Source organism: Enhydra lutris, unplaced genomic scaffold (genome assembly GCF_002288905.1).
Source record: "Enhydra lutris kenyoni isolate GAN:26980312 unplaced genomic scaffold, ASM228890v2 scaffoldscaffold26, whole genome shotgun sequence".
Taxonomy (NCBI): domain Eukaryota; kingdom Metazoa; phylum Chordata; class Mammalia; order Carnivora; family Mustelidae; genus Enhydra; species Enhydra lutris.
This window is the reverse complement of record NW_019154110.1, coordinates 16,805,539-16,867,859: the sequence shown is the minus strand read 5'-3', so window position 1 is coordinate 16,867,859 and position 62,321 is coordinate 16,805,539. Positions and strand designations below refer to the sequence as shown.

At 41.6% G+C, this 62,321-nt stretch overlaps 2 protein-coding genes across 5 annotated transcripts; one reads left to right on the top strand and one right to left on the bottom strand.

The window, feature by feature from the left end:
* Nucleotides 1-21,991: 21,991 nt before the first annotated feature.
* LOC111151785 (phosphatidylcholine transfer protein) lies at nucleotides 21,992-46,276 on the top strand. Of its 4 annotated transcripts, none has more exons than XM_022509983.1 (6): nucleotides 21,992-22,152; nucleotides 36,832-36,949; nucleotides 39,736-39,815; nucleotides 42,767-42,938; nucleotides 43,880-43,947; nucleotides 45,055-46,276. In XM_022509983.1, exons 1-6 carry the CDS (start codon nucleotides 22,012-22,014, stop codon nucleotides 45,118-45,120), a joined length of 645 nt encoding a protein of 214 aa, XP_022365691.1. In that variant the 5' UTR covers nucleotides 21,992-22,011; the 3' UTR covers nucleotides 45,121-46,276. The 4 variants fall into 4 exon arrangements, with proteins under 4 accessions (XP_022365691.1, XP_022365693.1, XP_022365694.1 ...); XM_022509985.1 differs by lacking the exon at nucleotides 21,992-22,152 and adding an exon at nucleotides 25,215-26,926; XM_022509986.1 differs by lacking the exon at nucleotides 21,992-22,152 and adding an exon at nucleotides 29,601-29,675.
* LOC111151413 (probable ribosome biogenesis protein RLP24) lies at nucleotides 22,254-36,154 on the bottom strand. Its single transcript, XM_022509406.1, has 4 exons — nucleotides 36,087-36,154; nucleotides 33,190-33,260; nucleotides 24,535-25,164; nucleotides 22,254-22,369 (listed from the first exon to the last, which is right to left on the bottom strand). Exons 1-4 carry the CDS (start codon nucleotides 36,152-36,154, stop codon nucleotides 22,254-22,256), a joined length of 885 nt encoding a protein of 294 aa, XP_022365114.1.
* Nucleotides 46,277-62,321: the final 16,045 nt, after the last annotated feature.

The following is a 62,321-nucleotide window of genomic DNA, read 5'->3' as shown; positions in this document are numbered from 1 at the left end:
GGGACATTTCAGATGTCACCAGGCCATTCCTGTGCTTTCATGAACATTAAGTTCCACTCATTTTTACTATACTCTTCTCAGGTGCCAGGGATTTGTTTAATGCTCTAAGTTGAGAAGGTACAAACCAGTAAACAAAGCACAGTCTCTGCTCTCAGGGAGCTCATAGCCTAGGACAGGAAAGCCATAGGGCAACCTATGTGAGTGACCTTTTTACTAGAGGGAATAACAAACTGCTATAGGGAAGCCCAGGGAAAATCAAGTTGGTTTAGTGTAGGTGGGAAGGAAAGCTTGATGGTAAGCAGACATCGAGAGTATTTTTTTTTAATATTTTATTTATTTATTTGAGAGTCAGAGCACAAGCAGGGGGAGAAGCAGGCTCCCTGCTGATCAGGGAGCCCAATGTGGGGCTCGATCCCAGGACCCTGGGATCATGACCTGAGCCCAAGGTAGACACTTAACTGACTAAGCCACCCAGATGCCCAGACATCGAACATATTATAAGTAGGGAAGGAGAGAAGTGATTAGAGGTGGAAGGATGCATATAAACATAGCTCAGAAAAGTACGGGTCTTGTGTAGAGAGCTAGGAGTAGCCCTTTTGGCTGACTTGTAGAGCACCAGGGACAGACAGAGTGCAGTCCGAATTAAGACTGGAAAGGCTTTATGATGAGATTATGGGCTCAATATCAAGGTGGGACTGTATTCTGAGAATAGTGTTTTTTGAGCAGAATGGCATGCTGAGCTCTCTGCATTATCGCAGGTAGCCTGGCATGAGAATGTGAAATGCAACTTGGGAAGTAAAAATGGGCAAGTCAGAGAGTATGACTGGGACACCAGTTAGGAAACCTCTATCCAGGTGAGAGGCGCTAGGGGTCTGATATTAGGAAATGTGGGTAGGTCTGAAGACACCATAATAGGCAAAAGCAGCAGAACTTGGCAATGAATTTTCTGTGGGGGAGGTTATCAAGGGAGAGGGAATGGTAAGGTTTTAAGGCCTAAGCAATTAATCGGTTGGTGATACTGTCACCAGAAACGGAAGGCCAGGACGAAGAGCAGGTGGGGTGGAGGATGAATGCTGGATTTTGCTAGCACAGCTGGTCATGTCTCCAGTGGAGACACATTATTGCCTGCCTACTAATTCGTGAACCGGTGTATGACCTGCCAAATAATGTCATTATTAGCTCACAGGTAAATTTGCCTCTAAAATTATGAATGAATTTATAATTTACTTCATTCCATACATGTACACACAATTGCTGACATATATACAGTATACACACATGACTTGACATTGCTAACTTTTTTCATACAATGAGAAAATCAATATTTTAAGAATTCCAGTTCGTTGCCGAAAATGAACCAGTCAGGAAACGACAGGTGTTGGCGAGGATGCAGAGAAAAGGGAACCCTCCTACACTGTTGGTGGGAATGCAAGCTGGTGCAGCCTCTCTAGAGAACAGTATGGAGGTTCCTCAAAAAGTTGAAAATAGAGCTCCCCTACGACCCAGCAATCGCACTACTGGGTATTTACCCTAAAGACATAAATGTAGTGATCTGAAGGGGCACGTGCACTCGAATGTTTATAGCAGCAATGTCCACAATAGCCAAACTACGGAAAGAACCTAAATATCCTTCAAAAGATGAATGGATAAAAAAGATATGGTATATATACACAATGGAATACTATGCAACCATCAAAACCCTGAAATCTTGCTATTTGCAATGACATGGATGAAACTAGAGGGTATTATGCTAAGAGAAATAAGTCAGAGAAAGACAATAATCATATGATCTCTCTGATATGAGGAATTTGAGAGGCAGGGAGGGAAAAAAATGAAACAAGATGGGATCAGGAAGGAGACAAACCATAAGAGACTTTTAATCTCATGAAACAAACTGAGGGTTGCTGGGGGTTGTAGGGGTAAGGATAGGGTGGTTGGGTTATGGACATTGGGGAGGGTATGTGCTATGGTGAGTGCTGTGAAATGTGTAAGCCTGATGATTCCCAGACCTATACCCCTGGGGCAAATAATACATTATACATTAGTGAAAAGAAAAAAAAAAAAGAATTGCAATTCAAGCCTTTGGTTGTCCTAACTATGCACAAAGAATATATTGATCCCATTTTAAAGTTCAATTTTAAACTTTTTGAAAATGTTAACATAAATAGCAATTCCTTTGTATAGGTGTGTACCACAAAAAACAAAAACAAAAACAAAAACACAGATGTTTTCTGGGAATGAAGGTGTTTTCTCCTGCATTGATCACTACCCCAAGCAAGGGACTACTCATGTTTGAAGACTAAATGAGGAAGTTCCAATCTCCCCGTATCACAGGTGGAGAACAGCCTTTGTCTTACCAAGAACTAATTTTATGTTCCCCCTGAGCTAATAATGCTAAACAACAACAACCAAAAAAAAAAAAAAAAAAGAGAGAGAGAGAGAGAAAGAAAGAAAAAAGGCAGTCCAAACTCTCTGTGGATTTCTTTAGAAATGTCATGTTTGGTCCTCCAGCAATGTAAGCAAGCCTTTGTATTGGGGTTTACCCAAGATCGTATTGACTGGAAAGTCTCCTACATCCTCAAGGATAGTATCAGCGATTGTGTGTGCTCAGAAAGTCTTTGCAAATGAATGAACAAATAAATAAAAGACTGACTGCACATTGAAATCAGATATAAACTTGGAAACTCAGAACATTATTCAAATGGATAATTTCAAAGTGACCGGTATTTAGTGCTAAGTACATTAATTATTCAATTACTACTGGCATTTTTTTAGTAGTCTTTGGGTGGTAGGTACCATGTAGATCCAGCTACAGACTTCACCTAATAATAAACATAAATATTTACTGAGCACTTTCCTTATGTTATATACCTTTTATAGATTTATTATTTCATTTAATACTCACAAATAATCCGGGAGTTCATGCTAGAAATAGTTCCATTAAACAAGAGAAGCCGTGAAGGGACTTGCCTGGGGAAGTCATCGTTTGGAAAATGGTAGAGTCCAGGGTTAGAATCAAAGCCTGTTTGACTGCAAAGTTTCCCCTTAATCCTTGTGCAATATTGTTTCTGTGTTCAGTTGATGTGCACACTTTCTGTTGCTCACAAGGAGTTTATATTTCATCCGAAATAAACTCTCGAGTTTTTTTTTTTTTTTTTTTAAAGATTTTATTTATTTATTTGACAGACAGATCACAAGTAGGCAGAGAGGCAGGCAGAGAGAGAGGAAGGGAAGCAGGCTCCCTGCCGAGCAGAGAGCCCGATGCGGGACTCGATCCCAGGACCCTGAGATCATGACCTGAGCCGAAGGCAGCGGCTTAACCCACTGAGCCACCCAGGCGCCCAAACTCTCGAGTTTTGAAATGATTGTTTTGCCAGAAGAAACACACAGTCACCTTCCCATAGAAACTTCCCATAGAAGGGCCCACTGATGGAGAGTAGGGTCAGCTCAAGAGACTGTTTGAAAACATTTTTATCCACTCACAATCTGATATCCAGAATGTGGGTGGGTAGTGGGAAAGGGAGCCATTTGCCCAGCTGGATTTCATTCAAAATAGAACTATTTATCTTATGAGTTTATCTTATGGAACAATGCAGAGAACAGATCTCTTCTTTCTTTCTTTAGATAAAAATTTTAAAGTTTCGCTTCAGAGAGGAGATGGTACCTTGCCGTCTCCTTTTTGTTTACTTAAATAAACTATACAGGAAACAGGCATCATTGTCTTTGTAAAAGCAGTTGTAAAGCTTGGTCAAACTAATGATCCCAAGACAGCGGAGTGGCTACAGAAGAAGAACAGTGTTTCTTCTGTTGGTGTCTTGAGGGGCACCCAAGTTCACTTTCAACTCCTACTGGCCTCTTGAGCTTTGTGGGTAAAGCTGCCATTGATAACTTTGGATGATTTCCAATGTGATGGGCTCAGGAGTCTCAGGAGAAGCTCTCTTCCCTTATTTCTTGGTATTTATTTTCCAAGTTAAACTTAGTTTGGAAAACTTTCTTCATAGTTACAGTTTAATTCAATCTTTCTTCCTGGGGTCACAGGGTAAGGTTTTGGATTGCTTCCACAACAAAATGAACATCTCTGGCTCTCTACTCTGGTTGTGCAATGAAAACGGCCACGAACAGAAAGTCAGGAAACTTGGACTTGAATCTTCTTTCCTCTGTTTCAGAGTCTCGCCTATCAGACTTCATGGTCTCTTCTGTAGATCTTTTACTATTCTTTCCTTTTATTCTGTTTTAAAAAATCCTATTTGGGTTCATAATATCTGAGAACATAGACAAGACAGCTTGGGGGAAACTGCTAACACTATGACCCAAGCTACCAGAACAGCTGTAGGAAGCCTCTAAAAGAAAAAAAAAAAAAAAAAAAAATCCCTGGTTCAGCATCTGTCAGCAAAGCCATTGACCTTTTACTGTGGATATTCATCTATTTCCCAGTGAAGAGAGTCACAGACATCTGGCTCAGAGGCTGACCACAGTGCAAAGGTTTTCTTCAGTTCCAGTCAGAAATTCTAGGTTTGCAGCGATCACACACTAATCTCCACTCTTGCTGATCCAAAGCCAGTGCAGTAGGGAGTGTGGGGTGTCCAAGGAGATCAGTAACAAGATAAATAATAAATTGAATTTGGAAGTCAAGCAGCAGGGGTCCAGATTTCCACTTGGGGAGCATTACTCTGCTGTAACTGACATGACATGACGTAAGTTGGAGACCTCAGTTCACAGTTTTATGTGACAGGACACAGGAGTGGCCGGCGTTAGGGAGGACTGATAGGAAAGCCTAAGGGTGAGTTTCTCTGGGAACAGGAAGCAGGGAACGCTATACCAATGAGGCTCTGGGACAGAGAATTGTGACAGGTTTTGTAGAGCAACTGGGCTCTCCAGATGCTGCCGGAAGGGTATCACACAGAGTGTGTAGTTTGTAAGCACTTCTCCCCTCCCAGGCCACAGGATCCAGAAAGAGCAGCTGTGCCATTCGCTGTGTGACTTGCCTTGACTCAGTGAATTCCTACTGTGCCCAGTTCACATTCTCACGTTTATGGGTTAGAGCCGAGAGAAGGATAGCCTCTTTCTAAAATTCCTTTTTATTTTTATTCCTTTTTATTTTCTTGGGGATGGGATCACAGTCTTAGCACCATCAAGTGCATCAGAACCGCACAGTGTACTTGTCAAAAACACAGGTTTCTGGGCTCCAGCCCAGACGTGCTGCATGATGGCCTCGGGATATCTGGTGCGCACGTGTGTGTATGGGAATCTGTGTGTCTTTGAAAGGTCAGGAGTCCGCATTGTTTTATATGTGTCCCAGATGAAGTTTGAGATCCTCTGCTTGATGCTAGTATAGCAAGCCATTGAGTACTGGAGCCTAACCCCAGGACTTCTCTGGGTAAAACCCATCAATGGTGTCTCTTCATGGAAGGTTGGAACCTCAGCATGACACACAGAGCACAAAGCCCCTTCCTCCCCACTCTCTGCTCCAGCTAGGATCAAATGACAAATTACAACTACCACACGCTTTGTTCCTCGTGACTTGCTGATTTACACTCCTTGAGACTCACAGGGATGTGTACTGCTCTTTCCCGACTACCTCAAGTATCCCCTTCACTGATAAGTCCTCCTCCCTCTTCAGATCAGGTAGGCTTCAGTTCCCTCCTCCTGTGTCCACTTCTTGCTTGAAGCTGGGGTTTCTTAAGCTGGGCATGTTTGATATTTGGGGCTGGATGATTCTTTTTTGTGGAGGGGCTGACTTGCTCATCGTAAGATGTTTAGCAGGTTCCTGGCGTCTACTCACCAGATGCAGGTGGGAACCCCCGAGCGGAGAACCAAAAACGTCTTTGGACATGGCCAACTGTCCCCTGGGTGCAAGATTGTAGCAGACTGAGAACACTGCTCTACTTACATGTAGTCCTCACCAAGTTATGCAGGAAGTAGCTGTTTGCTTATTTATCTCCTCTAAGAGTTTGAGTTCAAGTGCAGGGCTATACAGAATTTATCCTCATGACCCCTATGCCAAAGCATAACACCCAATGCATACAGTAGGCATATTATACACATTTCCTCCGTAGCAAAACTTCGAGGTGCCAGGTGTCAGAAGACCTAGATTTTAGCTTATTTTGGTCAGCTTTGCTGCTTAAAATGTGCCGACTGTGGAGAAATCAAGTAGCATCTCTGTGCTCTGGTTTCCCTCATTTGGCTCTGATTCTTTTCTGCTTTGTGCTGGGATGGGTGCTTCTTGGTATGCTGACCTTTAATATCAGTGGTAGGAAATTAAACAGGTTTTGCATCTGCAAATGCTCAGGATTCACAGTATTAGTAGGAGACTCATTCACTCTGAAGGATGATTCCCCTTCCCCCAATTCACCCTATGAAATGCCTCTCCGGTTATTTCATTATCTTCAAGAAGGACTTCTCTCTCTCTCTCTCTCTCTGTTTACTTACTTTATGACTTCCTTTTATATTCTGGGCATTCCATCAGTGTGGCTTCTGTGTTCTCCCAGCACTGTGGTGGGCTCGTTTATATATCTTGCTCTCTTCTTTGAGCAGAGGAATTAGTTTCCAGATTGAGTTCAGCTGAGAAGGACCCCTTCGCAGGGAAATGTGGACTCTGTCACCACCAGCTCCCCTCCAGCAGTTGCTGGCTAGGGCTTTCCGTTAACCATTTCGTGCCCCGAACATGGAGGCTACGGAAAGCACTGACAAATTGTAAAATTCTACGCAAATGAATCAGTAAGTGCCAGGTACATATCCTTTAGGCTGCAGGGGGTGGGGGATTGAAAATCATCTAGTCTAGCTCTTTCATTTTCAAGTTGGGAACAGTGAAGCCTGAACAGATCTCCCCTCATTACTATTTTCTTTGCAGTTTCTTACGATTTCAAAAAGTCAATCTCAATCATTCTGTTGCTTTCTTAATGCATCACAGCTAATTTTTATTTTCCATCTTTTCCTATACTTCATGATACCCTCTTTAAGCTTAAAATAAGAATTTCCTTTCAATACAGGGTTTGGGGATGTCTCTCATCTGAAAAAGGAGACAGGTGTTTTTAACATAGTGAGCTCTGTGTATTTAGGTCTGCAGTAGCACATGGTTTAGAGGGATGAACAAGGCTTTGGGTTTTTTTTTTTTTCCTACCCCCAAGGGACAGTTCTTTTCATGCAAATTGAAAATAGTTCTATTCTTTTCCTCAATTTTTTTTTCTTACAACTTTCTTTTAAAATCTTCTTAGGCAGATTAGCAGGATTTGTTTGTAAGAAGACAGCTGTTGAGAAAATGTGCAGTACTCATTAGCCACTAAAACGTTTTCTATTCTAGAATTTTGGAGAACTTGCAATAGGAATGCACCTGTCTGTTGGTTTACCTGAAGAGCTCATGGATGTCCTAAGAAACTTGGCAGCCTCTTGCGGCTGGAGAGTCTAGGATTGCTCATTGCTGACCCACAGTGGTGCTTCCTTGGAGACTCAGAGAAGTAAACAAGTACAGTGGGTGGGGAGAGACTGACAGGATTTCAAACTTTGGTTTGCTAAACGGGGAGGGGGGGGCGGAGAAGAAGAGCACCATCATCCACAGCCATGATTGTTTCTTAAAAGAAGGAGTACTGTTGCTCGAAGACAAAAAACAAAACAGGATATAATCTCACCACGTTGATTTTACTTTTTCACATTTTGAATGCACGTCTCCAAATGAGCATGCTGAAACCACCAAACCTAGATTAATTAATCCAAGAGTCAGAGATGGGAGTTATAATGTCAAATCCTGTTAAAAAAAAAAGGGGGCTAAAATTATTTGATTTGCCTTCGTGTTAACTATTGCTCATATCATTTGTTTCTTCCGTGGGGCCAAAGTGTTAAGTATGTTCGAAGATTTCTAGATTACTAGGGAAACAACACAGTGGAATCAGTATGCCCAGACTCACAGACGTGGGCGGTGGGGGTGGGGGGGAGGACTGCTAACTCTGCCACCACATTCCACAGACCACTTAACCTGTTTGTATCTTCCTCTTTAAAAACACAACCTATTTCACAGGGTATTGCGTAAAATGAAATTATAAATCTCCAAGCACTTAATAAACTACAAAGTGGTCTGCAGCTGTGAGATTTTGTATCTCTAAACTTTGTGGACTTTTTTTTTTTTTTAATTAAAACCTTATCAGGGTTGTGTTAATTTGTCTACAATGTTGAATGAAATTTATCAACACACACTTTTCATAGGAGATGGCAGTATATAAAGTATGTGTCAGTGCCTGGCATAAAATAGACAATTATTTTTATTCCCTTTACCCACTTGCAGTACATGTTTGACTCTCCAGATAATATAAATGCCAAACATTTTGCAATGTAAGTGATCGCCAAGCTGAAATTATATGTCTATGATGCTTTTGAAAAATTTTTGGATACATGAGTGAACAGGATATCAAAATAACCTTTAGGTTATGGAACCATAAAACCAGCTACACACTAGCTCTTCCACCTTACTTCCTTCTCTGACTCATGTGCGCCCTCTGCCGACTGAAGACCTGTATTTCATTAGCAAATTTAACTGTTTTGAACAAAGGGATCACAATTTTCCCCAGGCCAGGACTGGAAGTCCTAACACGCAAATTACCATTTCAGAGAATCATGGTGTCTTCTCTTTTTCCTTTTTAATAATACCAGGAAAACTTAGTCACAATGTAAAAACTAAATAGGGATAAATTTAAATAGAAAATAAAAAATCAAATGTGAAACTGCCTTCAATAGTACTGTCAGCAGGGGCGCCTGGGTGGCTCAGTGGGTTAAAGCCTCTGCCTTCGGCTTGGGTCATGATCCCAGGGTCATGGGATCGAGCCCCGCATCGGGCTCTCTGCTCCGTGGAGGGCCTGCTTCCTCTTCTCTCTCTGCCTGCCTCCCTGCCTACTTGTGATCTCTCTCTCTGTCAAATGAATAGGTAAAATCTTTGGGGGGGTAAAAAAATAGTACTGTCAGCATTTGCTGTATCTTTATTCTATTTTTTCTATGTAAGATGTGCGTTATTTTTCTTACAAAGACAGGGTTATACTGTATAAAATTTTTGCAAACTTGCTTTTGATACTATTTATGGTAAACATCTTCCCATGTCAATAAAATGGACCATGAAGTGGCTACTTAGTGTGCCATTGCAAGGATGTCCCATAATACTTTTCTATATTTATAAAGTACATTCAGTCTGGTTTCAGCTTTTCTGATTGCTGTTTGTTTTTTTTAATTTTACTCTTATGCCCCATACTGTCCATAAAGATAGGTCAGAAGCTAAATCAAAAATTGATAATACTTCATAATTAATATTAGGGACAAAAAATGATACACCAGTACCAAGATCTCAATATACTGTATTGTCAAATATTTCTACTGCCTGTTTCCATTTCCTGCACTTACTGCTTATCCTCTTCTACTAAATTGTATTAAAATACATTTATCATAGGCAAAGAGTGAACATTTTAGAAAGATTTAAAGTCTTTTTCCCAGTAAGACTGAAGAAGATATTTCATCTCCAAAATGAGAGTTGACAGCATAAACAAGAAAAAATCAGAGGTCTGGAAAGACTGGGTGAAAATTAGAAATACATTTGCCAAAAAAAAAAAAAAAAAAATAGAAAAAAAGAAATACATTTGCCACGTTCACTCCCAATGAAGGAATGAATATCCTCTGTCATACTGAGAAAAGTCCGATTAGTGAAGCTGAAGATAAACTTGAGAGTTTCCTCAAGACTCACAGGAAATAATAAATAATCGAAAATAATGAGAGAACAAGATAGGAAATAACCCTGAAAGATGTAGTTTGTGTAAAGTAAGAATTCCATAGCAGGAACTGGAACCACGAGAACACAAGCAAAAATAAAAGCAACAGAAGAAGAAATTTTTGAGCTAAATAAATATTTGAGTTTGAAGTTTAAAAATGGTTCACTGAAAGTAAATGGAACACATGCCTAGGTATAACCAGGCAAAACTCTTGAATGTAAAAGACAAACTGAACTTTCCATAATAGAGACTCTTATAAGAGTCTAAAATATGCATTTTAGAGAGAAATACAAGCCAATCCAATCCCCTTAATACTAAATGCCAATTGTCAATACTTATAGGACTTTGAGGATTAATCAAAATTAAAAGCTCAAGAATAGTGAAGGCATACTTTAAAATTCCCCTTGTAAACTTTTTTGCAGACCTCGAATAAGGAAAACTAGCAAAAGCTTAGCTCTTAATTGTGAAGCAGGGATGGAGGACTGGAACTCGATCTGCTGGTTTGCCCTCCCTCCCATGATGGAACCAGAGGTATCTCCTCAGGTAGTTTGAAAACCACTGTTCCAGTCCATTTAACAACATGAAATAGGAAAATAATTGGTATAGCTCCTGGAAAAGCTATGGTGAATTTATCATTTTTTCCTCCCTGGCAATATGATTGTCTGTGTAGAAAACTGAGAACAACTTAAAAACGGAACTAACAAAAGAATTAGTATGGTGGTCAGTTTATACATATGTATTCAAATATATGTATTCATCTATATACACACATATATATGAAGATCAACAGAATATATACACATATAATTCATATAAATGTGTGAATATATTCTGATACTGAATATATGAATATCCCATAATAATGAATATCAGAAAGCAGAGCAACAGAATTCTTCTATTAATTCACTCAACAGATGTTTATATACCGGCTGTGTGCTAATAACTGGGGACACAGTGGTGAGAGGGATGGACATGTGGAGCTTATGCTCTGGTGGGGGAGAAAGATGCTCAGCTAATTACAGATCAAGATCAGTGCTAGAAATAAACTAGCATTTATTTGTTTACCTTTTATTGTTTTCCTCTTGCCCCCACTGGGATGCAGGTCCAATCACAGGTGGAAATCAATTTTTTTTTAGAAGGGGGGGGCAGTGTGAGAGGAAGAGAGAGAATCTTAAGCAGGCTCCATGCCTAGCAGGGAGCCCAGCACGGGGCTCGATCTCAGGCCCATAGGATCATGTCCTGAGCTGAAATCAAGAGTAAAACACTTAACTGACTGAGCCACCCAGGCGCCCCTGGAAATCAATTTTGTACAGGGCGAGGGGGGGGGGAGCCAGAGGCTGAGATAGCACATAAAAGAGGCTGGAGAAGAAAACTATGGAGAAAAGATTAGGGCTAACACTTCAAAGATGGGAATAAGTGAGGAGTGTGGGGAGGGCGGCTGAGACTGATAGAAGCTGAGGGAATATGTGGCTTGACCCCAGACACCAGGGAACCGGAAGGCTGGAAGGCAGAGAGGGGAGAACGGGGAAGATGGGAACGGGGCACCCAGAAAGGTCTAGTCAGATGGCACAGGATGCTGTAAGCCGGGGTAAGAACTCTGAAAGTTGTTTTTCGCAACGTGAAGCCTGTGGATGGTTGTCAGGAGAGGAGTGCCAGGAGCAGTGGACTCAGAATTGTATTATAGTGCTCTCTGTCTCTCCATTGGGGGGCAGGTGACTTCTTACCAACTGGTTGGAAGGAGCTCTGGGCCGTCAGGGGAACAGCAATGGTGGCTTTGGCGAGAGTAGGCAGTGCCAATAGAAAGAAGTGAACAAACCTAAGCTATGTGGAAACTATAAATAGGAAAAACTATTGACTAATTGTACACGAGGTTTGAAGGAAAGAAAGCAGTATCAGTGTGAGGTTTCCAGACTTCCAAGCAGATCTGATGGGCATACCACCATAGGGAGATGGAGGCAAGGAGAGGTGACCCGAATGAGTCCTTTGCGGGTGCAACTGGCCTCAGCTGGGTTGTCTGACTTCACGAAGAATTTAGTCTATATTCTGGGGGAAGACAGAGAGGCTTCTGACCCAGACTTGAGACCTGCCCCCTGAGAGAGGACTCCAGGTGTGCAAAAAACAAAGGGCAGTGGTGTTTATGCTGATGAGTATCAGTGTGCAGTCTGGGAACCAGAGCCCAAGTGAAACCCTAAACTTTTGTCTGAAATGCCCTAATGCTGAACTCCGATCCCCCGCAGTGACTAGTCAGGGCAGCGGAAGGGCTTGAGAAATACAATACTTCCAGTTCATCTCCGTAATCCCTTTATTGGAAGGAAGGTGGTTGGTGACTTTATTCTGTGATCCCTTGCAGAATTCAAACACCTGGTTTTCTGAACTGTCAGTTTTAATAAAGCTCTCATACACTATCTGTCCCAAAAGACAAAGCTATAAACTCACCTTTCTTAACACCTGATTTGTATGTCTTATTTTCCTTATATTAGCAGGCTAAATGGACTAGGAACCTTCAGTCTGTGTGGGTCTGTGACCACATGGTTTGATTCACCAGATAACCAAGTGGTTATGCAAGGTATTATCTCTTTATGCCTTTGTTCTCTTATTCTCATTCTTCCTTATAAAATAAAAGGGGAGCCACAGAAGACCCCTGAATAACCAAAACAATCTTGAAAAAGAAAAACAAAGCTGGAGGCATCACAGTTCCAGACTTCAAGCTATATTGCAAAGCTCTAGCCATGGATGCAGTGTGGTACTGGATCCAAAAAGTAAAAGTGATGGACTAAGTAATATATAATACATACATAAGATAATTTCTCAAATTAATTGTTCATGTGTTCATGAGGATGGCAAGCTGAGGATGAGAATTTGCGTCTTCTTTGTACCCTACAATTGCTGTTACGGGCATAAAAGCTTAGGGGCGCCTGGGTGGCTCAGTCAGTTAAGGATCTGCCTTTAGCTCAGGTCATGATCCCAGGGCTCTGGGATCTACTGAGTCCTGCATCTGACTCCTTGCTTATCAGGGAGCCCACTTCTCCCTCTGCCTGACCTTCTCCCTGCTTGTGATCTCTCTCTGATAAATAATAAAATCTTAAAAAAACAACAACTCATACTTAAGGAGGATTCAGATATTGCCTTTAATTTATTTTTTTATCTACTAATGTACTCACTTATTTGATAAATATTTACTAATCAGTATTTATCAAAGAAGTGAGTACATGAATACATAAATGAGAACAAATTGAAGGTAATATCTAAATCCTTTTCTGGTATTAAATGTTATAGTTTTATGGCTAGAATGGTTCATAAAAAGTCTTTTAAGAGTGGAAACCCTTACAGATATAATTGAATTAGCAGCTACTTTCAGTGTTTCATGTCTATAGATCCTGTGTTGGTAGTAGGTGACACAGGTATGAGAAAGTAGGCTCTCAAATCCAATAGAAACAGCTCCCAGCCTAAACTCTGCCTTTGACCTACCCATGTGACCTTGGACTAGTTACTTCATTTCTTTAAACTTTAGTTTATGTAAAACCTAGAGATCATAATGGAACTGATTATAGAGGGGATATTGCAAGGATTAAAAGAAAACACTTAGCATAGTTTCTGGCTCATAATGAGTACTCAGCAGGATTAAGGTATTATTAAGCGACTTACAGGATGTTATTTTATAAGCTTTGGAGCCCAGAACAGCCTCATCATCCTCTTCTGCTTCTCACTGCCCTAGCAAGGCAAAACTCTTGATCATTTTAGTAGGAGCAGACATTCAAGCGTACAAGTTAAATAGAAAAGAAGTAAACTGATTTGGACCACTCTCGAGACAGATTAAATTCAACTCAGCTATAGGGGCGCCTGGGTGGCTCAGTGGGTTAAAGCCTCTGCCTTTGGCTCGGGTCATGATCCCGGGGTCCTGGGATCGAGCCCTGCGTCGGGCTGTCTGCTCCGCAGGGAGCCTGCTTCCTCTTCTCTCTCTCTCTGCCTGCTTGTGGTCTCTGTCTGTCAAATGGATGAATAAAATCTTAAAAAAAAAAAAAAATTCAACTCAGCTATAGAATGTATCAACAACTACTGAGAATACATTTCCGTAAGGTCCTCTTTCACGTTACATAGTGCTTTCATTTGTATTATTTTTGTAATCCTCTCAGCAAATCCCCGAGACAGGTATTTTATATCACTGTTGAGAAAATAGGTTTAAAAAATTAAAGTGATCTGCCTGGTTCTTAAAGTGACTGGAACTCCAATCTTTTGATTGCAAAGCTAGCTTTTATGATCATAACTCTGTCTTGGGAATCCACAAACCAAATTCGTTCTATCCTGTGAAAAATATCCCTACAGAAAGTGAGAAGTTCTGATCTTTACCCATTTGTTTTATTCATGAGACCCTATAGTTCATTCTCTTCTCAGTTGCTTGATGCCCAGCAGATTTCACTAGTAAATTAGTCCCCCAATTAAACACACACACACACACACACACACACACACACACACACACACACAGCAACAACAACAACACTGATCAATCACAACAGGTAATCTATATTTGTTCTCTGTGCAAAGTTAGGCATTTGTGAATCTTCATCACTCACTCATTCATTTTGCATGGTATTCCAGAGTAGTGTTTTTCTTTTTCTTCTGCTATTTTTAATGAGAGTGATAGTATTACATCTTTATTAGAAGTATTTCTTTAATTTGTTTATATTACATGAATCTCAAATATATAGAAAAGTGCAGAGCATAATATAACATTCATCAACCTACTACGCAGCACATACATTAATATCACGCCTTACTCACACCATAATTTTTTAAAGAAATAAGAATGGTACAGCTACTTTTGACGTTAACATGAATCCTTCCCATTCACTTGTGAAGTTTTCAGACTAAACGCTATAAATACAAAGTATCTTACTCCATACATCCTTCTTCAATTTGCTTTTGCTTTCTTCATTCAAATGTGTTTTCAAGATTTATCCATGACATACAAATAGGTTCCTTTTTTTATATCAAAAGTTATAAAATGAATATACCACAGTTTATTCTGTTTGTTGAATATTTTATGTTGTTTCCATTTTTTTTTTTTTTTTTTTTGCCACTAGAACAATGTGTGTCTTCACACAGCATTAGTGGTTCTCTCAGGTACACTTTCTGAAGTGTGCTTTCCTGCGGAGCCAGGAAGTATGTGGATACTCAGTCTTAACAGGTCTTCCCAAGTCGTTTTTCAAACTACCATTTACATTTTATTATTATTTTTTTTAAAGATTTTATTTATTTATTTATTTGACAGACAGAGATCACAGGTAGGCAGAGAGGCAGGCAGAGAGAGGAAGGGAAGCAGGCTCTCTGCTGAACAGAGAGCCTGATGCGGGGCTCGATCCCAGGACCCTGGGATCATGACCTGAGCCAAAGGCAGAGGCTTTAACCCACTGAGCCACCCAGGCGCCCCTACATTTTATTATTTTTAAAAAAGATTTTAGTTATTTATTTGAGAGAGAGGGCAGAGGGAGAGTGAGAGGGAGAAGCAGACTCCCCACTGAACAGGGAGCCCTACCTGTGGGGCTCGATCCGAGAAACCCGAGTTCATGATCTGAGCTGAAGGAAGATGCTTAACCAACTGATCCACCCAGACATCCTCGCCGTTTACATTTTAACTAGAACATTTTATGTCAGAGCTTTCATTTCCTTGTATATTACCAACTTCTACTATTTAAGTTTTGGACAATTTAATAGAAATGAAATCGTGTGATTTGTTTTGCATCTCCCCAGTTACTGTGGAACTTAAACAATTGTCCATGTGTTTATACGCTGTTTGTTTTTTTTTTTCCCTGTTCATATTTTCAATTGCCTTATTTGGGTTTTGCTTATTGATTTATAGGAATTCCATTTATATAATCAATACTGATCCTTTGTTGTCTATGTAACAAATGTCTTCTACTAATCTGTGTGTTGGGTTTTGATTTATTTATAGTGTATAGTTGAACAGGAGTTTTTGCTTTCTAATATAGATCAGTTAATGTTTTCTTTCATGGTTTGTGCTATTTTATGTTTTTAATAAATCTTTATTTATTTATTTATTTATTTATTTTTTTTTTTAAAGATTTTATTTATTTATTTGAGAGAGAGACAGTGAGAGAGAGCATGAGCGAGGAGAAGGTCAGAGAGAGAAGCAGACTCCCCGCGTAGCCGGGAGCCCGATGCGGGACTCGATCCCGGGACTCCAGGATCATGACCTGAGCCGAAGGCAGTCGTCCAACCAACTGAGCCACCCAGGCGTCCCTATTTATTTATTTTTAAGAGAGAGGGAGAAACAGAGAGGGTGAGGGGAAGGGGCAGAGAGAGAGAATCTTAATCAGGATCCATGCTCATTGTGGAGCCCAATGTGGGGCTTGCTCTTACACCCTGAGATCATGACCTGAGCAAAAATCAGGAGTCAGACACTTAACTGACTGAGCCATCCAGGAGCCCCAAGAAATCTTTCTTAACACTTAAGTCATAAAGGTTTGCTTTTATATTGTCTTCTGAAAATTTCAACATTTTGCCTTATGTAATTAGTTCTTATACATCTGTAATTCACATTTATATGTGATATGATAATGGAATTTCATTTTTGTATAAAGATAGTCCATTTTTCTGATATCATTTTTTCTTTACCATTTTTTGTGTTTGAAGTATAGTTGACACACAATGTTACATAAGTTTCCAGGGTACAATGTAGTGATTTGACAACTCTCTGCCTTATGCTCTGCCCACCACAAGTGTAGCTACCACCCGTCCCCATACAGTGCCCCTAATACTATTTTTTAAATTGTCTGTTTTCTCTCACATGCTAAGTTTCAGTATGCCTATGGATTTTTTCCTAGGTGAAAAGCTGTTTCATTATTTATTTATTTTTCCTAGTCAGTATTATCATATTTTCTTTATATATCCTTATATCTGATAGGGCAGTTTTCTCCCCACCCCCCCCCCCACACCTTAAAAAGTAGCTTTCCTACTTTTTCAAATTGCTTGATTCCTGTAACTTTACTATGAAGTTTAGGATTGGTGTGTTACATTCCTTGAACTCTCTTAATGGATTTTTGTTTAAATTTCATTGGATTTATAGTTTAAATTGATAGAAATGGTCTTTTAAAAAACATTAAATATTCAGGCACCTGGGTGGCTCAGTGGATTAGAGCCTCTGCCTTCAGCTCAGGTCATGATCCCAGGGTCCTGGGTTTGAGCCCCGCATTGGGCTCTCTGTTCAACGGGGAGCCTGCTTCCCACCCCACCCCCCACCTGCCTCTTTGCCTACTTGTGATTTCTGTCTGTCAAATTAAATAAAATCTTTAAAAAAAATTAAATATCCTAATCTATGAATAAGATATCACAGAGGCGTAAGGACTGAAAACAAGAACCCTTCCTTAGGTGGTTTTTTCTTTTCTTTTTTTTTTTTTTTTTTAAGATTTACTTATTTATTTATTTGACAGACAGAGATCACAAGGAGGCTGAGAGGCAGGCAGAGAGAGGGGAGGGGGAAGCAGACTCCCTGCGGAGCAGAGAGCCAGATGTGGGGCTCCATCCCAGGACCCCAGGATCATGACCTGAGCCGAAGGCAGAGGCTTTAACCCACTGAGCCACCCAGGCGCCCCCTTCCTTAGGTGTTTTAAGCAGAAAGGAATTTGATGCAGAGGCTTAATTGCCAGCTAAGTTCCTAGAATAAGTATGTATTTGTTTTGTTTGTTTGGCTATCAAATATATGGGGGCAGGGATTAGCTATTTTTTTCTTTTTTCTTTCTTTTGCTTTTGCATTGTCATCAGAGAATGATGTATTCTTTAGTGTTTGTTGAAAATATCCTCTGTGGGTTACAAGATCATCAATTTTAATGAACATTTGATGAGAGTTTGCAAATAATGTTTTCTTTATCCTTGCCAATTTTTTGCCTTCTTAATCAGTTGATTTCCTAGAAAAGAGCCTTAAAATGTTCCATTGTGAATTTATATATAATTTTTATATATTATATATAATATATATTTTATATATATATAATATATAAATTATATATTTTATATATATATTTTATTTATTTATTTATATATAAAATTATATATTTATATATATAAAATTATATATTATATATAATTTTATATATGTAATATTTATGTATAATATTACATGCACATATGCACACACGATAATATACACACATTTGAATCATCTAACATTTTATTTCTTGCTAAGTCACTGATGGATATTTCACAGTGTGTTTTAACAGTTCACTCACTGAAGGACAGCTGGCTTTCCCCACCCCCAGTTTCTGACTATTACAGATTAAACTCTATCAACATTTGTATACTAGGCATTTTTGAACAGTGCTATTTTTCTGTCCTCTTAGGTATATGCCTAGGAATGGAATAGCTAGATTGTATGGTAGGTGTATGTTTAACTTTATTTATTTTAAAATATCTATTTATTTATTTATTTTAGAGAGAGAGAAAGAGGGTGGAGGGAGAGGGAGAGAGAGAATCTCAAGCAGGCTCCCTGCTGAATGTGGAGCCTGATGTGGGGCTCGATGCAGAGCTTGATCTCACCACCCTGAGGTCAGGGCCTGAGCCGAAATCAAGAGTCAGATGCTTAACTGAGTGAGCCACACAGGCGCCCTGTAACTTTTAAAGAAACTCAGTTTACCAAAGTGCGTCTATCATTTCTGTTCCACCAGCAGTGTATGAGAGTTCTCTTTCTTCCACATTCTTGCCAATACATGCTTTGATCATAGGTGCATAGTCATATCTCATTGTGATTTTATTTTATTTTATTAAAGTTTTTATTTGAATAATCTCTATATCCAATGTGGGGTTCGAACTCACAAGCAGGAGATGAAGAGTTTCATGCACCTCTGACTGAGCCAGCCAGGTGCCCCACATTTTCCATGTCTTTCTGTCTCCCTGTTACTTTCTAGAGAATTGCCTCATTGCCACCTTCTTATCCCTTTCTCTTGAACAACCCCTCTTTTAAAGTTCTAATTTTAGGGGTGCCTGAGTGGCTCAGTGAGTTAAAGCCTCTGCCTTCAGCTCAGGTCATGATCTCAGGGTCCTGGGATTGAGCCCTGCATTGCATCAGGCTCTGCCCAGCAGGGAGCCTGCTTCCCCCTCTCTCTGCCTGCCTCTCTGCCTACCTGTGATCTCTCTCTCTCTCTCTTTCAAATAAATAAAATTTTTTAAAAAAAGGAAAGGAAAGAAAGAAAGTTACTCATATTGGCTTGTTGTTATCTGTAGCTCTTTGGTCTGATAGTCCTGTCTGCACATCTGCTAACTCTCTCATGTGGAGAGTTGTTCCCTCAGATCTTCATAACTCACTTATTATATAGGCATCTTCTGTGGGTGTTGTTTTCTCCCGGGTAATTCCATATGTCCTAGTTGTGAAAGTGTCCCTGGCTCTGATTCCCACAGGATCCCAGGGGTTTCAATGGTCCTGAATAAGATTTGGTGTTAATTTATCTCTTTGTGGTTTCCATACAGTACAGGTTACATGAATTTAGGTCCCATCTCTGGCATACACTTGGGGTTTAGTTTCTCCCACTTGTCTTTTTCTTTCTTTCTGTTTAAGGCTTCAGAAAAAAGATGCGCTTCCTTGAGGCCTCCACAGTGTACAGGCTGGGGACTTTCTGGTTTCCTGGGAGTGGAAGGGGCAGATCTTGAAGGATCCTGGCTTTATTTTGTATTTTCTTTTGAGAGAGTGAGGGAGGAGAGGAGGGGCAGAGGGAGAGGGAGAGAGAGAATCTCAGGCAGACTCCATACCCTGAGCCTGCAGAGCCCAACGTGGGGTCTGATCTCAGATCCTGAGATCATGACCCAAGCAGAAACCAAGAGTTGGATGCTTAACCTGCTGAACCACCCAGGAGCCCCAAGGGATTCAGGCTTTATGAAGGAGTTCCCCGTCCAACCTCCCACCACTTATGGCTCAGTGCCTTGTCTTCAGTCTTAAGTCCCTGGGTGAGTATTAGAACCCCAGCCCCAACCCCTGGAGCCTCTTTTTGGAACTTAGGAAACTCCAAATACATTATTGCTCTCTTCTGAAGAGAATCCACTGAGATAGATGGGGAAGTCTGACAGTGGAAATGAGCATTTCACCTTTACTACAATGAAGCAGTTTATTGAACAGAGGCAACAAAAGAATTACAACACTGCCTATAACCAAACTTGCCCTTGAGGCACAGACAGCATGGGAAAGTCTCAGTTCTGGTAGCACACCTGCACTCTTGAGTTTACTGTATAACCTAGGACAGATGAGAATGCACATTTTCTACAGGTGGAGAGGTACCAGAAAGGAGCAGCCAGAAGGGCTTGATCCAGACATGCCTGGCAGTTCCTTTTTTCAAACTCATAAATCACCCCTCTTCTCATGAGAAGGAGGGAGCCAATGAGTGAGTCCAAGAGTATTACTCTAAAGGAAGAAAGTTCCTTCACTGAGAAACAAGCCATGGGCATGTGGGGTGGGGGATAGTCAATCCCTTCTAAAGCTATCCAATGTGCTTGTGACTCTGGCTTTCATTCTCTCTTTCCTTTCTGAAATCTGGTGTATACTCTTTATTTTCAGTTAAACTGTATATTTAAGACTATTTGTGATATATTTTGCCCAGAATTTCCATGTTTGAGGCCAGGAGCTTCAGCTGTCATGTTGTTGGAAGTTCCTCTAGAGAATGTTTTCACAAAGGAAACAGGATGGCCTATTAAAATAGGGAAGTGCTAAAGGAGAACAGGCTGATTTAGACCTCTCTCCAGGTCTTTTCTAGACTTCGGAGGTTGCACCAAATAAAAGCTATTTGCTAATATGATTCTTTCCTTTATTAACTATAATAAACATGGGTATAGATCTCAGCATATCCAAATATATGTGTATTGACTTGCCGAGCCTAGTAGGTAAACACACTTTTAAGTATGTTTGATGCATGCAATTTGAATTTCTGGTCTTATATCTCATATCTTGCACAGTGTCATTTACACTCTCATGTTTTTATTAATCTGTTGTTATACAGTGATAAAGGTGCAGCTTCATCAAAGCACACCTTTATAGTGGGATTCCTTGAAGATATTTGAAAATAGTTCATAGCCAATGGGTTTTGATGAAATTGCTCTATTCAAGCAATTGCATTTTAGTTTTAATACAGTTTATATAAAGGAGAACTTAAAAGGCATTCTAAAAACACTAGGAAAGTATGTCTCTCATTTCTTGTGCATGCAGTCTAGGAAAATACCACATCCCTCCTCCCATCCTCATAAAACAAAACAGAACCAGCACTGAATTGAATAAAAGAGAAACTTATCTGTACTGCCACATCTGATCTTATTTCTCTTCTTGGAAATTGGCATGAACATAGTTTGTCCTCAATTGCAAGTCTTTACGTTTAGAAGGAGAAACATTTCAATATAGTAATGTAAAATAAGTGTAATTTTTTATTGAAATTTACTTACTTTGATAGGCGTTGCCCAAATATGGGCAAACATGTTCTGGGTTTATGTTATAGTGTCACCTCCTCAATTCTCACTGGTTGCACAGTTCTTACCCCATTTTATGGATTAGGAAACATGAGTTTTCAGAATTTATTGGCACCCATGTGGTGTTATATTATTTAAACTACCTACTTTATCCAAAGCCAAATGCAGTGTGCTCGTAGGACATATAGTAATACCCCAGAGTCTGAGGGAACAAAAAGATCTTCGAGCATGCAGTTTTAGCATCTGATCCTTGAATAGCACTCGTGCTAGCATCTAGCATGCTTGAGATTTTCAAGCATATCTGCTCTGTCCATCTCACCTCCCGAGTGTACCCATCACCTCAGAGACTTTCCCTACCTTCTTCAGAGAAGATAAAGAAGGGACACCCAAGCAGGTTTGGAGGGTATGGGGGTGGGGAGGAGTATGAGATGGGCTACGGAGAGGTTTCTGAAGTGACATTAGTTTCTTTCATTTCCCTTCCGTCGAGAGGCTTCCTCACTTCCCCAGCCCCTCTGTCCTCCCTCACGATCGAGTCCAATATTTTTCCGGTTTTACTTCCCTTCAGTCCTTGCAGTCTCCTGCTCAGCCCCGCCCGCCCCTCTGAGCCCGCCCCTCCGTGACCGCCCCTCCGTGACCACGCCCCTCCGTGACCACGCTTCCCCCTAGGTTCCTCCTTCCCCGTAGTCCTGCTAGCTCCCCGTCATGCCTCTGTTCCCTGCCAATCACGCTGGACCACCCTCTCGGCCCGCCCCGAACGCACACCCCAAAGGTCAGTGGCCTCGCCGGCGGGCGGACAACCGGGGGCGGTGGAAAGATGGAGTGTGCGTTTGGAGGCTTCTCCGAGGAGCAGTTCCAGAAGGCCTGTGACGAGCTCCAGCAGTTCGGGCGGGTCGGGAATGACTGGGAGCTGCTGATGGAGCACGAAGGTTTCAAAATCTACAGGCGGCTGGACGAGGTAGCACCTGGCCCGCTGGAGGAGCCTGGATTGTCGCTCACCAGGGGCACGCTTCCCGGGGAGTGTGGGGTTCAGGCCGCGGAAGTCAGGACCTGAGTTGGTCACGCGGAGCTGGGAAGAGCGAACATAGGGGGCAGTGCCTGCAGCTGACTGCCCCCTGCCGCTGGGAGGGCATCCAATTCAACCTCGGGTCTGAGGGCCGAGGGGGAGTGGTCCTCTGGAAGTTAAGCGTGGAGTTAAAACATGGATTTCCTGAGTCTTGGCCCCATGCACTTTCCTGCAAGGGACGTAGATACCCCTCCCGGGTGGGTGCCACTGGTGTGTGTGGGGGTGTGTGTGTGGGGTGTGTGTGTGGGGGGGTGTGTGTGTGGGGAAAACCTTAGGGTTTGCATATAGGTGGCAAGGAGACTGGACTTCTCGGAGACTGGCTGGGTATGCAGGATGATAGTGTGAGTGCCAAGCAGCGTGCCTGAGAAGGAAGCTACTGTCATCTCCCATTTTAGTGGCTTGTTTCTGTTCACGGCTGCCGCATCTTTGCAAGATGCACTTAATATGTTCGTCTGAAGCTTTAGGGAGAAAGTTTAATTTAAAGGGCAGGAGGAATGGAGTTGGTTATTAAGCAAGTCGCCAGGTGCTCCCAGAGGCCTTTGAAACCAGGTAGCTAGCTTTGAAACTAGGTAGCAAGCTATCCAGGTGGAAAGATTGCAGTGCACCTGAGATCTGTTATCAGTTACCCTGTGATAGCAGCTGCATGACGCACGGGTTAAAAAGTCACCTTTAGGCAGGGTAAGTGAAATCAAGGCTGAGAAGTAAGGAGGCATTCTGAGTGGGTGTGTAGCAGAGCCACAGGGTGTACAAGATGAACAAGCTCACAGCCCAGAGCAGGGAGAATTAATTACTGAGTGTAATTTCAGTCGTTCAGTCCAAAAATGGACATCTTTTCAGACAAAATCCTTTATTCTATTTCATTTTCCTTACCAGCAACATTCAGGCATTTGCCAGGTTTTGTCAATGTGACTGCTCAGACATTCTGATAACTGGCCCACTTCCCTTCCCTCTTCTTTCCTTTGTGGCTGCCACTTCGGATGCTACCTCTCACCTAGAATTGCCGTGACCTCTTTAACTAGTTTCCTGGCCTTCCACCTCTCTGATCCCTTCCCTCCTACATGTTACAGTCTGCTCAATCACCTGAAGAAAAACCTGTGGTCTTAACCACTCTGCTTTCAGAGGCACTGTTGGTTGCAGAATTAATGCTAAGAATATCTAGTGTAATAGCTCACACATTGCAGGCTTTCTTATGTTCCAGGAAGTGCTTAAGTGCTTTATAGGTATTGACCTACTCTCCACGTCAGTCTTTTTTTTTTTTTTTTTAATTTTTATTTTATTTAAATTCAAGTTAGTTAACTTGAATATACTGTAGTATGGTTTCAGGAGTACAATTTAGTAATTTATTCCTCACATTCAACACCCAGTGCTCATCCTAGTGAGTACCCTCCATCACCCATGTAGCCTATCCTACCTACCTCCCCTCCAGCAGCCCCAGTCTCTTAACAACAGACTCTCTTATTGTTTGCCACCCTCTCTTTTTTTATTTTTCCTTGCCTTTCCCTTTGTTCATCTCTTTTGTTTCTTAAATTCTACATGAATGAAATCATGGTATTTGTCTTTCTCGAACTTATTTTGCTTAGCATAACACACTCTAGTTCCATTCATATTGTTGCAAATGGCAAGATTTCATTCATTCATTTTTTTTTTTTTTTTACTGCAAAGAAAATTTATTTTACATATTGCCAGCCATGAATTTTTGTCGTTGGTTCACATAAATCTGCCTTAGTGCCACTATCTAAGTGGCAGGACCATTTTATGTCCACACTTGTATTTACAAAGAGAATTTTGATGACTTACATAAATGCAACTCTGAGTGGGTTTAACAATGGAGATGCAGTCTAACATCCATAATGACAGCAATGTAGGAGAGATGTGTTTTTTTAATATAATTTTTTAATTTTTTTATAAACACATAATGTATTATTAGCCCCAGGGGTACAGGTCTGTGAATCGCCTGGTTTACATACTTCACAGCACTCACCATAGCACATACCCTCACCAATGTCCATAACCCCACCCCCCACTCGCTACTCCCCTCCCCCCCAGCAACGCTCAGTTTGTTTTGTGAGATTAAGAGTCTCTTATGGTTTGTTTCCCTCCCGATCCCGTCTTGGTTCATTTATTCTTTTCCTACCCCCCAAACCCCCCACATTGCATCTCCACTTCCTCATATCAGGGAGATCATATGATAGTTGTCTTTCTCCGATTGACTTATTTCGCTCAGCATAATACCCTCTAGTTCCATCCACGTCGGAGATACGTGTTTTTAATTACCTTTCATTTGCGTGACCTTACTTAAGATATAAATTGATGATTTAGAAGTTCTTAGTCTCCTAAGGAGATTTTCAAAAGTGCTTATAGAAGGAGTTAGTGAGATTTTTAAAAAAACATCTTCCATGTCCACATCCTGTTGTAATTTCTGCACCATTTTTTCTTCCAGGTGCTTTTCTTTGCCTGCAGGAGGGTCCCAGATAAGATGAGTGTTTTGCTTGACTTCTTTGATATCCTGAACTTTCTCTAATTCTTTATTTTTCTTTAATCCGTTCGTTATAAATTTAGCTTGGCGCTTCTGTTTGATCTCTTCAACTCTCTTCATTGCAACAGTAGTTTTATTCCACAGCTCTCGCTGGTATTTGACAGGTTCATTTCTACGTTTTTCAAATTCAAATAAATTATCCACTGTAAGCTCTTTACCAGCTGCTTTACGGAATGCTTTAGTCCACCTGAACTTGCGAGGATTCTGCTTCTTTTTAAAGTTTTTATGACACTTGGATTTACAGAATCTGAACACCTTGCAGTCGTTGCGAACAAACATCATGCCATGGCTGGAGTAAATAGGGCCTGAACAGAAATGACACCTCTCCAAGATTTCATTCTTTTTGATGGCAGAGTAATAGTTCTTTGTGTATATTTACCACATCTTCTTTGTCCATTCGTCAGTCCATGGACATTTGGGCTCTTTCCATATTTTGGCTATGTTGATAATGCTGCCGTAGACATTGGGCTGCATGTGCCTCTTCCAGTCAGCACTTTGTATCCTGTGAATAGATACCTAGTAGCCTCACGTCAGCCTTAATGTCAGATACTGTAATTCTCACCTTTTTTTTACCTATATGAAAAGGAGTATGTGGCGAGGTTGATTGCTGAGGGTTTGAATTGGAATCAGAGCTCAGCTTTCCACTTCCAGGCCTGTGCTATAAATAGGCTCCTTCCTGCTCTCCCTCTCTGAAAGAAGGCAAATGCTGCCATGTAGGCCATATAGATCTTTCTCACCTTATGATGGGTTTACATCCTAATAATCTCATCATAAGTTGAAAATATCTTAAGTCAAAAATGCATTTGATACACTTCCCCTACTAAACATCATAGCTTAGCCTAGCTGATCCTCACTGTGCTCAGAATGCTTTCATTAACCTACAGTTGGGCTAAAACATCTAACACAAAACCGATTTTATACTGAAGTGTTGAGTATCATGTAATTTATTGAATAGTGTACTGAAAGTGAGGAACAATGATCGTATGGGTACAGAACAGTTGTATCAGTTGTCGACCCTGTGGCTCACAGCCCCTGCGCAGCAACAGGAGAAGATACTGTACCACATATCACTAACCCTGGGAAAGATCAAAATTCCAAACTCAAAGTACAGTTTCTATTGAATTCGTATTGCTTTTGTGATTTTGTAAAGTTGGAAAAATGGTAAGCTGTACTGTCAGAAATTGTTGACTGTACTGAACTAGTTTGGGTCCAACTTACATTTCCAGCTTTATTTCCCTGACTCATCTCCACATCCCCTGTCCTCTAGCCAGCCCAGACCACTCTACTCTTTACCCCTCCAATGGACCTGTGCTCTTTTGCTTTTGTGCCTGTGAGCTGAGGCAGTGCCTGGCTTCGTACTGTGTATTGTTTTCATTGTGTATTTTTCCGTAGCAGAGCCCGCTTCCCTCTGGTGGGGAGGATTTCAGTGGTCTTTAGAATAGCTCCCACCCCTACTAAGCATTGTATATGTCTTATTTCAACCTGCTCTGAGATGAGGGAGGGGGGTCATGCTACACTGATGTAAATCACAGGTGCTCCCAGGTAACTGCTCTAAAGTTTGAAGGGCCATGGGATTCTAGTAGGTGTGCCCTTGGGCCTCAGCAGCTAGGATGAAGGGCCATCCATGGCCACTTTGAATTCCATCTGTATTAAAATAGCAAGCGGCTCTGTTGGGTCAGGGTATGAGCCCTTTCCTAGAATCCTTACTGGGTTCTAGCAGCATTATTTGCTGCCTGGCCCACTTTGCTTAAAGCTTCATTTTCTTTCCAGGTTGACTCCCATGTTTTACCTTCCTCCCAGAAAAGAATTCCCTCTAATTTCTAGTTAAGAAATCTTTTCATCTGAATACCACACCTTATCAAAAGTGAAATCACCTTGCCCCACACTCTGGGTAGACCTGCACCTATCTGCCCCAAAGCCCTTTATCTGTCTTATGTGCCAGTGGTGTTTAATTCACTCTTCATGTTACTGTTACATGTCTTTTCTTCTACCCACCCAAGCCATTTTACCCACATGAGTGCATATGGCCTTGGGTCCTCAGGCCCAAGGTCCAGCTGGGGGTCAGACCAGAAGACCGGGGGCCCCTCTGTCAATCTTCATCTTGATTAATCTACCTGACCATTTGTGCAGGTGAGTCCAGGTAAGGTTTTTTCTTGTAGTCTTTGCTTTCCAACAACTGGGATAAACAGAGTGGACTTATCTGGGACCCTTTAATGTTGAAGGGCCACCAGGGGGTCCCTAACTTTCAAAGATGCTGTATTAAGCCTTTTGCCTCAACCCCATCAATATCTGCTTCATTCATCCTATTTCTAAAGAACCATCTAAAGATTTTGACTCTATTGAGATGAGTGCCTTGAGTCCCCCCGTCTTTCCCCATTTTCTTGTTAATTACTCTAATATTTTTTTAAGATTTTATTTATTCATTTGACACAGAGAGAGATCAGAAGTAGGCAGAGAGGCAGACAGAGAGAGGGGGAAACAGGCTCCCCACTGAGCAGAGAGCCCGATTCGGGGCCTGATCCCAGGACCCTGAGACCATGACCCAAGCCGAAGGCAGAGGCATAACCCACTGAGCCACCCAGGCGCCCCTAGTTACTCTAACTTTTCTTGGCATCTGTAAGACCCATAAAGGGAAACTGAGAAGGGTAATCTGGTAAATCTTCTTGGGTTGCTCGAGTTTTGCAGGAGTAAATTTACATGTAGTGCCCATGCAAAAGGGACCCTCTTTATCAAAGTGTTTATCATGATTTGTGTAAGGAGCATGTTTTTTTTTTTTTTTTAAGATTTTTATTTATTTATTTATTTGACAGAGAGAGAGACAGAGAGAGAGTGCACGCACAAGCAGTGGGGGAGGTGCAGAGGGAGAGGGAGAAGCACGCCTCCCACTGAGCAGGGAGTCAGATGCAGGGCTCGATCCCAGGACCCTGGGATCGTGAACTGAGCCAAAGGCAGACACTTAACAGACTGAGCCACCCAGGCACCCCAAGGACCATATTCTGTAGATGACTATCCGCATTGTAATAAAGCCAGGCCTACATCTGGATCATGTTTAGCCATTTATGTCGGTCCATTGTGAGCTCTGATGATGATCTATTATTACGTGTTTTGAAAAGGTTGAAGTAAGTATAGAGGCATTTGAGTTTTCCACTGTAACAATTAAATTATATTTTAAAATTAAAAAAGATTATAGCTTTTTTTAAAAGTAGATAACTAATTCTGAATCATGTTCTTGGATAGATGGCTACTTTCGATATACAGTATTTTGATACTTTTTAATTTCCTCCTTTCCTATTAAATCACAGAATTTTTGGACTTTGAAAGTTTCTTTGAAACCATTCTGTCCAACACCATCATCTTTTCTGTTCACTTCTTTTCTGTACTCCCTTTGCCTGCTCTGTTTCCATTCTCTTTTCTCTTTTTCTCCTCCCCAGGTGGTAATATGAATAACTTACCTTTACATGGTGATTTAATTTAATGCTATCACGTGTAAGTTTCCTTTATCCCTGTAAACCAATCTGGAAGGTAGGTAGGGACAAGCTTATTTACCTATTTTATAGTTAGAAATAAGACCCAGAGTTGTGAAGTGAGCAGCATGAGACCTTGTGACTGGTAACTAGACACGAACCAGCCTGCTTTGGTAAGCTCAACACCAGATTTACAGCTTGGTTCAAGGCAAGAACTACTTTCTGGAGACTGGGGGAAACCAGCCCAAAGCTGCCATGTGGTATTATGGGGAGAACATGGGTTTTGGAAGCAGCTTGTCCTGGGTTAAAATCCCCATTATGTCTACTATCATTCATCTTTACATTCAGAGAATGTTCATCAGATGCCTCCCATCCCTCACAGGCACTGGGGATAAGCAGTGAATAGGAAGACGCACCCACTGTTTGAACGAATGACACTCACTGATGAGAATAAACGCATGGTATATAATGAAATGTTGGGTGAAAAATGCTATGAATAAAGTAAACTGGGATGAAGGGATAGAGAGGTGGTGTGGCAGTGGTAGCTGTGGGTGATGTGATGTGTTTAAGATGAGGGAATCTGGAGAGCCCCTCTGCAGAGGTTAACATTTGAGTGGAGATAGGAATGAAGTGGGAGATGGCATCATGCAACTTTCTGGAGCAGAAACGTACCAGACAGTGTTTGTCAAAGCTCACGCACATTAGAATCACCCAGGAAGCTATAAAGACATGATCACCCCATCCTGGATCCCAGGTTTAATTGATCTGGGTTGGGGCTTGGGTAGTCCTTTGGAAAAATTCCCCTTTCATTATTGGGGCTCATCTACTCCCCCCCCCTACTTTTGTGTGTGTTTGAAATGCTTCATAATAAAATGATTTGTTGTTGTTTTTAACATTAAGGCTTCCCATGAGATTCAAATGGACATGCTGGGTTTTAAATCACCGTGGTGGAGGGAATGCTGAGTGTGAGTCCCTAAGCCAGGCTGAGCTTTTTAGCAGGGTGATAAAGTTACTTTTTCTTACAAAACAAGGACAGTATTTACCTTTCAGGATGATACTGACCTCTCAACAGTCATGAAATGAAATGATATATGGCAGTGTGGTACTCAGACTTCAGCATGCAGCAGAATCACCCACAGGGTCTGTTAAAATTCAGAATCCAGACTCCACTCCCAGTTTCTGGTTCAGTGGATTGGTATGGGGCATGAAAGTTTGCATTATATTTCTTTTTTCTTCTTCTGTTGGTGTTTTATTTCTAACCAGTTGCCAAGTGCTGCTGAAGCTACCAGTCCAGGGACTACACTTTTGAGTATCACCGATGTATGGGACATCCAGCATGGTGTTGGGGGACGGAGTGTGGGGGTTCTGATGTCAAGAGGAGGGGAGTACCTTACAGAAGATGTAGAAATGGAAAGGTGAGAGTGGAAAAAAGGAATATTGTAAGACAAAAGCAACGTCCAGTTGAGGTCTCACTCTTCTTGATTTTTAAGTTAGTGGCCACTTGGGAGTGAATGTTGACCTCTGAGCTGTGCTGAGCAGTCAGTCCTGCGGGTAGAGGAGGGCCACAGGCCACTTACAAAAGCATTCCCAGTGATCTGCAGTCAGGTCTTGTTGGAGCTTTGGGCTGTGTTACCATCCCAGTGGACCGTGTGACATGCCAACAGACAGTCTGAAAGCAGTCTGCAGGGCTTCACATCCTCAATTTAGACCAAGCGAATAGTGGTCTGAGCTGATCTGGTTAATGGCTTGACTTCTTAACATTTATAAGTCTGAACGTGTGGCACTGTGCGAAGCGACTGTCTGCATTGTGCCTCTGTCCTTTCATCGGGTCTTCTAATCAAAGAGTGTGGTGAGGAGCAGACAGTTCTTTCCCAGGAACTGTTCTTTTCAATGCTGTGCACCTACTGAATTACAAAACCCCAGCACTCTTAGGAAAATTGTGTTTAGCCAGGCTGAGTAAGAGAAAGTCTGGCCTTTCAGAGGGAAACACAGATTAAACTCCCACAAGAACAGATTTATCTCCATGGATAAAAAGTTTTCAGTACCACCCCCACAGGAGATATCATGATCTGATTTGCGTCATGAGTGTCTCCCAGATGCTAGGACAGTTCTGCCCCTTCTCTCACCTTTCTGCCTCTCTGCTAAGGGAAGAGGAGTGACCACCATGAGTGATAGAACAGTTATTGAACCTGAGACACTTACCAAGTCATATTTTACTAGTGGGCCATGTCTGAGTGCAGAGCACCCATGTGTGGCACGCTTCTGCCTGGTAGAGATGGAGGCCAGCTCTTATGCTCTCTTGCTCATGCTCTCTCTCCCTCGTCCTTTTCCATCTTCCTGAGCACACAACTGGTTGGATGTGTCAGAGCCTCAGGTCTTCCCCTCCTCACTTCTCTCAGGATGAACATGTGGTATGAGACTGTATGAGAATGTTGGTACCAAGATTTAAATTGGGGGGATGAGAGTAGAGGGGTTAGGACATCCCCTTCTGTCTCTAGATATAAGCCAAACTTTGTGCCCTCACCCTGTCTTTCATCAAATTCCTATATGGGATTCACAGGAGGTGACTATTAATAAAACTCTGATTGTCTATGGGCCTTGGGCACCCTTTGAGAGGAGAAGTGACTTGCCAGTAAGGATCTGGACATTCTGGATCCTTGGTCATGATACCATACCAATATCAGGGTGAACCAGGGCTGAACTGGAGCAATGGAGAGTGAAATAAGGTTCTTGCTTCGTCTTCCAACCTTCTTTTGATATCAGAGTCACCATGTGTGGGCAGAAGGAGAATTCTAGTGGACCTCCAGTGGGAATAGTTTGTTTTTTCACAAGCTCACCATCCCCTGACATTATTTTGTGAGGCTAGTTTATCCTTCAGAGAAATTATGCAAATGAATATATTCTTTTTTTTTTTTTTTTTTAATTTATTTTGACAGAGAGACAGCATAAGAGGGAACACAAGCAGGGGGAATGGGAGAGGGAGAAGAAGGCTTCCTGCTGGACAGGGAGCCCAACGCGGGGCTCCATCCCAGGACCCTGGGATCACAACCTGAGCTGAAGGCAGACGCCTAACAACTGAGCCACTCAGGTGCCCCACAAATGAATATATTCTTGTAAGAAAGGGAGCATCCGGGGCACCTGGGTGGCTCAGTTGGTTGAGCGACTGCCTTCAGCTCAGGTCATGATCCCAGTCCCGGGATCAAATCCTGTGTAGGGCTCCCAGCTCCGCGGGGAGTCTGCTTCTCCCTCTGACCTTCTCCCCTCTCCTGCTTTCTCTCACTTTCTCTCTCCAATGGATAAATAAAATCTTTTAAAAAAATTATATATAAAAAAAGGGAGATCCATGCAAATATGAATCTTTGAATTTTAGCCTGGGACTTTTAGTGTGTTTTTAAGACCCAAAAAAGCTTAGAGATAGACCTAACAATCTTATCTTGCCATTTAGTTTAGGATAGACATGTTTCCATAGCTACCTTTGGGTTAATGAAAAGAAAACTCCAAATTATTTGTCCATGTACTCATTCAAGTGGTCTTTAGGACCTGTTGTGTACCTGGCATTATGCTCAGCCCTGGTGATACCTGATGAGTAAGACAAAGTTCATACCTTCAAGAAGCTTGAAGACAATAAAACAGGTACTTTTTATGTTATGTAGATCTGAGTTCCTGACTTATCATTTTTTTTCTTTGAACATCTTTTAACATTTCTTCCATAATAGGTCTCTGCTGATGAATTCCTTCAGTTTTTATTTGTCTGAAAAACTTATTTCTCCTTCACTTTTGAAGGACAGTTTCATTGGATATAGAATTCAAATTGATGGCTTTTTACTTTCAGTATACTATATATTTTACTCCACTCTTTTTTTACATGGATGGTTTCTGATGAGGTGTCTGGTGTAATCCACATGTATGTTCCTCTATAGGTCAATTTTCTTTTTCTTTTCTGAGTTTGAATAAGATATACTTAAGACTTTTTGGTATTTATCTGGTATGGTGTACTTTATTGGCAGCTTTACTTTGAAGGGTGGTCTAAGTCTACATGGTAAACACCCATGTGACTCACAATATAAATATGAATCTTATGACACAAATCTTCCTCTCTTATATGTATCATTGCAATACCACAGGAAACTGTACTAACAGCAATTCAATGGGGTTTATTTTTCTCACTTAACAAGTAGGGCAGAACTCTGGAAAACAGTATAGGGTTTCCTCAAAAAGTTGAAAATAGAGCTACCCTATGACCCAGCAATTGCACTACTGGATGTTTGCCTTAAAGATACAAATGTAGTGATCCGAAGGGGCATGTGCACCCAAATGTTCATAGCAGTGATGTCCATCCACAATAGCCAAACTATGGAAAGAGTCTAGATGTCCAGATGTCCATCAACAGATGAATGGATAAAGTTAGATACACACACACACACACACACACACACACACAGGAATACTATACAGCCACCAAAAAAACTGAAATCTTGCCACTTGCAACAATGTGGAGGGAACTAGAGGGTATTATGCTGAGCGAAATAAGTCAATCAGAGAAAGACAATTATCATATGATCTCCCTGATATGAGGAATTTGAGAAACAAGACAGAGGATCATAGGCAAAGGGAGGGAAAAATGAAGCAAGACAAAACCAGAGTGAGAAACAAACCATAAGAGACTCTTAATCTCAGAAAACAAACTGAGGGTTGCTGGAGGGGAGGGGCGTGGGAGGGATGGGGTGGGTGGGTGATGGACATTTGGGAGGGTATGTGCTATGGTGAGCGCTGTGATTTGTGTAAGACTGATCAATCACAGACCTGTAGCCCTGAAACAAATAATACATTATATGTTAATTAAAAAAAAAAAAGTAGGGCAGAAGTCAGTGGTTGCTGGCACTGGTGTAGCTGATCAGTGATGCCAGTAAAACGCTTGCGTCTTTTTACTCTTTATCCTCATGTTGATTACCTCTTCATTACAAAACAGCTGCTGCAGCTCCAAATATCCATATTCAAACCTGCATAGACCACCAGCAAAGTTAACTGTGTATACTGCCACAGAGGTTCTCTTAGCAAGAAAGAAGGTACTGTATGCTATGCAAAATCTTCTGTTTCTTCTGGTTATTGTATTCTACAGAAGATATTTACTGATTCTCTACCACTGAATAATTTTTACTTTATTTATAAATGGAGCATTACAAAAGTATACACTGTGTTTTACAACATGATAAAGAAATGGAGACATGCTTAGAAATGGTTTCTGGAGGAGCTTCAGGAAAGGCAGTAACCTCTTGCCTAAACTTTTTTGGAATCATTTATTGAAGTACTAGTAATTTTAGAGACATATATGCAGAAAGATTTTATTTCTAATTTTTTTAAATTTAATTTTTTTGCGTGTGTCCCAAAATTCATTGTTTATGCATCACACCCAGTGCTCCATGCAATACGTGCCCTCCTTAATACCCACCACCAGGCTCACCCAACCCTCCACCCCTCTCCCCTCCAAAACTCTCAGTTTGTTTCTCAGAGTCCACAGTCTCTCATGGTTGTCTCCCCCTCCGATTTCCCCCAGCTCACTTCTCCTCCCCATCTTCCAATTTTAAAGAGACCTTACACATCAGTAATAAAAACTGCCCCAATCAAGCTAAGTTTCATGCTTTTCCCTATCAAATTGTTTGTATAAACAATGGTACCCAGTCCTTTTGAGATGCTCCTGTGCTGCTGGCAAGAATATAAATTGGTACAAACTTCTTAAAGGTTTATAAGCATAAAGAACCTTAAAAGGGTAATACTCTCTACCCCCAAACTTCTAAGGAAGTTTTTGTAATGAAAAAATTAGAATTATGGACAAACTTGGTCCATATGAAATGATAGATTATTCCAGGAATATTTATATTTTAAAAATATTGGGAATGTTGACTCATGAGAAGCATTAAATTAGGTTTGATCTCTCCATAGCTTGTTAAAAATAAGAATACAAGTTCAAACCATATCATTCCCATTTTGTAACATACACAAGTATTTATGTGCTTAAGTATGTCAAATATTAAAGTAGGTCTTTGTGGATTATGGAGTTACATGCCATTTTTATTTTCCGTACTCTCTTTTTTTGGCATGTTCTACTTCTCCTATAATGAATATTATTTCTACAGTTATAAAAAAATTCATTTTTTAAAGACAATTTGCTGAGATCCTTTTTAGAAAGAAATAATGGGTGAAAAAGTGCCTTGATCCAAGAATTTGGGTGGCCTCTACATTACTTGAAAAGAACATTTAACTGATAAGTGAGGGAAGTGGTACCAAGTATTTTGTTCCTCTGGAGTCCTGGCAATTCTCAGTTCTGCCACGAAGGGAGTGTTTAAAGGAAATTGTAACAATAGTTCATTCTTCTGTATTCACGTAAATCACATTGTTCTATTTTTCTCTTCCTAAGAGGGCTTTCTGTTTTTCTTTTTTGTAAAATGTATAGGACTGAGGTCACTTAGGTCAGTGACTAAATTCAGAAGGGGGAAGGGAACACTTTAAGGAAACAGTTTGTCTTAATTTATCCAGATAACCAGTTAATTCATGTGAGCTGAGATGACCATCTCAACACATACTTATCCCTTTTGCTCAGTCAGTGTGTACAGAAAGTGGGGCCCCAATATGTTTGAACAGGGAACTAATGGTCTCTCTTCCAAAGATGATTTATAAACAAGTGGGTATATATAAACCCTCACCATCTTCCTGTATGTGTAGGGGAAAGGACAGAAGAGAGAAGGAGATGTTTCTCCTGATGTTTGCCCTTCCTTTGGGATATCCATGGCACAGCCCGTGAGGGGTTCAGATCTACTAGTTTGTCATTTGCTGGTTGGAAACCCTTGGTATAAAGTCATATACTTCTAGATCTGGAAGAATTTTATGAATTCAGTTCCAATGCCATCTTCCATTTCTTACCAGGTATTTTAATGTATCTGTGAGATTCCTAAACTGGGACGTGTTTTTCCCTGGGTTATACTCCCTGAACTAGGAAGCACTTGCAGCCTCAAGATCTCTAGAAAGCTTCACCATGTTTACCTCTTGACTTCATGTAACTCCTTGGCATTGGGTTTAAGAGGATAGTTTTATTCATGTTCACTAGTCAATAACATTTCTTTAGCACGTGGAATAATGTGTCACTCTAAAAGCATCATTTTTATTTGCTTTTGCATGGAAAAGCCTTTGGTTTAATCTTAAGGACAGAGCCTTTAGGCAAGGGGAGAGTCAGGAATTGTTAGCTGCTGTTGGACAGATAATGAAATGTGTAGTATGGCCTACTCCAGCCCAAACCCTCACAAAGGAGGATATGGCCTCACCTGAAAAAAAAAAGGGGGGGGGCAGGGGAAGACTCTCTTATACTTTCAAATCTAGAAAGGTTTTTTATCCCCCACCGAATAAAGGGGAGTAATGTGATTTGACGCTGCTGTTATTTCCTTTATACACAAATTCCTTAAATAAAAAAGAAGCTGTTGAAAAATTTTGTCTTGGAATTGATAAAAACAATGTGTTGGGTTTCATTATGACCTGTGGATGTCCAAAATAGTAACCTGTCCCCCTGAATGCTAGCTGCCTATATGACACTCTCACTGGGATGTTTAATAAGCATCTCAAACTCAAAAGTAGAATTCTTGATTTCCCACAGCCCACAAATCACCTCTTCCCAACTTTTCTCTGTCTTAGAGCATGGAGCTCCCATGCTGGGTGTTCAAGCAGAGGTTCTAAGACGTAATTCTTCTTTTTCTCTTTACCCACAGGCAATCTGCCAGCACTTCCTGCTGACATTACTTCTAAATATATCCCTAAATCACTGCACTTCTCTCCATCACATTGTCACCTCCTCGTTCAGATTCCCATCATCTCTTATCTGGACCATTACACTGGTCTTCAAATCCATCTCCTTGCTCCCTTATGATTACTTTCTACCAAGCATCAAGAATCATCTCTTTATTTATTATTCCCCCCAATTAAAGTCACTCATTGGTTTTCCTCAGTAGTTAGAACAAAATCCTTACCCCTTACCCTGGTTTACAAAGCCTTTTTGAAGTCTGCCTCCCATTACCTCTATGAACTCAGCTCCGACCATTCTCCCCCCATCCATGGTTCTCTGGACCCTGTGACTTTCTGTTCTTTCAGCATGCCAGTCCATCAGTCAGAGGGCTTTCTTCCTACCAGGAATGAGTTTTCCTTAATTTTCCATTACGGCTCCTAATATTTAGAATAAGATGTTCTGATAAAGGTTCTCTCTCATAGAAGCCTTTCCTGACCACCTAATTACATAGGGAAACCCCTCCCCACCAATCCAGGCACCACTAAATATAGAACTTTCCTAATATTCTATTCAAATTTCCTAGATATCATTTATAGCCACTACCACCACCAATGTCTACAAGCAAATATAAGACTCATGAGAGCAGGAACCTCATCTGCTTTTTCATCATCATGTCACCAAGACCACAGAGGATGTTGTCACTAATGGTGTTGAGCGTACAGCTGTTTTTCATATGCTGTGTAACCCAGCTGTCTCTCAATTTGGGAATCAATAGGTTATTTCTGCCTGTTCTGTTTTTATAGCAGACTGGACTTTATGCGTATAAAGTCTTTGGTATTCTGGATGATTGCCCACCGGCTGTGCTGGCAGATATCTATATGGACTTAGACTACAGAAAACAGTGGGACCAATATGTTAAAGGTGAGTAACACTTATTATTTTTTTTTTTTAAGATTTTATTTATTTATTTGGCAGAGAGAGAGGGGGACAGAGATCACAAGGAGGCAGACAGGCAGTCTGAGAGAGAGGGGGAAGCAGGCTCCCTGCTGAGCAGAGAGCCCCATGCAGGGCTCGATCCCAGGACCCCGAGATCATGACCTGAGCCAATAGCAGCGGCTTAACCCACTGAGCCACCCAGGTGCCCCGACTTACTGTTTTTTAAAGTCATCTAGAAAGTAGAATCTGTTGTTATTCTAGCCAGTAGAAAGCAACAGGTTTAATCTCTACTGTTTCATTTTTAATTTTGTCATGAAAGTCTTGAATCCTAGGCTGGAACATGTCTTTATGATTCCTTGCATACTCTCAAATGCCATTCTTCAGTTTGCTCCAAGGCCTACTTTGTTCTCACTGTAATTTTGTCATCAACCCATATATCCAAGTAGTCACAGAAGGCTTCTTGGAGGAGGCAGTGTTCAAGCTTTGTTTTGGAAGTTGAATCAAAGTTTTATAAACAACAGGAATGCAAGCAACAACAACAACAAACAACACAAAACAAGAACATGTATAGGAGAGAAAGTGAGAAGCTGAGAGGGTAAGGGGGTGAGTGGTTCGAGGCCATTTGAGGCCCGGGGAACAGCATGAGTAAAGCAAGGAAGGCATGAAACAGCATGGCATGTTCAAAAACTGAGCAATTTGGTTTTATTGGGTTGTTGGGGTAGCAGAATCTAGAGCTAGGGTGGGAGAAAGGTCAGATCCCCAGGGGCCCAGCTTGGCCACCAGGCTACAATGCTTAGATTTGACCCTGAAAGTGATGGACAACTAGGAAAGGCACGAAAGAGGTGATCCTCCTGTCGCTTAGAGCTGGGAGTGGCGTCCGCCATTCAGTCATGGAGGACTAGAACTGCAGAACTAGCCCTGGGCCCTGAAAAGATTCTTGCCAGAGTCAGGATGCTTGGTTGCAAGCAACAAGAACTTAACAAATGCCAGTGTGAGAAAAGGAAAAAGAGTATCGGTTCATGGCATTGAAAAGTCCAGGGGTTTCTGACCTCCAGGACACTGCATCTAATATTTAAATGCTTTTACCATCTGGATTCAGTTTTCTTCTGAGTTGACCCAGTTCTCAGGCAGATCGTTATATCATGGCAAAGATGGCCCCCAGATGATCCAGGCTTATAGTCTCACCATATAAATAACCCCACAGGAACAGAAATGAACATTCCACTTTTCTACTCGTGGTAGCCAGATTCCCACAATTTGCTGTCATGGCATCCTGTGGATGTTTGTCATGGTTTTGGTCTCTTAGTGTTTTCAAATACCATTCCTGTCTGGGGTGAATTGTGATGCTCCTCTGTTTAGGGGAGAAGCCAGATGTTCTCCGTCCCAGTCTCCTTAGCAGCCATGGTTCAATGGTGTAATACAGATGTTGCCAATAAGACAACATGCAGCTTCAATTTGAGAGAGAACAACATGAGCAAGCAGGGAGCATCATGATCAATTTTCTGGTGATGGTAGGGCTAAGCCTAGCCATTCACGCTAGGGTGTCTAGTCTAGTCACAACAGTAGCTTGGCTTCTCTGGTACAATCCTCAGGTCCTAAGCCTAACTCTGGTCCTTCTAGATATTTGTGAGTTACCTGAGAGCCTTTACTGAACCACTTTTTGGCCCAAACTTTGTTAGAGTGACAAGGCAAGACCCTGGCCAGATGCACCATCCCAGAACAAATGACTGGGCCATGTCTTGCTCATTTTCCCAGCCCTGAAATTAATGCTGAGTGAATTCTGCTTAAACTACATAGTAAGGAGGAGGGGAAGGATGAAGCCCTGGGGGAAAATTGGGATTGCTGGTCCGGGAAAGGGGAGGTGAGGCTGAGCATGCAAAGGTAACATGTCCACTTCTCCCTTCCTCTCAAGGGCTGTCGTTAGCCTCCTGTGGCACCAGTACCCTGGCAAGCTCTTTAATCCATGACTTGCTTCTAATAGATTTTCTTTAAAAAGCTGAATTAAATAATGCATTTCCCCTTCAGGAGCTCCTCAGGGGGTTCTCATGGTTATTTCAGCAGCCTTGGCTTAGCTCCTTCTCTAAATGGTTAGTTTGAAGCTTACTGCACAGCTTGGGGTCATAGGGTGTGCTTGTCATTGAATTCCTTTGCTTTCTCCAACTGAGAGTTGGCTGCTATTTGCACACAATATAATGATGGAATATTAAGGAATTCTGGTCCTTATAGCTGTGGTAAAATGTAAAGAAATAGGAGAGAAGGAAGACACCCAGGGTTTGCCACAGTTATGCCACTTCCTAGCTCTTTAGGAAGGATACTGCCATCCCTGGAACCTTCTTTTCCCAGCTGAACACACTAGACTGGGTGACTCAGTCCCAGGCTAGTTGTAAAAGGTCAAGAAATCTAAAGAGAGAAGGTCTCAAAAGCAAAACTATTGGGATTCTAGTGACATCTGGTGGTTGCCCTGATTTTAAAACCTGAACATTTGTTTTTGGATGCCTGATTTTGTTTTATTGCGTTCTTTTTGGGAATCTTGCTTGTGCTATACAGTGCACATATTTTGCTGAGTTGTTTTATTTTTTTATTGTGTTTTTATATCTACTAGACTCTGCCGTTGGGCAATAAACTTTCGGCATTAATGAATGTCTGATTTTTTCTAGAATTCTGTGCCTTACGAGTTAGTGGTTTATCATATCCTCAGAAGTCATCATACCTAGGCTTGTTAATTGGAGCCCAGAAGCTCCAGATACATTAACTTCTTTTGTTCTCCTTAGAACTCTATGAAAACGAATACAATGGAGAAACCGTGGTCTACTGGCAAGTGAAGTACCCTTTTCCCATGTCCAACAGAGATGTATCCTTCCTACTTGGCTTTCTAAGTGTTTCTTGTGCCCCTTGGCCATAGCCCAATGGTAGCATGCCTAGCAGGTGTGGACAGCATTGTCCTTGATTCTTGTAGAAGCATATGCTAAAACTGTTGCTTCTTGTGTGACTTTTGGAGACCTTAGTGTGTGATGTCTGGGCTTGACCATGTGGAGCCTCTGTGATTGTGGTCCTGGAGGGCAGCTCAAACTTTCCTGAGAGGTGTTCTAAGGCTTGAAATTTTGGGGCCACAGAATTGGGGACCTGGAAAGAACTTTTTATAGAGTGTTTAATATATTCCCTCAATCCAGAGGTAGAAGTGGGCACCCAGAGAGATAAAGTAATGGAGGCGTAAGTATAGATGATTATTGGCCAAGTGGGAACTAGAATTCAGGCCCCTACTTTCCAGCTCTCCCCTTCTCCCCTCCTGTTTTATTGATCCCACATGATCCCTACTTGACTGTTGGCTCTACAGATTGGGTGTATATTTCTTCCCCTCATTTACCATTAAAACAGTTGAATGGAATGTGGGAAGTTTTAGCTGACATTCCAAGGTTCTAAGAAGCCCTCTCAGGACTAGCCTAGGAAGGGGGATGCAAATCTGAGGACAGGCAGGGAGGGGGCAGGATGACTGATAGGTGAGATTTCCACTCCTTCACTGTCCTCTTCAATCACAGCAGCAGAGTATGTTATACACTGAATTTCCACAGAAGATCCTGTCAACAAAGGGTTGTGTGGATAAAAAAAAAAAAAAAAGTTTGGAAACCACCCAACTGGATGATCACTGGGATCTCTTCTAGCTTTAGCTTTGTATAAGTCTGTATTTCCTACATAATTATTCTCTAGAAAGAAAAGGAGTGTGTTGCTGTGTTTTATGTATATTGTTTGTATGTGTTTTTGTGTCTATGTGTTTTCCTTGGTCCCAACTAGATTATAAACTCTATAAGGGCTTATTTCTTGTTCACATACTGCTAGGTAGCTTGTACAACATATGGTATGTATTTCAACAAATTGTGGATTAAGTAATCCCTTAGATTTTATGTGGTTTTCCCTGATCCTGCCAACATCTGTGCAAAGTAAGTACCATCATCCTCATTTCACAGTTAAGGAAACTGAGGCAAAGAGAAGTCCAGAACTTTGCTCTGGTTAACAACTAGTGGGTGGCAGAGGCAGGTTTGGAAGCACATCCAGTTATTTCCAGAGGTGGTGACCTTGATCAGGCGGTGACCATGATCCCATCTCTCTGACCTCAGTGTGACACTGATGGTTAGGTCTTAGGGGTAGATACTTGGGACCACTTCAAGTTCTATATATTTGGCTTTCCAATACCACACAATCTGATGATGAGTTTTTTAATCTTACTATGTGCATGTCTCTCCACTAGTGGTTAAATTTTTGAGAACAGAGAATAGTGCAGAGGAAAAGAACATTCATTTGGAGCCAAAGATCCCAGACTGAATGTGAGCTCATTCTCTGATTTATTGTGTGACTTTGGAAGTCCCTTCACTTCTCTGGGCCTCAGTGAACTGGTGGTTCTCTGGTCATAAGCCCTCTGGTAGGCTGGACCTTCCAACTTTTTGAAGACTCTGCCAAGTTTTAATCAATACATCAGGTTGATTTTTCCTCAATGAAGTGTCAGGTGATACCTGTCACATGAGATGAGCAAGTTTTGAGAGAAAGCGGGACAATTTTTGTTGTGAGGAAAAAGTAAAAGATCTTGATGTCAGACATCCAGAGCCAAAGCAACATCATATCTCCCGCAAAACATTTAAGAACTTTACTTGTATGTCCCCAGAGTTGGGGGCAGTAGCATATCCTGCAGGGTGCCTGAGTGAGGGCTGGGACCTGTGGGTGCTGCAGAGATTCTGCTGTGGCATGGGGTTATGGTTGCTGCTGTTACAGTGAGTGTATTACGTTATACTTAGAATTTTTTTAAAAATTACTATTGTTTAGGCTTTGAATTCCTTCTAGTGTGAAACCTAAAATTCCGTTGAGATCTGTCCAGCTATGAAAGTCCAACTAGGTTTCGGAGCCAGATCTGGTTTTGCACTCAGGTTCCAGTTGAGCGATGGGATCTTTGGCAAATTTCTTTACTTCTTGGAGCTTTAATATTGTTATCTGTAAGATGAGGATACTTACACCAAATTCAGAGGGACCTTTTCAGAATCAAAACTGATGCTATATGTAAGGCTTATGGTAAGGGTTTAATAGATGGTAACTCTCACTGTTTCTTAGGAGTCAGTTACCTTCCCTATTATAGTACCATAGACATAGTGAGTCCTCTGTGTTTATAGAGATGAAATGGTTTGGTTATTCTTGGTGGTTAACCAATGTTAACCCAGAGAGGACTTCTGCCTACTAAATACTCAGGTTCTCATGCTCTTCCTCTGACCACTAGGTGTAAGTAACATTGCTTGACCATCCTCTGTGCATAGAGGTCACTAACCAGAGCTTTGCGGGAGGGCAGGACAAAGTGGAATGACTCCAGTGTTTATCGAGTACTTATTCTGCCCCAGTCTTTCTCCAGTGCCCCCACCAAGCTTGCCCGCTGGGGAATATAGCCCCCTTTCCCTACAGAAGGAAACTCAGCTTCAGAAAGGTTGAGTAACAAATGCAGAATCACACCGCTGGTGAGCAAGCAGTCCCTCGTATCTCATAGTGCCTTCTTAGAGAAAGGAGGAGTAGTTTCCCTGTATAATTGAAAGCCTCAAGGAATCATTCCCAAGTAGGTAATGCATGCTGTCAAATGAGAATATCAGGTTGTATGGGGCACCGTCTTTCAGTGCAGGTAGGGACACAGGGCTGAGAAATGGAGGAACCATGAAAGGGAGCAAGGGCCAGTTGGGAGGAATAGAATCATCTCACTTTGCTTCTGGCTCGTAGGGTTTCCTTTCGACCATCTGAAATGCTGGCATTGATATCATGCCTTGACTAACAGTATAGTACATCTACATCCGGCAGCGGCGAGACCTGGACATGGACGGGCAGAAGATCCACGTAGTCCTGGCCCAGAGCACCTCTGTGCCACAGATTCCTGAGAGGTCTGGTGTGGTCCGGGTGAATCAGTATAAGCAGAGCCTGGTGATCAAGAGTGATGGCAAGAAAGGGAGCAAAGGTGAAGCTGGGGAGCGTGTTGGCAAAACAGCTGGGGCCACCATTTGTAGGCCATACTGACTGTTAGGCATGTAAAATAAATGATGCTTATTCTCTGAGGTCAGAGAATGGGCACGAGTATAGAACAAACAAGGAATCAAAACCTGGGGAGAGACTTACTTCACCCCCCAGAAACCTGGCTTGAGTGCACGGTAGATGTTTAAATCTGACTCAGCCCATTCTTTATGGACTCCTGCATTGCCCAGAGGAAATCAAACCATGAGGTGTAGAAATTCACTTCAGGCTAGTTGTGGGGATACATACATCGGGCCTCGGGGGTAGGGTGGTAAGGGGGATGGCATGACTGCCCCTGAGGACAGAGCTCCTGCTCAGCAGACTCAGGACCTGCCTGCCTCGAGTTCCAGCCTGCACAGAGAAAAGCTGTGAGTAGAGCAGGGGCAACCAGCCACTCGCCCTATGGGAATCGGTGTGGCTTTGTGTGTGAGGCAATGTCTGAACCATAATTCTGAAGCTGTTCATATCTGTCACCTTGGACATGCCACCCAACTGCTCTGAGTCTTCATGTTGTCCTTTTTAAGTGGGGGTTTAATCTTACCAACTCCCTTGTACTATTAAGATAATTAATGAGAGAAATGATTAAATGAGAGACTATATCCAAGTGTCTAGCACTTGACAGGCATTTAATAAGTAGCAGCAAAATGTGCATGTGGCTATGTTTTCAAAAATGTGTGTGTATATATGTATGTACATAAACATATGTATATATACACCCACACACATACATATATACATATTCTGGGAGGCAAGGCAGAGGAGAGAAGTTCTCCTGAATCCCATGTTCCCTCCCTCCTTACTTTTGGGACCTGAAGATAGAGGGAGAATCTTTGCAGGGTTTATTGTTGTCTTTCTAACATTTTTCCTCCTCCTGATTTTCCTTTCTAGTTTTCATGTATTACTTCGATAACCCGGGTGGCCAAATTCCTTCCTGGCTCATTAATTGGGTCGCCAAGGTGAGATCCCAGGAGGCAGGCGGGGGGAAGTGTGTTTGACAAATGTTGACTTAGCCCACAGGACTGTCAGACTGAAGAGACACTGTTGTCTCAGGCCTAATGAGGCTCTTTTATGAAGCACCTTGGTTGAGTGACTACAGTTGGGACTAAGGGTGCCAACACCCAGGATGTGAAGGCTGGGACAAAAGAGAAGAATCCTTAGCTGGAATGTTAGACCTGCCCTACCAGCAAGACCCTGCCAGGATCACTCTCTGCATCCTCCAGATAGTAGCCTTTTCTTGTAGGAAAAATGAAAAATGTGCCTTTTGAACCTCTGTCTGCTTATGGAGGGAGGAATCTGACAGGCCAGCCTGGCTTGAGAGACAACCAGATGTGTCCAAGCTTGGAAGCCTCCAGTTTTGTTATTGTTGTTTTGTTTCTCTGTAAGGAGAGGGGACTGCAGTAGGGGCTGGATTGCTGGAGACTGCCGAAGAACCTGGCTTTATGGGAACCATTCAGTGCTTTGTAGGAGTCCTACTTACTGCTGGGAGGGCTCAGCACATTCCCTGGGAGACTGCAAAGCGCACAGGCTTTGAGTCAAACACGTGTGATTTTGAGTCCTTGTCCTGCTTCTGTCTGTATAATCTAGGGAAGCTGTTGATTTCTTCCCTGTGGAAAATGGGGACGGGTATTACCACCCTGTAGAGTAGTGGCAAGTAAGGAAGTATCTGGGGAATGTCTTGCACAATGCTCAGCATGAACTAAGAAATAACATAGTCTACCCTTTGCCCCACACCCTCACCAGTTCCTAATTCTGTAAAAGAAGTCCTTTCTATGATTACTAGGTTAGAATCCCAAAAGTCCAACCCAATACCATTTCCTGTGATTTTTCTTTTAAAAAAATAGTCTCTCAAAATCATCTTATCTTTTTACTAGCAAAAACCAAGATACGTAACCGTGTCTCACCTGTGCCTTGGGTCTTCTGTCATATTCTGCAGAAATCGGACAGGGGCCCTATTGTCATATTTATCATTCTCAGAGTCATCTTTGTTTACCTTTGCCATAGCCTAAAGAATCAGGAATAATGACCATGAAGACATAGAAGTGACAGTCTCCTTTGTTTTGTAGAATGGTGTTCCTAACTTCTTGAAGGATATGGCAAAAGCCTGTCAGAAATACCGCAAGAAAACCTAAGAAAGGAAATCGTGTGTCCATGGAACGATGATCTGGGAGTGCCACAGCCCACCGACGCTCAGCTTTCCTTTCACTTTTCTGTCTTCAGAGGCCTGCACACTGTCCTGCACGTCGTCCCTGAGTGTGTTTGCCTGACGCCTGGCTTCCTTTCCCACTCCCCACCCCGGGACTGGCTGCCTTCTCCCACTATTGAATATGGGTCAGATTAGGGAAACTTTTGCTTGTTTATTTAAAAAAAGGGAAGTCCTCAATAGAGAACACAGTCATTCCATTGTGCCATTTCAGGGGGATGGGTGGGCGGAGGAACCATGACAATGCAAGAGCAGCCGGTCCTGCAGAGCTGGCTCCTTCCCGGAATGTGGCTCCTCAAAACCCGGAAGGGGCTGCTGGGAGCCCCATCCCCTTCAAAATGGACTGTCCGTGCACCAACACTGGAAGACACTGGCTGATGTCCGTTTGCCTTATGCTTTGGTGTGCTGATCTGGCTGGGGTTTGAGGTGATAATCCAGGAGGTGTTTCTGCCGTTCCTACTTGTGGAGGATCATGAGCTGTTCTGATTTCAAACCATTCTGAAAAACACTGCAGGCCTAAGCACTAAATGTAAGAACCATTTTTTTTCTCATCATCCGTATCTGGATTTCTTTTTCCCACATCCACTGGTACTACCTCTGCATTTTATTGGAAACTGAGGCATCGATGACTCTGGCAGTTAGCAAAAGTCAAGATGCTCTGCACACAGCACTGTGATAAAGTGTCTTTCTAGGCAATAAAATGAATTTCCCTTCTAGAATGTTTAGCAATATTGAACAGATAATAGTTCACAGTCAGGGAAATATTAATTAGTGGATTAATTGACTCTACACTTTTTCTCAGGAATTCTACCTAAGTTGCCTGCCTCTTCTACTACCAAAATACTTCCTGTTTTCTGTTTTCTCCTGAATTTTGGTAAGGCAAAATATTGTGTGGCTAAAAGCACAGCCTTCATGATCTCAGGGAATAATTTTAACCACTGTGTGATGGTACTGAGCCTTAATTAGAGGTCACAGAAATTCAGGATGTAAATCCAGAAGCAGAGGATTTATTAAAATGGGACACATCAGACTATATGTCTTCTCTCTGGGAAAAATAAATTGAATACCAATAAATACAGAATGACTTAAAATTATCCTCCTTGCAGCTTTCTTCCTACCTTGTTCCTTTTGTGAGATGGAATCAGTAAGGTCTCAATTGTTTGCAGGGCACATCCAACCTAACTAATGAACTTGAACATAGGAATTTTAGGTACACCTGCATGCAAGGCCAGGTGCAGAGTGGCCTCACGTTCGGGTTGATACAGGTGCTCAAACGGACATTAAAATCTGGCGACGTTCATCTTCAGGTTATCTTTGATGTTGGGCTGTGTCTGGTGGCAGGACTGCTGCTGACAGCAAAAGGTAGGCCTGCATCTTCCCAGGCTCATGCTGAGCCAAAAAGACAGCATTTCTTCCCAGCAGATCCCACACCATTCTATGACTTTCTCTCAACCATGTGCCTGTCCCTTCCCTAGTCACTGTGCTCACATAGATAGATTTATGCAAATAACTGACTACCTCATATATTTACCAATTTAAAAAATATCAGTAATATTAACAGTAATGTACCTGGCATTTAATGTTAGGTAAATGAAATCTAAATGTCTTTTGTAATAGAGGGTCAGGTTGAAATTTTAAGTATAGAGTCACTGGAACACATGCACTACAGTTACAGTTTTTGAGCACAGAATCAACATGAATTGATGTCATGCAACCCATGTCTTTAAACAGCGTTTGAGAATTTGTTAAGAACTACAGAAATGCTACGAATATGGGGTGTCTAAGTATTTACAAAAAAAGAGAGTTTGCAATAATCAGTAGAGTTTTGACCTTTTGGCATTTACGTGTGCTAATCTGAAGACCACAGACTACACAGCATTGAAATACGAGGTTATGTGGGAAACAGAACCTGTGAGGCAATAAGCAAATGCCAGAGATGCAGAAAATGTAGAACTGGTGCTTTAGAGGTTTTCCTGATTCCTCAGGGTATGCCTCTCTACAAGGGCTGGGTGTATCATTTGGAATTTGGAAGTTGCAAATGTTGTACACTTGTTTTTCCATGCCTGTCTCTCCAAATAGATAATAAGATCTCTGTGGGTAGAAAGAGTTATTTCACTTTGATTATTGCCCCCTAGGGGACTACACAGTAGGCACTCAAATGAGTGACTAAATAATTTAGAGAAGATGAACTAAATGACACACACCCAGAAGGCCAGGTCCATCCAGACATGGAGGTTTAATTTGATTACCTTAAACAATAATTACTATTATTTAATAATTTAATTCAGGCCAAATTATTTCCCCAAGTCATCATTTTTTGGGGGAGGGGGTTCTAGATTCCTCAGGCTCTTTCTCATTGGTCCTTTATTTGTTAAAGGGTGGCTTCACTGGTATAGTTATAGGTTATTTTTTAGTGTTATGTAAAAGGCACAGTGTGGACTGAGTCCAGTTGAGATTAGTCAGGATCACTATTATTATTATTATTATTACTATTATTTTGAGAGAGTGTGGGCACATAATCAGGGAGAGGGGCAGAGGGAAAAGGAGAGATAGAATCTTAAGCAGGCTCCATGCCCATCATGGAGCCTGAAGCGGGGCTCCATATCATGACCCTGAGATTATGACTGGAGCTGAAATCAGCAGTCAGACACTTAACCAACTGAGCCACCTAGGCGCTCCAGGATTTCAGGATTTTAGTGAAAAAGTAGTCCAACTACTGTTGGACCTAATTTTTCCACAGGCGAATTATTCACACTGCATACCAGTAAGTTATTGACCACACTGGAATTGAGGGGCTCCAGCAAAAGGTCACTTCCCTTGAAAATGTTCCTATTTCACAGTGAGAGTCCTCACCCAGAGTCGCTATCTACAATGCTGTCCTTCAAACCTGCTTCCCAGCTGGATTTGGGAGACACAAAGCAGAAAGAACCCATTCAGTTCTCATGTTTCTGGTAGCACGAGAGAATTATACTGATATACTATCAGTCAGGTCAGAGAATTATACTTGAAAGTGTCGAGACGTGCATTCACCTAACAGATATATCTTGAGTGTGGTGTCCACCCGGCAAAGGGATAGACATGGGAGTTCCTGTGATGAATGAGACAGACTTGGTGTCTACCCTCAAGGAGCTTAAGAAACTGGGCAGGCTGTTGAAAGACTGGTGAGCTTTGACACAGGGCAAGTAAAGTATGCCAGATGTTGTAAAACTGGGGGCACTAACCAAATTTGAGGGGTCAGGGAAGAACACGTTGTACTTGGCTGCATGAAGGTTGGAGAAGAAAACTGTTTTGCATGTAAGGAACTATTGGCATAAAGCTCCTCCAGCAGGAGAGCCAGTCATATGTGAGGAACCACCAAAGCCAGTATGGCCGAAGCAATGGGTGTGAAAGAAAGGCACCTCACCCATGACTGAAGAACACAGGCCATGGGTGATTGTGAGAGCCATGATTTGAGACTTTATACTCAGAACACCAAAAAGCTTTGAAGGATTTTAGCCTGACCTAATATCAGCATTGACCTGATGAATTTATTCATTCTTAATGGCTGCTCATTCCCCCTGTCCCCCACCCAGAGTTCTTTCTTCACCACCTCTAACTGTCCCTCCAACACCATGGGCATATTCTCCGCAGTGCTTTAAGCCTTGACAGTTGGAATGCTCTTCACCAGCGGGCAGCAGGCAGAGTAGCCCACACCCACATCTAGATTGCAAAGTGGAGCATCAGCCTCTGAAGTCTAACCAGAAAAAAAGAGAGGCAGGGAACATCCACGCACATCCCCTCTGTCTCTCCCGGCCCATGCTGGCATATATGACATACCCTCCAATGGCTGTATCATGCAGCCCACGTGAGCAGAGCCATTTCAAGATCCAGAAGACGGAGAGAAAAAAGAAAGGCATAAAAAATACAAGCATGCCTGCTTTTTCCAAAGCTGCTTTTTCTACACTCCTGCCCAACTACAAAAGAAGAGCTTTTTTTTTTTTTTTTTTTTTCTTGAGAAGACAGTGATATTGTTTAGGTTCTCAGAGTTTAGAACAAAACGGGGAGGCTTCAAGTCATTTATATTGCTAATCTATGTGTATTTTTGTATGTCTGCGTGGGTACACAATGTACTCCGTTTCATAAGATATAATAATGGAACAACTAAGTGGCATTAACATAAGCCAGGTTCCATGTTAGACAGCGGAGTTCATAAAAGTAGAACACATTCTTCTACCAGGGAATTAGCAGTCTAGAGAGCATGTGACATATATGCACAGTTCATGATAATGAATGTGATCACCAGCTTATGAAAAGAAAACATGCGGTATTTTAGGGGTTTGTGGCAAACTGCTGTTAAAAGAAGACAACAGGTCCAAAATGGAATTGCTTATGCTAAGCACCACTCACCAAAGGAAGATTTAACTTGACTACAGTTATGGCTCGCCCAGAAATGAACTCTTAAACCTGTCCAGTCAGGTTTTTAAGATCAGGAATCATCTGATCAGCGCTAGTTGGGTAATCTGCCTGATAAACCCCTGCCATCCCCTAAAGGAAAGTGACCTTGTAATAACCAACCTGCTTTGCTGTGTAGCATAACGTCCTTGTTCTCCCTCCCTTCTGCCTCCGTCTTTTTATCCTGTACAGCTCCTCAGAGCTCTTTTCTCTGTTCGATTGGATGCTGCCCAATTTGAGTCGACTTTTGTTCAAGCAAGCTCCTAAACGTTTTAATGTGCCTCGGTTTATCTTTTAACAGCTCTGGTCAGAAGAGGAAACAGAAGGAGACCCTCCACAGGCCCCTGGAGCAAGCAGCAACCAGGCTCCCCTACCTGGTGCGGCCCCTGAGCTTGCTGCTCTTCCACTCCCTAGGGAGGTTTAAGGCCCTCTTGGATCCTGGCTCTGCAGCTTTGCTTTCAGGCTTCTTTCTGCGGACTGAGTCCGGACACCAGCTGGAGTCAAGACGGGCCCTGTTTAGAAACTGGACCAGGTGCTGGATCAGCCTGGGTTTGACTTAGAAACTAGAAAAGACCAGAGGAAGGCCGGGTCCAACTTAGATCCTTGAGCGAGTCTGAGAAGCCTGGGCCAGACTTGGAAAACAGAGGAACTCTCTTCCGGCCCGTGTCTGTCCTAGAAACCGGAAGCGCACTGGGTCCCACTCAGAAACCAGACCGGGCTGGGGCGGACTGGGTACCCCTTAGAAGCTGGACCCAGTGGGGGCCGACCGGTTCCGTTTAGAAACCAAACGGGGCGAGAACAGATTGCGTCCCCCTTCGAAACCGGACCCGGCGAGAGCAGACTGGTTCCAGATTAGAACCCTGCGTCAGTCTGAGGAGACTGGGCCCGACTTAGAAAACGGAGCAGGCCCGAGGTGGCCTAGGTCCGTCGTAGAAACTGGGAAGGCCCACTTAGAAACCGGACCGGGCTGGGGCGGACCGGGTCGGCTGAGAAGCTGGACCGGATGGGGGTGCGTCAGGTGCCCTTTAGACGCCGGACCGGATGGGGGCGGGCTGGGTCCAGCCTAGAGACCTGACTGCTCAGAGCCGGGCGGTGACCCGCGGGAGGCCTCAGGTGAATAAAAGGTAATTTGGCTATAATCCCTAGGTGAATGTATCCCTTTGGGTAAATACCTAGTAGTGTAATTGCTGGATTGTAGATTGTAGATAGTAGTTCTATTTTTAACCTGCAAAAATTAATTTGTAAGGAGTTCTACTTAATTGGCTTAAAGACAGATAAGCATTACATAAATACACTCTCAGAAATACAGAAAGTAACCCAAATAATTTGCAAGTTCACATGATCTATGACAGTCCTCAGGAAATAAAAGCTAGTTTAAGTTTATTGGTTTAATTAAAACAGGAATATCTTTAGAGTTATCAGTATTAAGTATAATACTTTTATTCTGTTTCAGCTTACTAAGAGTCAAATACACTCATGTTAAATTCACATCAAATTCTGTCACAGAGTTTGTTAGCAAGAAAGGTAACTTTAGATGGTTAGCTATTTCATGTCTCCTGAAATTTTTGTGAGTAATCTAAAAATAATTATTATGAACAAGTAAATTAAGTAGATTTGAGTAAGCCAAAAGTTTATAAATGATCTTTATAAATAAATGACTTTACAGTAACTGTATTTTATGATAGGTCTACTTAAAATTAGTTTCCAGAATTTTGTTGGGACCACTCAGCCTACGTAATCATGTGAGCCAATTTCTTATGATAAATGTTGCATTTGGACAGAAATTTGACAAAACTTAGGATTTTCTTCTCAGACAAAAGCCAAAGCTGGAGAGGCAAAGCAGAGGCTGGAGAGTGAGAAACAGATAGACATGGGCAATTGGGCGTAGTAGCTAATATTGGCTAGCATTTATTGACCACTTATGAAATGTCAGGCACAGGCTTAGCACTTTGCATACATTAGATCATTTCACCTTTGTTCATATATAAAGACTCTGAGAGAGAATGGAACCTTGTCTTGTTCCCAACTATATTCTTAATATACAGAACACAAAAAATACTCAGAATGTCTGCTGAAGGAATGAATGAATCCATGGTGCAGCAACCCTAATGCCCCATGATCTCAGTTTGACCACTATGCCAGAAAGAAGGGCACCCCAAAAAATTTATGCTTAATCCTGTGTTCCACCTAATTCTTACCGGCCTTTGAGAACAAATGAATTTTTAGAATTTTTTTAAAGCTAGAATCATTTTGTCTTTCGGGGATTTTTTTTTTTTTTTTTTTTTTTTTTGCTTTATTACTTAAAATTTTAAAAAAAATCCTTTTTCCTACCCATTTGGATTCAACAGCCTTGAAGGACTTATACTGACTATCTAAAAGTCCCCACACTGGAAAGCTTTTATTGAACTGGGGGAGGGGGAGATGCAGGAGGCAAAGCAGAAGGAGAAGAGAAGAGCTCTTCATTTGCAGGCCAGAATGCTGAATGTTCAGAAAACCTGTATTCCCCCAGGGATAGCTATGGAGGCTGGTGGGGGAGGGGGCAGCATACAAGTCCATTTTCTCCTATCTATTTTACCTGATTTCTCTAGTGGTTCATAAACTGAGAAAAAAACCAGTAGATACCAAGCAGGACAAAAACAGTACTTAGAGCTCAGCAAAGGACATACAGCATCCTTTGTTTTCTGTCAGACAGCTTACCAGGGGCTGGATCTGTTTTTAAGTGGTCATGGATTCTGCGTACCAGTGAATGTGGTGTTTCATTTTCCAAGGGAAAGTGAATAGTAGTTCTCATCAGGAACCTGTATTTCAGGCCTGGTACTGAATCATTACTGGACTGCTGAAAGCTTCCAAGTAGAATTTCACCCTCCACTATACCGCTTGGCTCACATTCCCATTTCAGCTACTTTGAGCTCTTGTAAACAGCATTTGTTTTCCATGACAAGCTAGGAAATGTGACTGTGTGGCAGTGGTGCAGGGTCCCTGGAGAGGGCCTGCCAGGGAGGCCATTTCCTCACATCTCCTTTCAGCTTGTAGCTCGCCATTGAGGTTGGTTAATCACTGAAGCTCCATGTCTTCCCATCCTATTCTGTTCCCCTAACTTATAAAACAGCCAGAGACCTGCTTGAGGACTAGCGGATCAACCAGATGTTTCCTGAGCACAGACAGCGTGCATTTCCCCTTGCACATCATCTTGTGATAGGGAAGGGCTGGCAGGGTGCTCACCCTGGCTGACATCATTGGGCGAGGTAGCCTGGGGAGGAATTTCAAAGCAGAGCAGCTTGGCCAGGGAAGAGCTCAGCTGGCAGCTCTGTGCTGGGGTAATTGACCCAGATGACTAGGGAGACGGTATCAGCAATTTAAGCGTGTTTGTTCTCTGGGAGGAAGTAGACCCTCCATTCCCTGAACATTCATGTGCTGTGGGTGGACTTACCCAGTGGCTCCACGTACACAGTCAGGACCGCCTTCACTGTGTTACTCCTCACCCTTGTGTTCCCTGACGTTTGCTTGAGCTTGCAGTGAGACAGGCTCGGTTGACTGCAGTGAATAATCACAAAATAATAATTAATAATGATAATAAATTAATGAGTCCTTGTTCCCCAAATGCAGCAAAGGGGAGCTCACATGACAGAAAGTCTATGGTTTTGAATCATCTCTTTATAGATCACCAGTTTCTCAGATTCAGGATGGTAGGAACCAATAAAATAATTTTTTAAATATAGAGACCAACTATGGACATGGAATGGCCAGCTTCCTCTACGAAAGGTCATTATAAGTAAATCGAACCAAACAAATAAGTGAATAGAATATGCCATTTACTATCACCACAACTTCATAAACGAAAGGTTAGTTTAATCTCTTCTGCTCAGATCTCTCCAGGGAATTTTCTTCACCATTCATAATCAAATCCAAACTGCCAAGACCTCAACAGTTCCATGTGACCTTGGACCTGGCCCCTGCCTGCCTTTCAAGCTCTGTCTCCTTTTCTTACTTCTCTGCAACCTTCTCTCTGTACCTCAACTTCGCCTTGCTTTTTGCATTGCTTTTCCCAACATCTGGAATGCTGTTTTCCCAGATCTGTATACAGTGCTCTGCCCATGTAGGCAGCCTTCTGACATGGCTTCCAGTGTTCCCTACCTCCTGGTAGTTACACCTTTGTGTAATCCTCCCCCCTGCCCTGTATGTGAGCTGAACTTTAATGACTTGCTTCTAAAGAATGGAATGGAATAGAATAGGCTTTGTCTGAAGAGTAGCTACTGTGATGTGATGTCATATAGGCCTTAGGTTATCAAAGACTGTGCCTTCATTCTTGCTTACGCTCTCCGGCTCTTCTTGGTACTTGTTCCAGTGAAGCAAGTTGCCATTGGTGAGTTGCCCTATGGAGAGGCTGGTATAACAAAGAACCGAAGGTGGGCTCTTGGCCAACAGTCAGTCAGAACTGAGACACTCATTCCAACAGCCTGGGAGGAACTGAATCCTTCCAACAACCTTTTGAGTGAGATTGGAAGCTGATCCTTCCCTGTCAGGTTTTGTAATGACTGCAGTCCAAGAGGACATCTTGATGGCAGCCTAGCAGGAGCTGCTGAACCAGGGACACAGATCAGCTAACCCATGCCCTGGTGCAGACACTCTGAAATACTGAGATAGTAAAGGTTTTGTTTTAAACCAGTAAGTTCTGGGGTAATTTGTTACATGCAACAGATAACTAATGTACTGCCTCACTTTATGTAGGCCTCTGCTCAGATGTCTCCTTCTCTGAAGAAGTCTAAGCTGAAAAACAAAATGAACGACACAAAATTAATCATATATTATTCCCTGTAGCCTTACCCATCTGTATTTTTGTTCATGACAGTTATGACCACTTACATTTATATTACATATTTATTTATTAGCTGGCTTTTTTACTAGAGTGAAAACTCAGTACCCACTAGGTCTGAATATCGAACACTTATTCATGTCTGAAGAAGATGGACATGTATTTGCCCTGGTAGTGCTTAAGTTTATTCAACAAATACTTATTGTAGGCTATTGTATGTCAGACCCAGTGATTATAGGTTATTTATTCCTGTTCCCTGAGATCTGGGCCCGTTAATTTTAGTCTCTTGGCTAACCATTTTTTTTTTTTTAAAGCTAAGTTGCTCTGTTTTGACAACTTATCTTCGTGTGCCTTTAATTAAGCATTTGATAAAAATGCCATATAGGATGGAATCAAGGCTAGAGCTGTATGTGCTTTATTGAAGTTCATTGTTGAATGAACATTGTTTTCGAGAAGTTCTTATTTCACACTGTGCTGAAGTCTAACTTCCTGCTGCTTCCATCTACTGGCCTTACTTAGCTTTACTCCAGAAATAATAAAGACCATATCTAGTCTTTTTCCAGAAGCACTGTTCTAATTGCCCTATTAATTCTCCTTCTTCAGGTTTAAGTTTTTATTTGTTGAATTTATTGTCTCCTTTCATGCTCGAAACTTTTCTTAGCTATTTGGTGTTTCTTCATTTTGTACTCATCTTTGTAGTTGAGATTGCAAGTTCATCTTTCTGCTTGCTGGAGAGGCAGTGTGTGAGCTGTAGCTGTAACCTTTTCCCACCCAGTTTCCAGTGGGCATGGCAGGACCTCTGGTGCCATCACAGGGTCTCTTGCAGCAGCAGCACCTAGGAGCTACCATACTCGTCTGTCTCAAGCTCCCACATTCATCATTGGAATCTGGAGACAGATTCCTCTGTTTCTGGGGCGTTAGAGTGTAGAGAGTGGGGGATAGATGGTGGTTAACCTGCCTGGCTGCTCTCCTCCTCTTGTGGGAGATACCAGAGGTAGCCTACCTCTGAACTTGGGTTATCTTGTTGTGTCCCTATCCTTAACAAGTGCTTTCTTCCCATGAGTCCTGACCTCCAGCTTTCTCAGCAATTTTATCTCATCTATTTTCTCTTTGTTTTTGGACCATGAAGTATAATAGTCCTTATGTTTCAACCCCTATGTTTGAATCCCAATGTATGTATTTATATGTGTATATTTTATGCATTTAAAAAATATAAAGTGTGACTATGTGTATATTTTATATCCATAAATGTGTGAGTATATGTAGTCAGCTTATGTGCCATCTGAGACCATTATCTCTACTTCCTTTTTTTTTTTTTAAGATTTTATTTATTTATTTGATAGACAGAGACCATAAGTAGGCAGAGGCAAGCAGAGAGAGAGGAGGAAGCAGGCTCCCCACTGAACAGAGAGCCCGATGTGGGGCTCGATCCCAGGATCCCGGGATCATGACCTGAGCCGAAGGCAGAGGCTTTAACCCACTGAGCCACCCAGGCACCCCTCTACTTCCTTTTTTATTGGCCCCAGATAACTTGAAGATCATTATCATATTCTCCCTTGTTTTCTCCTCCTCAGTCTAAACATCCCAAGTTCCTCCCCCTCCCCAGCTTTTTGGGGAAATGATATACATCAGCATACCCATTTAAGGTGTATAGCATCATGGCTTTGTTTTCATAGACTGCAAAAAGACCACCATAACAGGCTCAGCCAATATCCATCATCCTACATAGACACAATAAGAACAATAGAACCCCTAGAATCCACTCCTTCAACAACCTGCTATGTAACACACAGCAGTGTTAACTGTGGACACCGTGCTGTACCTTATTATATCCCTAGTTCCTTTAATGATGCTAACTAAGATAATTTTCTGACCCCTTCTCACCAAAACCACCTCCTCTCTTCCTGTAGACATGTTAGTTTACTGAATAGCACTATTATGGCTCCCTGTGTTGAGAGGAATACTCAGAGTATAGTGGGACTATTCTTTCTTATAATCTATGCTCCCCACCCCCCTTGCTCACTCATACTGTCCAAGTGTGGCAGACTTTTTTATGCTACATATTTATACTACTATCTCATAATAATCAATTCCCTTTCCACCCTCCTTCCAAATTTTAATAGATGAATTCTGTCAAGCAACACTCGCCCCATCCTCCGCTTGTATAATGATCCTTCGCTGAAATGAAAGACTTCACACTAAGGTCTGAGGCATTCTACCATGTTAGTTTTAACCTCCACATCCTGGTGCAGTGTATGCTGGCAGAAAAACAAGCTTCAGTTTATTTTTGCCTTTACCAAACTGATACTCCTCTGATATGTTGATTTCCAGTGAATTGTGGCTCCTTCCAGCTATAGAACATTTTCTCCTCTATTATTCATTTATCAGAGAACATACTATAGGAGCTTCTTGAGCTGAAACCCATTTTTACTCACTGGAATTATGTTATCCGTCCATTTATAAAGTTTTGTCAAGGGCCAACCCTGTGCCAAGAGCCAAGCTGAGCATTGGTCATACAGAGATAAACAAACATAGTTCTTGACCTCATGGAACTTATGGTATAGTATTTACATTTTTATAATCATTTATAGACTTACTATTATAATTGCTAGTGATTACATAGTCAGAATTTTACTTTTTTTAAAAAGCAATCTTGATGAAGCAAAAATGGCACAGTGTTTGTTAATTGTACAGTCTAGGTGGTGGGTTGATGGGTGTTCACTATACAGTTGTTTAACTTTTCTGTATGTTTGAAAATCTTCATAAGAAAATGTTGGGAGAAAACTTGCCTATCCTTTACAAGCTATATTTCTTTTAGAGTCTTCAGCCATGGAATTGTACATATCCCTTTTTAAAATTGTTTATATTGCTTTACTTTTTATGTAATTCAGGTTACTACAGCCTCTTTCCCCTGTGTTCTTGGGAGAAATTAGCATGTAACAGAAAGAACACTTGCATTGGTGATGGACTAGGTAGGAGTCATACTGACTTCTGCATCTACTGGCTTTGTGTCCTGGCAAGTCACTAAATGTCTTTGAGCCTCGATTCTTCTCATCATGAAATGGGGGTAATCATATTCATACCCCAAGTTGTTGTGAAAACTAAATAAAATTGTGTACATAATCAGGCATATTTAAAATGCATCCTGCTCTACTTCTACCCCTCCTTCCACTTATCTACCTTGCAGATACCATTTTTTCCTTCCTTACAAATCTGAATTAAGTGGGTAATACACATTCATCCTTTTTTTCTTCCTTTACCCTTTGGAAAATAAAATTCCTAGAAACTCAAATCCATAATATATTACTGGATGCTTTGGGTTAGCAAATATGGGATCAGAAGATATGAATTTATCCATCACCTTAAAGTTTCCTTTTTGTTCAGCTATGGGATTGATGTTAAGGAAGTGCCATTCATATCCTGACCAGGTGCTCTGAAATTGCTGCTGTGTTATAAATGCTTTGTTGTCAATTCTTGTCTTGATTTAGTCTGTTTATGCTACTGCCTGTGTGTCCAGATTGCTCTCTCTGCAGTATCTTCCCCCTTCCAGCCTGAGAAAGCCCCATACTTCTTTGAGAACTAGTCTGGTGTCTTTAACTCTTGATGTTTTCACTGTATCCTGTCATATCTCAAGGTATCTTAAAGAGCTTACTACTGGCCATCATGTAGCCAGAGAAAAGCAACTCTTCCATCTTTGAGTTCCCTTTATATACGACTGGCAGCACCCAGTAGGCACTTGTTAGAGATGATTCATGGATGCTTGCATGGATCATGGATGACTAGAATTCATTATCCCTGGGCCTCAGTTTATTTCCACAAAACCAAGAGAGATAACCAGGTGACTTCAGAAGCCTATTTGAGCCCTGAAATGCTTTGATTTCTTGTTTTTATATTACATTATTCACATACAGTATACCTTTTTTTAAATTTCAGGTATTTGTATTAATGCCAGAGCTTTCTATATAGTCAGAAGCTTCTTGATTTTTAAGCACCTGGGATTTGGAGGTTTATATATCCCCTCTCTCTGACTTTTTACCGTTAATTACACTGAGGGTATGCTGAGTTGATGTGTCTAACCAGTCCCTGACATATCTCCCATTCCAAATACACAAACGTGGATCTCCCCATCTTCACCCTTCCATCCCCTTCAGCTCCCAGATTACTCAGTTTAGAATATTCCTTCAGTCCCGTGACCTAGCTCTGAAGGTTGAATGGATTCATGTCTCCTGGAGGAGCCTGTTGAGTTTCTGGATTAGTACTAAGATGATGCTGGTTCTTTTGAGTCTTTATCTTCCAAGAGCTGTGGAGTTAGTTGCTTGGAAGATGTTTAAATTCTGAATTCTAAGATATTGTAAGTCCTCTCTGATTATTCTGGAGAGAGCAGCATGCAGGGAAGACAAAGGAGGCATGTCAGGGAGATGTCAGATCACATCTCCTTTGTGTCCTCTCTCCTCACCCTTTAAGTGCCAGCATGCCGGACATATTTCATGTTCTCACTTGTCTGCTCTCTCTACTGTACACACTCTTTAAATCCTCTCCACCCGCTCTGACTGCTAAAGTTTATTCATCCTCCAGATCTCAGTTAAGATACTACTTCCTACAGCATTTCTCAAATCACCTATCATAACACTTACTGCACAGTTGGTGACTGATTATTTTTGTGATTTCTTTACTTAACTAAATTTAATGAGGGAGGAGATAACAGTCTTTCTTGTTCACTGTTGTATCTCTGGAGCTTAGCACAGTGCTTGATACACAGTAGTTTCTCATTCTTTTTTTTTTTTTTAAAGATTTTATTTATTTATTTATTTGACAGAGATCACAAGTAGGCAGAGAGGCAGGCAGAGAGAGGGAGAGCCCGCATCAGGCTCTCTGCTCAGCGAAGAGCCTGCTGCGGGGCCTGATCTCAGGACCCTGAGATCATGACCTGAGCCAAAGGCAGAGGCTTTAACCCACTGAGCCACCCAGGTGCCCCAGTTTCTCATTCTTTATGCATTAAGTGAATTAATGAATATAGTGGTCCCTGTTCTTATGGGAATTGACATAAGATGCACAAAATAAGCACACAATGTCTGTCATTGTATATTAATAAAATATGCAACGTCTGGTATATTAATGCCTCTTATTTTGCAACTCCTAAGGATCCTATGGATATAATACTGTTTCTCTCATTTTACAGAAAGAAATATTTATGCTTAGGAGTTACACTACCACTAGAAAGTAGCACAATTGGATTGAACTTCTGGTATCAAATTAAGTGCTCTCTCCATTAATGCTGCAACAGTGTGCAGCAAATGTTATAAAATTGGTACAAATGCTGTGTTGCAGAAATGGGAGAATTCACTCCTAGATAAGATGTTATTTGAGTTTGGATTTGAAGGACAAGTAAGATTTTTTTTTATTTAATTATGTTCAGTTACCAAAACCAAACCAAGCAACAACCTGCATGCAGTTTAATGAATTCAGCCAATACAGATGTATTTAATGTAAGAAGTGAAAATTCTGCCTTTCTTACTCTAATTATATTCCCAAGGTATAGCCGTCATAAACTCTATCTGTGTATATATACACTATGGTGGTTTTATTTGCTTAAAAGAAATCACACTGTAAATACTGTTATGCATCCTCCCTTTCTTTTCTCTTTCTTTCTTTTTTTTTTTTTTTTAAAGATTATTTATTTATTTATTTGACAGAGAGAGATCACAAGCAGGCAGAGAGGCAGGTAGAGAGAGAGGAGGAAGCAGGCTCCCTGCTGAGCAGAGAGCCCAATGCGGGGCTCGATCCCAGGACCCTGAGATCATGACCTGAGTCGAAGGCAGCGGCTTAACCCACTGAGCCACCCAGGCGCCCCTCTTTTCTTTTTTTTTAAACTTTTTTTTAACTTCAGTACAACCTGGACAACCCGGTATTTGGTACATTTCTCTTCACTTGCTGCATTTGTAACTGCTGCATTTCATTCTTTTGTTAGGAATGTTTTGTAGTTTGTTTAACCAATCTCCTACTGTGGGCATTTACTTAGATGGTTTTCCATATTCTCCTTAAAGATTTTTTGGCCATCAGTTACTTAGAATAGGATCTCTTGTTTTGTGGGTTATATGCAATTTACATTGTGAATGAAGATGAAGACAATGCATAGAATGTGCAAAAGCTAGAATTGGAGAGCAAAAAACGTTCAAGGTGGGGAAAGTCACGTAAATAAAGGTACCAGAAAACGTAAGTCACATTCCCTTATGGTACCTGAGATGTTTCAGCATTTTGACTCTCTGTGTGAGCTCTGATGACAAATTCCAGCTCCTGCCAGGAGACCAGAAGCTATTTGTCAGCTTACGGTCTTTTTATCCTCCCTCCTGTCCCTTCAGTGATGAAGTCCCTAGAGGTTAAACACTCTCATTATTAATCTTACCACAAGAATCCCTGAAAACCAATGTTTGCTGCCCTTTGGTTCTTTACTTTAATGACTCCTCACCACACACAGACCCCTTATTGTGCTAGTCACAACTTTCCAGATGAAACCAAGGACTGGATTCAACTGTAGTCAGAGAACACGAATTCTTCACAAACAATTCCACACACGTACATGCACTAACGCTCCTCTTTCCACCAGTGACTAAAACTTAAAATTGAATGAACTTGACATGAGATTTTTCTCAGGAGTTTTCCCCTCACAATCAGTTTTATTAAAGGCACAAATGTGCAATCGCATTTAATGGTGTTTACTTTAAAACACACTATGTTTACCCTTGAAAACCTATTATGCATCTCTCACCTTACAGTGAACAAAAGGGCATTGTAACTTCATGTAGTCTGACTGCTTGCTTAAATTTAGGTCTGCACTCAAATGAGAAAAATACTTGAGTATCAGTCATCTTGGAATCCAAGGACTTATTCATAGAGCATGTGGGGCTCTATTCATAAATGATTTATGTCTTTGCATAAAGGGGAGTGGGGGTTGTGTGTGTTGCTAGGAGAACCATCGACTGCCTCTCCTGAGTAATTTATACAAGATCAATATTTATCAAAGTGAGCCAAAAATTGTGCCATAACTCTCTGAGAGCCAAATACTTCGTTTACAGTTCCTTCACCCATGGAAGGGAGCATGACAGATTAAAATGTTTGCATAAAAGCTACTTAAAGTGGTTCTCACTTGGTTGCTGTTGCTTTAGATACAGTGTGATGCTTTGACAGAAATTGCAGATTTCTGTCATAGATGTTGCTCAATGACTAACACATAGTAGATGTTTTTAAAAATCTATTTGTTGAATTAATGACTAAAGGGAAATAGGCAAACATTCCAAAAAGAAAGGAAGGTTGCTCACTGTGTGTATTCTTTTAACATCTATTAAGCACCTGCTAAGCCTTATGCATTGAGAGAGGACACAGTTATTACCTAGAATGATCTCTCAGATACACACACACACACACACACACACAATTAAAAGCATATTGATAAAAAGTGCTATTTACTCTGTTAAAGATTTTAAAAAAGCATTTTCGAGATCCAGAGGAAGAAACAACTAATTCTGCCCAGAGAAGTGTGGGAAAGGATAAGAATAAGTAGGAGTTAAACAGTGGATAGTAAATGGGGGAGGGAATTTTAGGAAGAAGTAATGACATGAACAAAGAAAACAGGAGAGACCTTCAGAATGCAGGATTGGGGTAGATGTGTTGGCATGAAAGATTAGAGTACTCATGTCAATAATGGGAAATAAGTATGAAATTTTCCATTAGAACTGGATTGAAAAGGCCTTATATACTCAACTGTTGAGCTATTACTTTATTTTGTAAGTAAAGGGAGATTTCCACAGATTATTAAACATAGTAGTGACATAATCATATTTCCCTTATCAGTATATCTCTGGTGGCACAATTTATACTATCTGTATACC

Coding starts and splice junctions, on each gene's coding strand:
- LOC111151785 (XM_022509983.1), top strand. CDS start 22,012: ATGGAGTGTGCGTTTGGAGGCTTCTCCGAGGAGCAGTTCCAGAAGGCC. Junction 39,816..42,766: donor TTCCCATGTCCAACAGAGAT/GTATCCTTCCTA, acceptor CTAACAGTATAG/TACATCTACATCCGGCAGCG. Junction 43,948..45,054: donor TCATTAATTGGGTCGCCAAG/GTGAGATCCCAG, acceptor TTTGTTTTGTAG/AATGGTGTTCCTAACTTCTT.
- LOC111151413 (XM_022509406.1), bottom strand. CDS start 36,154: ATGGATTTGAAGACCAGTGTAATGGTCCAGATAAGAGATGATGGGAAT. Junction 25,165..33,189: donor AATCAACATGAGGATAAAGA/GTAAAAAGACGC, acceptor GGTAAATATACA/CAAAGAACTATTACTCTGCC. Junction 22,370..24,534: donor TAAGGTCACGCAAATGAAAG/GTAATTAAAAAC, acceptor CTTAACTTCCAG/AGGACCACTCCCCCTCGGCC.